Below are 72,089 nucleotides of genomic sequence, written 5' to 3' on the forward strand. Positions count from 1 at the left end.
GTACAGGAGAGTTAGTGGCTGCTTACGCAGTCACAACAGACACTGAAGTCATTGAAACAAATCGTATTAACACTTTGTCAGCTCAAGCAGCAGAGCTCATCGCTCTGACACAAGCCTGTATTCAAGCCAAAAATAAGAAAGTCAATATATACACAGATTCACGTTATGCATTCGGAGTCGTCCATGACTTCGGCGTACTGTGGCGAGAGAGAGGTTATTTAACTTCTCACGGTGCCCACATCCAGCACGGACCCCTCATTCATGCCCTATTAGATGCGATTCATCTACCCACTACAATATCGATTATGAAATGCAAAGCCCATACAAAAGTTACCGATATCATTTCTCAGGGTAATGACCTAGCTGACAGAACAGCTAAACAGACTGCTCAGAATCAGACTATCACAACTGACATGACAAAGACAATAGTTCCGACACTAACACATTGCATGACAGTTAAGGATCCCGCCCTTGATGTAATTGACATACAGACACATGCTACACCAGAAGAAATAAAGAAATGGACTGAATTAGGAGGGATCCAAACAGATCAGGGATGGATGACGAAGGAAAAATCTATATGGTTTCTTCCCGACTCAATGGTTCAAGTTATCATTAACACAATACATAGTCCAGCACACCTAGGAGAGAAAGCTATGCTAGACAGCATTCAACACATTTGGTTCAACAAGCACTTGCGAGCAGCAGCTAAACAAAAAGTTCGCACCTGTATGATATGTTGTCAGTTTAATCCAGGTAAAAGCATCCCCGTAGAGCAGGGTGGATTTCAAACTCCCGATCATGCTTTTGAAGTCCTCCAGATGGATTATATCCAGATGGAACGATGTCGAGGATTCAAATATGTTCTCGTAGTTGTCTGTGCTCTTTCCCGTTGGACAGAAGCATACCCGGTTTCAGATTACACTGCCCCGACTACTGCCAAACAGTTAGTTCGAGAATTCTTCCCACGGTACGGTTTACCACGTGTTGTCTACTCAGATAACGGCCAGCCGTTCTCATCCGAACTAATGAAACACTTTTCCCTTTTGTTAGGCTACCAATGGAAATTCCACTGTGTCCGGCATCCCGAGGCCGCAGGTCTTGTGGAACGCCATAATCAAACCCTGAAAATTAGATTGTCCAAAATATGTAGGGAAAAAGGTGTCGACTGGATAGTAGCCTTACCAGTTGCGCTCTTTTACATGAGAATGGTAGCACATTCTCGAACTGGGCTATCCCCGTACGAGGTGATCTTCGGTAGACCACCAAATATGTGGGGGACGCCTATACCGCGCAAAATCACTGATGTTGACTGTAATATGCTGACAGATTACCTGGCTTCCTTGATGTCTGCACTACAATCTTGTCGTTCACAGGTAGCCGCAGCTTTTCCCGATAACACTGAGGTGAAGCCCCATGACGTGGTTCCTGGTGACCTGGTTTTGGTCAGGAATTTCGACCGGAAGACCCAACTGGATCCTAGGTGGAAGTCGCCTAAGTTGGTTCTACTGACTACAAGGACTGCCGTGAAGATTGAGGGTCGCAAAGGGTGGTTGCACTCGAGTCATATCAAGAAATTTTATGGACTACCAACCAGTGTGATTACTCAACCCTGTATTCCCTCAAAGACAGACTCAAAGCTCCCCTTGGTTGAATTAACCAAACCAGAACTTTACAAACTAAAATTGAGGTCTAGTAAGTCAGACAATTTGATTGTTTAAGTCCTCTCCAAGGTGAATCGGTTGAATTTGTTTCTGACATGTATCCTCTAGACCGGAATAGAGAAAGAAATCATCAGATGCAGCTCAAAAAGCATGCGTATTGTAAATCACTTCGTAGTCACTGTACAGTAACATTATTAATTTTGTTTTTTCTAAGTCTTCTGATCATTATTTTCAGCATACTATTGCATATGTATTACCCTATTCTTAAACATGCTTACAATATAACTGCAGAACATTCTTTTAGCGAATTACCTCCGCATGAGTTGTCATATAGATTTGCGCTGCGCAACAACACATTCATTAGTATGTTACATCATTCCCATCAAACCAGCAATGCCACAAATTGTTGGATATGTGGCCGACTCCCTCCCTATCAAAACTATAAGGGAGTTTTGCCCCTCTTTCCCTATCCGTTCACACACAATGGCTCCTGTGGAGCATGGTTTAGTTTGATTAATTCCCTAGATTCAAATTCCGCAGTTTATCAAGACAACTGGGTTTGGGGAAACCTGAACCTAGTTTTACTTAAAGTCTGCTACCCTAACAAGGAGGGACTCCCCAAAAGAACAGGAACTGATCTAGAAAATGAAGTATATGGATTAGGTAATTTTACACTTAACCTCATGATCCTGAACGTTGAATCTGAAGCTACACCAATCTTGCCCGCCATGTCAGTATTCCCAGTAAAAGGGGAATTATGTATAAAAAAGAATGGTTCCATACACATGGGCCACAGTAAATGCACCACTGTAATAAAATTCAGTGATCAAGGCAAGTCTACATTTAGAGCTTCCCATCATTCCTACTTCATATGTGGCCAGACCGCATATATATGTCTACCTTTAGATTGGGATGGTACCTGTTACATAGCATTCCTTCTGCCACCTGTTTTCCTAGCTCCTCCTGATTATCATAGAAATACCCATTTAGTACACAATAGACAGCAGAGAGATCTCCCAATTGTCGATTACACTGAAACAGCATGGGAAAAATACACAGATTTCAATAAAGGATTCTTTCCCTATATAGGTACAGTCACTAATAGTAAGCTGATACGTAGATTAACCAGAACCCTTGAAGCAGTAGTGAATGAGACTATTTCCGCCTTAGGCAATTTAACAGAAGAGCAGTCTGCTATGCGGATTGTTGTGCTTCAAAATCGTCTTGTCCTTGACGTCATCCTGGCCGATAGGGGCGGAGCTTGTAGGGTCATCGGATCAAGTTGTTGCATTTTCATACCAGAAAATTCGCCGTCAGTATATAAAGCCATAACCCGCCTTCATAAGATTATAAGCCAGATACACCAGAGTCCAGGCACCTGGACTTGGTCCGGTTGGTTCTGGGGCGTGTTGTCAGCCTGGGGATGGAGAATCCTATCCTTCCTAGGTATTGGCTTTCTCATACTATTCAGTTGCTGTTTATGTCTACAATGTGGGCCAGCGATTTGTGGTCTGTGTGTCACATCGTGTATCCCACATCCACGTTTTCATTCAAGATCCCGGAAGAAGAAAGAAGAACAAATGATGCTATATGAACAGATCGATGGATTAATGAAGATCGATATCTCCTGAGGGTCCGTAGGGGACAAGGAGGGAATGAGGAAATATGAATTTTGTGATCAGTTATGTCCCCTATCGTAGACCCCAACGGCTCCATGTACATGCTATAAGTACATGTATGTTCCCTCCTGCTCCAGTTTTGAAGACGCAAATATATGTGCGTCCACCGTCAACATGTCCTCTTTCAGACCCGCCATGAATGGGTCAGATATTCCATTCCTAAGTATGAAAGGCCACCGACTTTATATGGTTCACTTTCCACATTTTACAGATTCAGGCGAGTAGGCCCCGAATTCTGTCATCAAGCCTTTTCCTGCCTTCTGCCTCTAAAAGCTCCAGTCTGAGCCTGCATCTGTGACCATGAACTTTGTCCTACTCCCTGCGCGGCTAACGGTGCCTGATCCAGCCTATTGCCTGCCAAAAACTGTATTTCACCTTCGAGATTATCTCCTCCGTTCCTCATCCGATGCATTCCTGTCTAGTAGTTTAGGTAAACATTCCTCCAGCTACCGTGCAAAGGGGCCAGGCCTCGCTGTCTTCATGCAAGTAATTCATAGCCCCGTTACCATGGAATATTCCTACCCCCTCGCATCTAGTGTAAACACTTAGATGCTTGTACACGCACTAACAGTCAGTATAGAATAGATTCTATCCTAGAGACCTTTCCTTTTGGATAACACAGTTCTTTAAACATAGGATATTAGATATGATTTGGGATTAGGTTGACATAACCCCAGACTTCTGTCTCCACATGTAGAGCTAAATGTCAAGTCCCCTTCACCCTCTAGTTGCACGTCAATCACACGTCATGCGGCTGCGCGCGCATCTCTGCCGAATATTTCTGCTGACATTGCAGGATTCTTCTATGGATCCACCCACTTGTGACATCATGTTTAATGACGTATTTTAGTTACACCCATGTTTACGCCTCTATTAGTTACGTATGCACAGTTTTTCTGTATTATCAGCTGTTACGCCTCTTGCATCTGTTTCACTGTAATGCATTTTCTATAAAACTGCTCATCTGTCAATAATATATGTCCCTTCCTTCCTGAACTTTCGTGGTGATGGAATAGAAGGCCCACAATTCGAATTGTATTCCTTTGTATAGGAATAAAGCCCTTTTAAAACCTCTAATACCACGGATTCTGCCTCTTATTTTTACTGAGTTATTCTCACTAAGACTTTACCGCATAAAAAATAGTACCGGTAACGAAATATTTACCACAGTGTGTTTAACTGTATAGGTGAGTAAATTGGACTGTGATTAATTATTTGCATGACTGACTAGATGTGTCAGTACCTCAATGGATGATTGGCGGTGTGTGAGTGTCTCTATATGTGTATAAATGCACAGAGTGACTGTACAGGTGAGTGAGTGGACATGTATGTAGACCTAAAAGTCAATGAGTGGGTGTGTAGTTATTGGTATTGGAGTATCTATGGTTGTCAAAATGGCCATTTGAAATTTTGAGTCGGTGTATCAAAGGTTATATTAGGATGTGAGAAGATGCACTAATTTATCACATGGATGACGTCATCAGTGATGTCATCAGTGATGTCATTTGAGATGTCATCAGTGATGTCATCAGTGATGTCACTGACCATGTCATGAGTGATGTAATATGTGACGTCATCAGCAGTGCATTGCGGGGGCGCGAGTTATAGTTAGCTGAACTAACTATAACAGGGGAATTTCTAGGGTTTTGTACGAGGGAAATGTCCTGCTAACTATAACACCCCTGAAACCTATGGTTTTTTCAGTGATATATATATATATGTATGTATATATATACATATATGATGGAAATTTCACCTGAGAGGCTCCTGAAATCCCCCAATCTTCCAGGATAGCGCAGGAACAGACGATAACTGACCCGGTTGAAAGTGCAAGTGAGTAATTTTATTTAAATCTCAGCATGCCTGCATGACGCGTTTCAGCCTACCAGAGGCCTTGATCACATGACGCCTTAGGAGTTACAATGCTGCATTTAAAGTGCACAGTGCAATGAAAACACTAACACGATTGGTTGCCTGACGCAAGGGTAATAGACATAGATAAAATATATGTTTGTTTGTAATCACATTGAAAACAACAGAATAATGTTCAATGGAACACAGTTAACCACATAATAAATAGCTTAAAATACTTTAAGAATATAAAAACACAAGATAAGTGTAATTAATTCATATTAAAAGTATAAGCTAGATAAAAGGAGAGTTTAAAAATACATTTAAATTCAAATCATCCCCTATATGTGCAAAATGAGCGCTGTTGTGCAAAATAAGCAAGATGAAAATGTAACCCTAGTGGGTAGTGTCTCATCTGAACAGTCTGTCCAGCAACGATGTTGCAAAAGGACAGAGTGTTGTAGAGTGCGTTGTTTTTTTTTTTTTTTTTTTTTTATTTTTTTTTTGAAACCGTTTATTGCAGTTTATAGAAGTTACAGGTATGGGCCTACAACCACACGGCCGGCCGCTAGAGCATCAAAAGCATATTACATATATACAGCAAAAAATTTTCTCAGCGGTGCACAGTAGGAATACAGGAGTGATCAATGGTGCAGGCCTCACAGCTCCATGCCCACAGTACGGTTCCATTTTCTTAATACAAAACAACATAAACAAACCACAACCGCAAGGCAACCCTCGATCCAAAGTGACAACACGTGCTCCATAAGTGGGGGATCCAAACCAGCAGCAAAAGTCGGAAGAGGGGGACGGGAGTAGATCAGGGACTGGGGGACCGCGCGCCCGCGGCCAAGGGAGGGGCGCCATCTAGGGAGACGGAGCCGGCGAGGCCGCCGGTAGCAGCGGCGGCTCACAAATACCCCCGCGGTAGGCGTTCCAGGGGCCCCAGAGTTTCATCCACGCCCCAGGCTTACCCCTCGCCACATACACCACCTTTTCACGAAACATACACCAATCCATATGTTCTTTCCAGGCAGACACCGCAGGGGGCCTCTGGGATCCCCACAATTGGGCAATATCACGCTTGGCTATCATGTATCCCAGCGTCACCCACCGCGCCTGCGGGACCGAGTAGTCATTTGGTTCCCAGACGTTCAGCAAGCATCTTCTCGCTTCAGGCAGCAGCGCGACACGCGTAACCATTCGTAGAACCTCGTGCACACCACGCCAGAATCGCTCCACCTTCGGGCACTCCCACAGTATATGCATGAAAGTCGCCAACGCACCACAGCCACGCTTACACATTCCATCACCGGCAAAACCCATACGTAAAAGCCTTGGCCCCGTCACATAGACCCGGTGAAGGATCTTGAGCTGGACGAAACGAAGGCGAGCCGGGATGGCCACCTCTTTCGGAGAGGCCACCGCGGAAATCCAATCCTCGTCGTCCAGCTCCAGCCCGTCGGCAACCCACGCCTCGCGGAGACTAGTCAGCAGACACGATCGATCGTTAATCAATTTTTTGTATATGAGGGAGATCGTGCTGTCCGGGACATGGCCATCTAGCACTCTGTCCTCCAGGGGGGAAGACTCCGGAATGGATGCAACATCCGGGAAGACGGAGCCCAGCGCATGGCGGACCTGTAGGTACCGAAAGTACTCACTGCCCTGCAGCTGAAACTCCGCCTGCAGCGTCTCAAAAGTTTTGAATCCCCCCCTCGTCCAGAGATCTCCCACCGTGCTGATTCCGATCGTGTCCCACTTTTCGAAGCCCTTCGACGTCCACAGGGAGCCCAATCTCTCAGATGCATACAGCGGAGACGCTCGGGTCAAACGGTCCTTCCACCCCATAGCTGCATTGGCCGCGTGCCAGACACGCACCATGACACGCGTCGGTCCCGTCAAACGGGAGTCGGGCGCGCCAGAGTAGAGCGCTCGATTATAATCGCCACCGGGCAGAAGCGTCCTGTCCATCTCAAATGCCGGGTTCAAGGCGGGCCCGTAAAGGCCATGGTTAATTGCAGCTAGTTGGGAGGCCCAGTAATACCGTTTGATGTCCGGGAGGGCGACCCCTCCATCGTACCACGGGAGCGTCAATTTAGCCAGAGCAATACGCGGCCTCCCGTCCCAGAACAGGCGCCGCTGGAGAACAGGCGCCGCTGGAGGCCCTCCACCTCGCGAAAGTAGCGTGCCGGGACCCAGTCCATGGTATTCTGGAGGGCGTAGAGGAAGCGCGGCAGGGACATCATTTTAAATAAGGCCGCTCGGCCGAGCGGCGAGAGCGGCAGACGCCGCCAGCGCACCACGTCCTCCCGCAGACGCTGGAGGGGGGGCAACAAGTTCCGCTCATAGCGGGCCTCCGGGTCAAGAGTGATATATATACCCAGGTACCGGAAACCCTGGGAGGCAATCTGGATCGGACAGTCCCGTGGCAGGACCGGGGCCTCCCCGGAGAGCACATAGACACAGGATTTCGCCCAGTTGATGACCAGGCCTGAGTTGCGACCGAAGGAGCGCAAAACATCAACCAGGACGATCAGTGACTTGCGCGGGGAGGCGAGATACAAAAGGATATCGTCAGCATAGAGGGACACACGGTCCTCATGCTCGGGGGTCCAGCGGAGACCACGGATAGAAGGGTGCCACCGCAGCCACTCCGCCAGGGGCTCCATGGCCAGGGCGAACAGGAGAGGCGACAGGGGACAACCCTGTCGCGTGCCCCGCCCCAGCGCAAATGGGGCCGATACTCGCCCATTCACCACCACCTGCGCCAACGGGCCCGAATATAGCAATTTGACCCAGCTGACGAACCCCGGGCCGAACCCAAACTTCGCCAGCATCGCCCAAATATATGGCCATTCGAGCGTATCAAACGCCATGGTGGCGTCCAAGGACGCCAAGATGGCCGGCTCCCGCACAAACGGGACACGTGCGAGCACCCCGTGTAAGCGCCGCAGATTAAGCGCCGTGTTGCGATGTGGTATAAAGCCCGATTGGTCTTGGTGGACCAAATCGCCCACCACGCCAACCAACCGGTTGGCCAACACCTTGGCGAGGATTTTGGGCTCCGCGTTCAGAAGCGAAATCGGCCTATAGGATGTGACCCGCTCACGGGGCTTCCCCTCCTTATGGATCACCACAATTGTAGCCAGACGCTGGTCCGGCGGGAGGGAGCCCTGCGAGTGGGCTGCAAGGAACATCGCGCGCAGGTGGGGCGCCAACACATCCGGGCGTAGCTTGTATAGCTCAATGGGAATACCATTGGGGCCCATGGCCTTGCCGGATGCAACCGAGCGAATAGCCGAGGCAATTTCGTCCGAGGTGGGCGGGGCATCCAGCGAATCCCTGTCCTCCACCGTAAGGGAGGGCAGTGCGATGTCCCGAAGCAAGGCATGGGAATCTTTCTCCGAGCAGGGAGAAACCGGGGAGTAGACTTCGCGGAAATAATCCGCGAAGCAGGAGACAATGGCTTCCGGCTCAGTGACGCACCCACCATCCACGCTCTCAATCAAAGGCACCACACGGCTCGCTCTTTCCCTCTTGTCCAACCACGCAATCAATTTGCCAGCCTTGTCACCCACATCATACAATCGCCCCTGCTGCTCTCTACTGAGGCCCCTGGCCGCCCCCGTGACGAGGGCCCGATAGGCCGCCTGCTTTAAGTGCAAAACATGTAACTTAGCATCTGTTACCCCGCTCCCCAGGTCACCCTCCAGTTCTGCAATCTCGGCCTCAACCCGGGTCACCTCCTCCCGCTCGCGCCGCCGGGCATTGGAGATAAAGGAGAGGGCCTCCCCTCTAAGAACCACCTTGAAAGCCTCCCACAGGGTGATGGCAGACGGGACCGACCCCACATTCTCATCGAAATAGCGCTGTAAGGATTTGATCAAGTCGGCACGAATGGTGGGGTCGCGCAAATACCATGCATTGATCGGGGCCACCCTGCCATCCCCCCTCGGGAAGACATCGAAATGCAACAACAATGGGGAGTGGTCTGAGATACCCCGTGCCAGATGGCGCACCTCCCCCACCCTCCCTGCATGGGCCGCCGGGACAAGGATGTAATCAAGCCGCGAGAGGCTACCATGGGCCCCCGAGTGGAAGGTGTACTGTTGCAATACGGGATGCTTTAAGCGCCAGCAATCCACCAGGCCCAGCGTGTCTAAAAGGCCGGGCAGCCACGCCTGTGCCCGGGGGAGGTCCCTAGGGGGGTGGCGATCCATAGACCCAGAGGCAACCGCGTTAAAGTCCCCTCCAACCACCAATAGGCCACCCGGAAGGTCCAGAAGGAGGCGCCCCAGGTCCGCAAATGTAGTGGCTTGTAGCCCAGGCGGGACGTACACTGATATAAAGATAAACACTGTAGAGTGCGTTGTTGTTGCTGCCATGAAGGACGCACCACCACACTATCAATGGGGGCCATGCGACTGGGAATGTATCAAGCTGTACAAGTGGGACGACAGCTTGTGGGATTATGGACGGTCTGGCACTGCGAGGCCAATCCAGTGCTTAGGATAACTTTGACATTTTGCAGAAATGATTATGTGCATCCATTTGGAGTTGTAATGTTGGCTAACGCATTACAATTCCCATGAATCAATGCGGCCCATGTTACAGCGGGCTATTCAGTTAAATACAAGGGCATGGCAATATGAGCACTTACCATCATCGAGCCTCTGAGGAAAGCACACCAAGCGCTGAAACGCATGAGGCTAAATCATTTTTTTGGGACTGCAAATGACACCGCATTGCCTGTTTCCGTCCTTACTCATTAAAGGCTTGGCTGTCAGCTGTTGTAGAGTGCGTTCTTGTTGCTGAGGGGCACAAATGAAGCTTATATATACATATATATATATATATATATATTCACATAAAAAACCATAGGTTTCACACATGTTATATGTAGGTGGACATTTCACTCGTAAAAAACCAATGAAATTCCACCGTTATAGTTAGTTCAGATAACTATAACTCGCGCGCCCGCAATCCAGTGCTCATGACTTCACATATTTTATCACTGATGACATGGTCAGTGGCATCACTCATGATATCACTGATGACATCATCCTTGTGATAGAGTGGCGGTCGTGCGAGTTATAGTTATCTGAACTAACTATAACGGTGGAATTTCATTGTTTTTTTACGAGTGAAATGTCCACCTAACTATAACATGTGTGAAACCTATGGTTTTTTATGTGAATTTGCAAGGTTTTTTAAATGCTAATTCCTAACTATAACGTGTGTGAAACCTATGGTTATTTAAGTGAATTTGTACGGTTTTTTTAAATGCTATTTTTAATTTTTGTAATGGTTTTTAACCATGCGCGCACGGTGCGCGCAGCGTGCGCGCTCCCCGCGATTTAAAAAAATAAAAAAATAAAATGTTTTTGCACCCTTCGGGGTCCTTTAGGGACCCCCTGACAAAGGCTAGGGGGTCAGGAACTCTCTGCCCCCTTTTCACGTTCGCCACCTCTCTTTTTCACTCTCGCACCCACAACAAACAAAATGGCGGCCGACACTTCCTGATTTCGACCGATTTGAACGTTGACTGACATGTAACCACCAATCAGAATTACGCTCGCGCACGTTAGGGTGCGCGCACGGTGCGCGCACGGTGCGCGGCTATAGATATTTATGTGCTTTAACTGCAATTTTCTCAGGAACTACTGAACAGATTGACTCCATATATGCAAAAGGCACTTCCCTGACCTGAGGACTAGCTCTCTGCCAAATTTCAAGTAATTCTGTTCAGCCATTCGGGCTGTACCTTCGACTTAAGGTCCTATGGGAAAATGCATGGGGAAAACGCGTTTTGGGACCCCCCTTTTTTCTCAGCCCCCGCTTAACGAATCACCCCGACACTTTCAGGGTAGGAGCTGAATGGAGCGCCCCATTAGTTTTGAAAATGTCGCGAGGATTCGTCAACCGGCGCCAAAGTTATTAAAAATAGAATTTTCAGATTTCCTATGGAAACACGGTCCTAACTATAAATATCTACTGGCGACTGCCAGTAGATAATATATATATATATATATATATATATATATCAAAAACAATTTTCCTCCGTTCCGAGCAAAAACAAGGGACAGCAGCAGGGCTCCAAAACTGACTTTTATTCGAAGAAAAGGGCATAACGCGTTTCAGCGACAGCCTTCATCAGATGCCTTCTTCCTATAACAAGTCTCTTTAATCAGTCTCTTAAATAAGCGCCTCCTTCCATGTGGTGAGGCGCGCACCTGGACCACGTTGAAAGACGGTAGTTTGAATGAAGAAAACTACTTCCCCCACAATGCAGTATATCAGTAGCACAGTGCTTCCAAGATGTTAATTTCACCAGTGATACCAGGGACACGACTTGGTGAGTGATCACAACAAAAGTCTTAATGTCCCCGACTTTCAGCTCACCTATTTCTCCAGTTGTCAGGGGCTGAAGACGCCTGTTCAGTGACTGCGTCTTTCCATCCAGTGACAGACCCGCTAATGCTGGCAGTCTCTTAACGTCCAGAGTCACGGTGGCGGGCCACAGCAGTCCGATACCTCGGCTAAAACCTCCAAACTTTCCAGCAATTGCCGTGGCCTCTTTACGGAAGGGTCCCTTGTGTGTGATACTGGAAAACACGCTAAACTTCAAAAACAATTTTCCTCCGTTCCGAGCAAAAACAAGGGACAGCAGCAGGGCTCCAAAACTGACTTTTATTCGAAGAAAAGGACATAACGCGTTTCAGCGACAGCCTTCATCAGATGCCTTCTTCCTATAACAAGTCTCTTTAATCAGTCTCTTAAAAAAGCGCCTCCTTCCATGTGGTGAGGCGCGCACCTGGACCACGTTGAAAGACGGTAGTTTGAATGAAGAAAACTACTTCCCCCACAATGCAGTATATCAGTAGCACAGTGCTTCCAAGATGTTGATTTCACCAGTGATACCAGGGACACGACTTGGTGAGTGATCACAACAAAAGTCTTAATGTCCCCGACTTTCAGCTCACCTATTTCTCCAGTTGTCAGGGGCTGAAGACGCCTGTTCAGTGACTGCGTCTTTCCATCCAGTGACAGACCCGCTAATGCTGGCAGTCTCTTAACGTCCAGAGTCACGGTGGCGGGCCACAGCAGTCCGATACCTCGGCTAAAACCTCCAAACTTTCCAGCAATTGCCGTGGCCTCTTTACGGAAGGGTCCCTTGTGCGTGATACTGGAAAACACGCTAAACTTCAAAAACAATTTTCCTCCGTTCCGAGCAAAAACAAGGGACAGCAGCAGGGCTCCAAAACTGACTTTTATTCGAAGAAAAGGGCATCACGCGTTTCAGCGACAGCCTTCATCAGATGCCTTCTTCCTATAACAATATATATATATATAGATTGATATATATATATATACACTTATATTATCTACATATTATTATCGCCAGTAGATATTTATAGTTAGGACAGTGTTGACGAATCCTCGCAAAATTTTCGAAACAGGTGGGGCGCTCCGCTCCGCTCCTACCCTGAAAGTCTCGGGGTGATTCGTCAAGCGGGGGCTGAGAAAAAAGGGGGGTCTCAAAACGCGTTTTCCCCATGCATTTTTCCATAGGGACCTTTAGTCCAAGGTACAGCCCGAACGGCTGAACAGAATTACTTGAAATTTGGAAGAGAGGTAGTCCTCAGGTCAGGGAAGTGCCTTTTGCAGGTCTGGTGTCAATCTGTTCAGTAGTTCCTGAGAAAATCAAAAGTAAAATCATATACATATGTGGGCGGAGCCTAACCACACATCTCATCCTGAGATCTGATTGGCTGTCAGCACTTCATCCAAGAAGTGTTGGCAGCCATCTTGGGACCAATATACATGATAGCACCTCATTAAAAAGCATTGCAGTTAATAGAAGGTTTTAAGACTTTAGTTACATTATAAATCATTTGTTGAAGGTACCATACTCATTTTAGGAATTGTGGTATGTTCTAAGGTGATTTCACCATGTGAAAAAGCCTTCTACTGGGATATCATGATTGAGAGAAAAATATTTTCTCATGCTTTTCCCACAGAGGTTTGGAAGGTGATCTATAAGCTAAACTGAGAGCTTATTTTCTGTAAATTCACATTATCTTTCTCAGTCATGTGAGAATGAAGTCTGACATTCTCAGTATAACATGTACATCCAACAAGGGCAGAGACTGTCAGTTGATTCCTTTGTGTTCTACTGCAGCTTCCCAGAGTGTTCCAAAGAACAACTAGAGCGCTAACAGTCCTACTTATGATAAACGTATGGCACACCTGAAGCCATCTTGCTTGGATTAAAGTGGTAACTCTTGAAACATTTAATTTAAAAAGGAACAAAATGAGGGGGTTCATTTTTCCATAAAAAGTATGATTAGTGCTGCAGAAAGAAAAATTAGGGCACATTTTGAGTGACTTCTCAAATCCTCTTCTATTTCATTAAAAAATTCTGACATGCAGACTGAAACATGCACTTTCAATACCAGCAGCAGTTTTCCCTGGTGAGCAGTAGCTTTACTACAGTGATCTAATGAGCAAAAAGAGTGCTAACATTCTGAATTTATGGCAAATGTGTGACACACCTGAATGCCTTCTTGATGGAATCAAAGTAAAAAACTGAAAGTATTTCCTACTGAGGAGACTGCAGTAAATGAGGAAATGAGGAAACTTCATAACAAATAAGTCTCCCAAGATGGCCACCAGAGACAAAAGAGCCCAAATGTAGCCCAAATATCACCCAGATGTAGCCCAAGTATAGCCCAATGACAGAATGTCCCAGAGTGTTCTTAAAAACAACTAGAGCGCTTACTGTCTTCATTATGACAAAAGTATGGCACACCTGAAGCCATCTTGATTGGAATAAACTGGTAACACTTAAAACATTTAATTTAAAAAGGAACACAATGAGGGGGTTCATTTTGCCATACAAATGATGATTAATGCCGAAGAAAGAAAATGAGGGCACATTTTGAGTGACTTCTCAAATCCTCTTCTATTTCATTAAACATTCTGACATGCAGACTGAAACATGCACTATTAATACCAGGAGCAGACTTCCATGGTGAACAGTAGTTTTACTACAGAGATCTAATGAGCAACTAGAGTGCTAACATTCAGAATTTATGGCAAATGTGTGACATATCTGAATACCTTCATGATGGAATCAAAGAAAAAACTGAAAGCATTTCCTACTGAGGAGACTGCAGTACATGAGGAAATTAGGAAACTTCATAACAGATAAATCTCCCAAGATGGCCACCGGAGACAAACGAACCCAGATGTAGCCCAAATATAGCCCAATGACAGAAGTGTGCAAAACACTTATTATTTTGTGTTTTTGCAGTGTTATATAGTGCAGACTTGTCAGGTATTGGAGTGCTTTACATGAGCCTTGGTTACATCACACAAGAACAAATTCATTTTGGTTGTAGACATGAGGAGACTAAGTGATTTGACCAGAATCACAGAATGTCGAGCTGAAGCAGAAACTCCAACCTGGTTCCCCAGTTGCAAAGTCTGCAGTTCTGGAAGTAACACGACATCCTCTCCCCTAAGTGCAACATTTAATCAAGTGGTCAACTGGATAAAAAAACATAAAGGTAACAAATAATTTAAAAGTGCTTTGTCGCTATTTGAAAACTCAGAAAATATGTCCTTATTTTAGTCTTTTAGAGCACTAACCATAATTTTGATGCCAATAAGACCCTCTCATATATGTAATTTCTAAAGGAAATGCTCTAGGTATTACAGTTTTGATTACATCAAGATGACGTCAGGCGTTCCACACTTTTGTAATAAATATAGAATGTTAGCAATCTAGTTGTTCATTAGGATACTGTTGAGAGGCAGAGGCCAGGGGGACGGACTCTGAAAATTGAAGGCAGGTAGGAGGGTGCAAAGGCAACAATTTAACCACACACAGCTGGCAGGTGCTGCTGTGGCAGCACAACAGACTATGGAGGGCAGTGGAAAGGGGGGCAGGGGCAACAAACCAACAATACAGAACTTGCAAGAGAGGCTGTGGCAATGTAATAGACCATTGTGGGCAGAAGGAAGAGGCAATGGTAGTACAACCATACATGCCAACAGACCCGATTCAGCCAGGAAACGTCCAATGTTTTTAAGCTCAAATGGGCTTTATTTGATCTGTCTCCTGTCTACAATCTCCTCTTTTTCAATGTAACTCAAAGGGGACAATCAATACCCCAGTTTTTTTTCAAAATCTCCCTCTTACCAAGTTCAAAATGTTCGCAAGTATGGTACATTGGATCATGGAAGGAAATGGGGTAGGGACATGGACTTGGATAACAGAGGACAAGAGGGACATGGAGAGGTGCACCAAACTGACCCTACAGGGCAGGCATCAGGGTTTGCAGCAGCACAATACACCACACAGGGCATGCGGGACGGGAGTGCAGCACAACAATCCATAGAAAGCAAGAGGGAGGGGACAGGACCATGTACATGGACAACAGAGAACAGAGGGGCAAGAGGCAATGGTAGCTAGCTGACCATAATGGACAGACAGGAGAGAAAGCTGCAGCATAACAGACCATAAAGGGCAGGAAGGATGGATCAGGGGCATTACAATGGAACAGACAAGCCAGGAGGGAGGGAGTAGGGGTCTGCACATGTAAACAGAGGGCTGGGGGCAAGGGGGCAGGGCAGGAGCAGCAAGATAGCCATGGAGGTCAGGCAGGATGGGCACTAGAAGCAAGACACACCATGAAGAGCAACAGTGAGACTGTGATGGCATACACACCGACCATGGAGGGAAGGTGGGAGGGGTTCAGGGGCAGCTAACTGACCACACAGGGAAGGTGGGAGGGGCCATGGCAGCACAGAAGACCATGCATGGCAAGTGGGAGGGTTAGTGGCAGCACAATGGCTATGATGGGCAAGAAGGAGGGTGCAGGGGCATGCACAAAGGACGATGGAGGGTAGAAGGGAGGGTTAGGACCTGTGCACAGACAAGAAAGTTCAGGGGAAGGGGCCTCACAACAGACCGCACGGGGCAGGCAGGAGGAGCAGTTGCAGCACAACAGACCAGGGAGGGCAGAAGGGTGTGGCAGTATAGGACAGGAGGAAGAGGATAGGGGCATGGCATGTGGATAGGCAGGGTGGAGGTGGCAGGGACAGGTTACAGTCATCTGACAATGCTAGGCAGGTGGGAGGGGAGTGGCAGCTCAACAGAACACTCAGAGTAGATAGGAGTGGCAGGTCCATGGAACATGGTGGGCAAAAAGGATGGAGCAGGGGCATGCACAAAGAGATCGGAGGGCATGGGGAAGGAGAATAGGGGCAGCAAGCTAAGCACAGAGTTTAAGCAGGAGGTCAATGATGGGGCATAGAATTGGGCAATGGAGGGCAGGAGGAGTGGACTGGTACATCATACTAAATTGAGGGAAGTGGCAGCACATCAGACCATGCATGGCAGGAGGGAGGAGGCTAGTCCATGGATTCACACAACAGAGGATAGGGAGGAGGGGGATGGGGCAGCAAGCTAACTGTTCAGAGAAGGCGGGTATTAGGAACTTTATTGTTTTTAAAACGTGTGTATGTGCGAACTACTTAAAATATGAACAAGTATGCAGCATAATCTCACTTTTATTCAGGAAGAAGAGGACGTTTGTGACTGTGAATCCGGGCTCACTTGGCAGAAACACCCCCTGATCCTCCACCCCCTATCGCAAAATGTAAATCCCGTAAAAAGGGTAGGTGAACACAGTGTTATATAGAACATAGTCCTGGGAGCACGATTGAAAATGAAAACTAGATATAGTGTATGGTATAAACTATGCACCAAAAAGTGTGATATAAGATGAACCGGGCGTGAAATATAATATGCAATACATTGTGCGCAATGACAGATTCATTGGAGAGCGCGAGATAGCACAGGCACTAGCGCGTGCTATGCGATATGCGCCTTGGAGTGTAATATGCACAGGGCAGTGTTGTGTAACCTAATTAGTCTCTAAAGTTGTAATATAAAATATGTGCTGGGGAGTGTAACGTTGCATATGCACTGTGACAAAGATATGGATCCCAGATTGTAATATGTATGGCATAGCACTGTGGGTTATAACATAGGCATCGAGGAAGGCACGTTAGATGGGGCAATATAACCTGTGCGAAGACAAGTGTGGCATGACATATTCACGGGGTGGTGTTACAGTGCACATGGGCTAGAGAGTGTCATAGCATATGCACTAGCTAGTGGAATACAACACAGAGGTGTGTGGCACTCAGCAGGCAATGGTGGGTGTAACACAGCATTGGGCTCTGCCAGGAGCGCGCTGTGACTCTCAAGTGATGTTCGTCCCCTTTCCAGAGAGTAAAATAAAAAGTATTACACATCCGGCAGTGGATGTGTGTTTTATTAACCGTGAGGGAGGTTTCCTGCATAGTTTTGGTCGAATTTTTGTCGAATCCCCTTTGAATGGCTTGGTGTGCATGTGTATTAAATGTGCCCGTCAATAGCTACCCATGTTTGTATAAATAAACGACAAGGGTGTCTACCGGGATTAGGCACAGTAGTGCATCAGACATGTCAGAGCTTCACTAGGGGTGTAAATACATTCCACGTGGATTCATTGTATGCATAGTCGCCTTTTAATGAATATCACGCAAATCGTCATGGTGATAGGTACGTACGGTTTGTCCAGCATGTCCTAGGTGTGTCTATAAATATATATTTTTTAAAAATAATAAAAAAACAGTGGCCGGCCCTGCGGATTGGGGTCAAAAAAATATAATTAGGAGACAGGCCCTGGGGGATGGGGTCATCAGGGCCAATAAATTAGAATAAGAAGGGGAACCACACAGCCCCCCTTCTTAAAAAATTTAAATAAATAAAAGACTGGCATCGTGCCGGAGGCCACGCCCCCTCCTTGCAGCACTCTGCAAACGCGCCCCCTGGCGAGTTGTAAGTTGGGGAATTAATTCCTCTTCAATACTGAGGGTCCCTGACTAGCCCAACAGGCATCTCCAGTATGCGCCAGGGAGCTGCGCTGCAGACAGGTGTTCTGAGGCCAAGCCCCTTTTTACACCTCTCTGCAACGCAGCTCTGTGGCGCTTACTGGAGGTACCTAGTGGTCTAGTTTGACCCTAGGGACCCTTAGGATTCAAGGGGACTTAATCTCTCAACTTAGAACAGCCACAGGGCGCGTTTACACAGTGGTGAAGGGAGGGGACGGGGCCTGAGGTGACATGTGCAAACACGCACTATGGCACGTTTTAAATTGGGGATATATTTTTTCTTCAATACTGAGGGCCCCTGGGGGCTAACTAGCCCACCAAGTGCTTCCAGTAAGCGCCACTGAGCTGCATTGCAGAGAGGTGGTCCAGGCGGTGCCACTTTTTACACCTCTCTGCAACGCAGCTCTGTGGCACTTACTGGAGGTACCTAGTGGGCTAGTTGGACCCTAGGGACCCTCAGGATTTAAATGAACTTAATCTCCCAACTAAAAACGGACACAGGGCGTGTTTACACAGTGGTGAAGGGAGGGGACAGGGCCTGAGTTAACGTGTGCAAAAACGCCCTGTGGCCTGTTTTAAGAGGTAGTTTTAATCCCCCTGCCCTATTATATACTAGGGGCTTACAGAGGAGGTCATGCTAATCACAGGGGGACCCCAACGCATAATGTTCCCTTGTGTATGTAGGTGTTTTCACTGTATTCTAAGTGTCTTTTAACATAGCACTGGCTCTAGGACTGGTTAGTCAGACTCAGTTACCACCAGTATCCGTCTGAAAAAGTTGAGGGTACAGGATGATTTTGCAACAAGGCTTCTTTCTGCTCTTCTTTTTGTTCTTTCTGCACGTTATCCTTCTTCCTGCACTTTTCTTCGTCTTTGAGGACTTCTGTTGCTTCTTTCTGCACTTCTTTTTTTTGTTTCTGTGCATTTTTCCTTCTTTCTTCACATGTCCTATCTCTGTAGGCATAGTTAGAAATTAGCATTTAAAAAACCTTTGAAATTCACAGAAAAAAACATAGGTTTCAGGCACGTTATAGTTAGGAATTAGCATTTAAAAAACCTCAGAAATTCACTGAAAAAACCATAGGTTTCAGGGGTGTTATAGTTAGCTGGACTTTTCACTTGTACAAAACCATTGAAATTCCCCCGTTATAGTTAGTTCAGCTAACTATAACTCGCGCGCCCGCAATGCACTGCTGATGACGTCACATATTACATCACTCATGACATGGTCAGTGACATCACTCATGACATCGCTGTACCACATACTTGATGGAATAACTCGCCATTATAAAGGAAATAGTTGTTTTTAAGGCAAATTGACGTCATTTCAATTAGCATTTGTTTGTGTGCCCAAAATTTGACAGGTCTGTTCCCCAAATAATGTCGGACAGCATTCAAACCATCATCGTGCTTGATGCTGGTATAGAGAGTCATAACATCAATGGTGGCCAATAGAAAATCACTTTCCCAGGGTAGATCGTAAACCTTTTTAAGAAAATCCCCCGTGTCCTGTATATAGGATGGGAGACACTTTGTTAAAGGACACAAGAAAGAATCGACAAATCTAGATGTATTACCAAAAGCACTATTAATAGCAGAAATTATCGGCCAACCTGGTGGATTCATCTGGTCTTTGTGCACCTTAGGGATTAGGTACATCACAGGGGTGACCGGCTTATTGATTTTTAGGAAGGCTAATTCTTCATCTTTCAAAAAACCTTTAGAATGCTGCTCAGCTAACTTGAAATTGTAAGAGTCATGGCTGTTGTACATTATTGCCTCTGACACTTTCACATAATTAGAGCAAATGTTCAGCTGTTTATATGCTTCATGCAAATACTGTTGTTTACTCCACAGCACCACATTACCGCCCTTATCGGCATTACAGACAATACAATCAGCATTCATAGACAATTTCTTAACTAAGGCATTATAATCACGATGTTGTTGTGTTAGTCTTTTATGCTGTGAACACATGTTGGTACAAAGTTGCTTTAGATCATTGATTACTAATTCACTATAAATGTCCACTGCATCTTTTCCTGTCATAGGTGTAAATCTTGACGTAGGTCTGAAAGATGTTGGATCGTTACTAGTGATGTTCAAGCCTTCCTCTTCTGCTATTGAAGCAGCTTGTCTGATGTTAGTTCCAATATTAATGTCAGTGCTGTTAGATTTAGTCTCCTCTTGTAGATGGTACATGTCCAACCATTAGATTCATGTCATCAACTACCAACTCACTTGTATGTTCAACATTTATGTTAGTTCGTGATGATGGCAATAGTTTTTCATTGTTGTTGAAGTATTTTTTCAATTTCAAAGTCCGAATGAATTTAAACACATCCACTCGTGTTTTTACATAATCAAATTTCTCCTCTGGGCAAAACGACAAACCAAGTCTCAAAATATTTTGCTCTTTGTCTGATACAGAAATGCCGGTCAAATTTATGATTGAAGTTTTGTCCTCTATGTTTATTTCACTTTGGTCTTGGGTTTCACAGCGCCATCTATGTTGCTTGGCGCCTTTCCTCCTCTGTTGCCTCTGCCTCTTCCTCTTTGAGATTTTATGTAGTGGACAAATGGCCTGGATCGGAGGTTGAACCTCCTCTCCTGCTCTAAAAAACCAAACTCTTCGATCACAGACGGCGCAGTGCCAATGTTGCTCCCACTGGTTCCTTCATCACAGTCTGTATCGAGCTCCGAGCTAGGAATACTGCTCATTTCAGAGTTCTCTTGTAGTTGCTGTTTGCCTCCTGTATTCATTTTTTGTCGGCGCAAAGTATCAAATTTTTTGTCAAAAGTATAAATTTGGCCACGTTCATAATCTAACTTCTCATGCATACATTTTTGCGCTTTTCTTTCTTTGATAGATTCTTCCAGTTTGCGCAATCTATCTCACATCTCACATTTTAATTTGATTATCGGCTCCTGATCAGAATCTTTATCAAGGAATTCTGTAATTTGCCCGATTTCATCTATAATTTTCTGCCTGTCAATCTCAGCATATTTGACAAGGATTACCAACATTCTTTCTGATGATTCTTGGTTGTTTTTTACCCACTCACGGAGCATGTTGGGATTTGGATCTTCATATGTAGGGGCTACCAAGATCCTTAATCCCCTGGGAATGCGCTTAACTTCCAAATACCGTTTTAGTGATTTGGACTCCCACCACTTAGATAGCTCAGACCGTTTAACTTTTTCCAATTTCTTTAAGCGTGTGATAACATCCACCTTCCCCACATCTCTTTGAGCAGCAATGCTTGTTTTAGTTCTCACTATCGAGTCATCAAATATTGTGAGTGCAGCTTCTTCCCTCTCCTTTACTTCATCAGCTGACATCGTGATACAATATATTTAACTTGAAAGCGAGTCGTCCCCCGCTTTCGCAAGAACCGCCAGTTTCACTATGATTAAATAAACGTGAAACGTGATGGTCACTGACTTTCCCTTTTCCTCAGCGCTCCATAAAGCCCACGCTTACCTGGGTCACAACAACGAACCGCGGGTCCTATATATATATATATATTACCTACTGGCGGTCGCCAGTAGGTAGTTATAGTTAGAACCTAGTTTCCATAGGAAAAGCAATTTTTGATTTGCTAATAACTTTGGCGTCGTTTTACGAATCTTCGCGAAATTCTGCAAATAAAAAAAGTCTTTTCAGGTTAGCTCCTATCCTGAAAGTTTGGGGGTGATTCGTCAAGCGGGGGCTGAGAAAAAAGGGGGGCCCCAAAACACATTTTCTCCATGTTAATTTCCATAGCAAATTTTGAGACGGGCTACAGCCCGAACTGCTGAACGGAATTAGACCAATTTTGCTAAATGGTACTGCTTGGCTCAGAAAGCGACCTCTTTAAAAATGGTGTAAATCCGTTCAGTAGTTGCTGAGAAATTAAAAAAATAGAAATATCTATACCTAGAGGCACGGTGGATCCGCGGACCCCCCCGACGCAAGCTTTATTCTAATTGGCTGTCAACACTCCAAACCAGGAAGTGTTGGCAGCCATCTTGTGACTCGGTAGAAGCGAGTCAGAAGAAAACAGAATAACAAAGGCGAAAAAAAAGAAAAGGGGGCAGGGTAGGAACACCCTGAACCTCTAGGCCTGTTTAGGGGGTCCCAGAAGTACCCCCAGGGCCCCAAAAAGTACTACTATTTTTTTTTAATCGGCCAAATACACGCTGGGTGTGTGAATCCAGACGAAATTTTTTTTTTAAATCAAAGCGCGGGTTCCCGCGCTTCATTTAAATTATGCCCCGAGTGGGCCAGGTCCCAAGGGCATTGCCAAAACTTGTGTGAGGGGCTAGAGCTGCCCCACACTCCCTGGGTACCGCTATGTCCCTGGGGCACTGAAATGGAAAAAGTGGAGGTTCGTTACGGACCCCTGAGCCCCGGGGACCACCACCTCCCCGGAGCTTTCTAATTGATGGGAAGGGGGCCGTGTGGCCCCCCCTCCTGGAGTCTGTGATGGCCCTGGGGACCGCCACCCCCCAGAGCCAGCTCCTGCTGTGTAGCGGGGTGCCCACCCCAGTACACTGCCGTTTGGTATGGCAGGGTGGGAGCCATGTGGTTCCCACCCTGCAATAGCAAACACTGCTTTAGATTTTGGAAGCGAGAGCAGGGAAACCTGCTCTCACTTCCATAATCCAAAGCAGATTGCTTTTCCACACGGGGAGCTGCATGTCAGCAGCTCCCCATGTGGAAAAGCAATGCCGGCTCCCGCAGGAGGCAGGGAGCCGGCAGGGACCATGGGGCATTGAGGCTCCCCCATGGTGCCCAATGATTAAAAGCAAGTGGACATGCCTCGGGGGATTGGGACCCCTAGGGGAATGTTAATTAGTGAAAGTGAACGTTTTTGTTTTTTTAAATCGGAGTCTTGACCCTAGCGAAGCTCTCTGTGTGAACACGAGGGGTGCGTGGCTCTCAGCGCGGCCACTTGTGTGAACGCCCTGGGTGCACAGCTCTCAGCGTGGCCCCATGTGTGAACGTGATGGGTGTGCGACCCCCTGTGTGAATGCACTGGGTGCGCAGATCTCAGCGCGGCCCCCTGGTGTGCACGCGATGGGTGCGCGGCTCCCAGCGTGACCTCCCTGTGTGAACACGCTGGGTGTGCGGCTCTCAGTGCTGCCCCCTGGTGTGAACGCGATGGGTGTGTGGCTCTCAGCACACCCCCCTGGTGTGAACGCGATGGGTACGCGGCTCTCAGCGCAGCGCCCTGTGTGAACACGATGGGTGCGCGGCTCTCAGCACAGCCACCTGTGTGAACGTGATGTGTGCGCAGCGCTCAGCGCGGCTCCCTGTGTAAACATGATGGGTGCGCGGCTTGAAGTCGCCCAGGGTGCGCGACTCCAAGCAAGAAAAAAAGAATATATATATTTTTTCAAAAACAAAATTATATGTTGGGTTATTAGATGGCTCTAAATAGAGCCCTTGTGTTTATTGGGAGATTTTTGAAGCTACATGTAAGTGCTGATGTAGAACCTTGGGTTGTTGAGAAGGACTCTGCTTCCCTTATCTGTAAAATGTGCACCATCACTCCTGTAGATGCCATCCATATTGAAACGCAGATTGTTGTTGTATATGGAGCCCATTCTATGTAGGGGTGGGCGGAATTTGCGGAATTAACCTCCGCAAATTATCGCGAGATTGCAGAAAATCTCCGCAAACACGCCGGAAATATCGCGAAGATGAGGAAGTTTTTTGCCGCCTGTTCGCGGTATTTTTTGCGTGTTCGCGGGTCGCCAACTTACCCATGCGGTCGCTCATGGGCGCGGCCATCTTGTTTTCACTTGTCCCGCCCTCTGGCGTTGTTTACTTCCTGTTCCGGGTCGCGCAATGCATGTTCGCGGTCGATATTTCCTGTTCGCGATCGCTTTTACTTGATCGCGTTGCTTTTTGCTTGCTCAGGGAGAAAATATCGCGCAAACTTGCCCACGTGGTCGCAACGGGCGCGGCCATCTTGTTTTCCACTCTATTGCATGGTTCTGGGGCCTGATTTTCAATCCTCCCTAAATCTTTTCAATCCTTTGTTTATAGCCACTTTTTTCGGATCTTTATTACTTATTATTTCTCTAACTATTTTCCTGCCTCTATATTTTTGGTTTTTGTGTACCTTTTTTTTTGTTTTTTAGCTACTTTTTCTCTTTGTATTGCCTGCTATTTATTTCCTTTACTCCTTTATTTATTTTACCTTTTCTTTCCCGCCCCGTCCCCAGAACCATGTCCAAGGGCAGGGCTGTTCGCCGGCGCAGCCAGAGCCGCGACCGCCTTCCTTGCGGAAGGCGGCGCCCACAAGGGGTGCATGCACGGGCCTTATTTGGGGAGGCGGAGTTGGCTGCACTAATTTTCTTTGTGCAGCGCCAAATCCCCTCAACCCTGGCAGCAGGTGGCAGGCCTGGGTCCGGGTACGGCCTCCGGGAGCGTCGGCAGCGGTGGGGGAAGGTGCGCCGGGCAGTGTCTCGCATCTCTGGGGTCCGGCGCACCCAGGCACAGCTGACGCACCGGTGGTCCGACATCCTGGACCGTGAGCAGGACCTGCTGGACCTGCTAGGAGTGGAGGTCCCGGGGCTTGGTGAGTACCTATTTAATTATTACAACTTTGTGTCTGTTCTTCTGCTCTATGTTATATATTGCGAATATCTTTTTTTCCTTCCAACCAGATAGAATGTTGCTGCTTGCAATACATTCCAGGTTAATAATGTTTAAAAGTCTTCTGTGATTATGACACAGGTGCTCTTCTGCGCTACTACTAATCTTACTTGTTTGCAGCTTTGCGTTTGCGCTTGCTTAGCGTGATTCTTTACGAGTTTATTTTAGAGAAATTAAGTTACGTAATGCTACAGTGACTCATGTCCACTCCTTACTTTGTCCTGTCACTAATAGATAGGGGCGGATTGATACATAGGTTTAGGTACTTTGTATGAGCTTCTAATTGGTTAGTGGTATGCGTGATGCCCCCTCACTCAGTTACGTGACGTGCTGCTAGTACGCCAGTCTTTAGAACCTTTCTAGTTTGTTCAATGAGTGGAGGTAGGCTTTGCAGTTACTTAGCAGTAGCAGATGAGCATCAATCAAACCAAAATTGTGTATATACAAAAAATGTAGTCATGTTAATGTGTCCTCCATGATTGGATCATACACATTGTTGAGGAATACAGTCGAAATGCATACTTAATGTACAATTGGCATGCCTGGAATAGGTGGGCTAGGTTGGGTGGTAGGTTGTACTAATACTTAGGCTTACTTGTAACTTAGTTTTCTGGAATCAGAATGGAAGAATGGATTACTGTTGATAAATAGTAACTTAAGTAGTCGAACTGCGAATCCCCCGATATTACATGTTGACCAGATGAGATCGGTCAATGTAGTTATTGCAATTGTTTACATTAGTGTTTTTTGACCGTTGTTGAAAAAAATTGTATTTGCTTAAGTTGACACCATCCATCAATGTTTGTCTTTCTTATATCTTTCCTGTTCATCAGCACCCAGGGGCAGACGGGCAGGGACTGGGCAGTCGGCGGGACAGGAACACCACGAGGAGGACACCGCTGAGGGCTCCTCTGCTGGCCCCAGTAAGTCTTCTTGTTTTTAATAATATTTCTTATTCCATAACTTTTACTGCCCCATTTCTCCCGAACTATAGTGTGTTTCCAAATGCTATTTTTTACCACCAATTATCCTTCGATCTGTACGGTTTCAAAAAGCTTATCCCTGCCTCCGCTATGATGACTGAGTACTACTACATACTATCAGTCTGTCTGTCTGTACTGTAGTAGCTAGTCTTGCCCAGTGCCACTCTTTGTGAAAGGTTGTAATATAAAACTCATATTCACCAGTAGCTCGTACAATCCGTTGGGTCGTTGTCTTGTACTACTTTTTACTCTTGTTGATGTTTAGGCTTTGAAAATTCACAGCAACAGCCCTACCAGATTTCTTAATATTTTGATATGATACCCTATAGGACATACAACTGTTGTAGGGATCTTGCACATACATTTGCACCAGAAAATAGGATGTTGGTGATGGTAGGTTGGACCTTCCTTGCACACCTCAATCAGAAATTCCGCACCCACCACAATTCCACTGCTTGACTATAGTACTGTCTTGTCATACCTATTAGGTCTCGGAACCCTCCCCCCAAGACAACCAACAAGTAGACAACCCAGAACATTAACACACCCAACCTCTGTCGTGGAAGCAATTCACATGCACACCCTTACTTTAATTTGCTCAATCGTGTAAGTTAGTCCACTCCACACCAAATACCACAAAGTCTATGTAAGTTTAAAATTTTTATTTCAATTTGAGAAGGTCTGTACACTGTTATCTTAGCAGCACCAACCGGCAAATCAATAACATTAAAACAAAATACATTGTTACACTAATACAGTTGGGAATTAAATCATGATAACTGAAGTGGTGGAAGGCAGCACCACCATCCCATAGCAATTTAGTTTATATACATTTATAAATGAAGATGTGAGTGAAGGGACCCCTCACCTCAGAAGAACCTAGTACTGGTAGTTGGTGCATCGTTCAGAAGCTCTGGTTCGTAGAAGCGAATCTTGCGTCTGTAATGCGAAAAAAGGAAATGGTGTGCGTTAGTATATTGCAACTTGCAAGCATTTCTCAGCCGTGCCAAAAAGTGTAGCATCTATGGATAAGCAATATGGACTAACAGTAACAGTAGTACACCAGTTCTTCCTAAAAAAGTGGCTTGTTAATGTTTGTTGACCGCCTGTACGCAGCGCGTAGACTAGACAGTAGCAGTGTGAGGCAGGTCATGTGGGCTCAAAGGTGTCTTAAGAAGCTGCAAGGTAAAGGTAACGTCACATGTGCATGGCTAGGGCTAATCAAGCAAATGCTACAATGATCATATAACTTAGTGTCTACTCTACTACTACCTGATTTGTACTAGTGATTTATGTTAGTATTAACTCATTTTTCAACCTTGCTACTGATCAATAGGGGGGAGGTGTATATGTTGCCTAATAAATGTGTAATGTTTTCTAGGCGCACTACCGACCACCATTGCTGGGGCCAGCGAAGGCGACGCAGAGGGCGAGGATGCGGCAGTTGCAGATAGCAACGGAGGGGGAGTGGCAGCACCAGTGGCAGGCGGTGGTAAGTTAGATTCATAATCTTTAACTATTGTTGAACTTGACAGCACACTCACTGCAAAGGTGTACTGTATGTATATGTATACTGTAAAGTTGTGAATTAGGGCCCCATTAGGATGGTGGGCATATTGCCCCCGCCGGGCTGGCTGGAATTCACTGCCGTCACAGCAGGGGCAAACCTCCCGCCATCCCTGTAGAAAATATTCAGACATGTCTAGGCGGAAAAGGGTTCAATATGGCGGTGGTGTCTCTCTCACCACACCGGCAGCCATATAATCTGCATTTTGGAATGCCTTTGCGTGGCGGCATTACCGTCCGCCACGGAAAGGCATGCACACATTGCAGAGTATGCTTGGGGGCCCCCATGGAGGGTACCTACCGATGCTATGGTACCCCCCGACTTTCAAAGCAAAACGTGACAGGCTCCGTGCGAGGCCCGTCATGTTGTGCTTGGAAAAGCAGCACAACATTTTAGCATTGCTTTCAGCGTCACTGTGCCGGGCGCATCATCCTAATTAATTGTCCCCACGGGACCCCCACCCTTTTTAGCAGTCGGATGGCGGGCGGACAAAGTCCGCCCGCTATCCGATGTCGTAAGTAAGTATGAGTTCTTGGGGACGTTTGAAGAGTGAACTAGAAGACTAGAATTCCCTTTAATTGGTATAGGACTAGGAGCCAGAGTATTGAGTAACCAATGGCCTCATCTATCTGATTTCAACTCCGCTTTGAAAGTTTTATGGAGAAGAGCACCTGGTGCACTGTTCAACTAAAAAGTGTAAGACAGGTGGAAGGAAGAAGGACGGGCGACATTTAAAATGTTATGTACTACTGTGCTTTATTTTATAGTGCTACTCTACCATGCCACTATGTGTATAAATAATTACCTTGTCCTACTGTTTTATTAAGACTATATTTTACAATTGTCTTGTTTTTTTCTTTTTGATACACAGCTACTCCGAAAATCAACCGGAAGGAGTTGGCCGCCAAGGCACGGCGCCGGAAGCTGGAGGCAATCCAGCAGGAATACCGGCGGCTGGTGGTCCTAGCCGAGGAGGAGGAGGAGAGTGCAGCAGCAATTGAAGCCTCCTCCAGTGCCCCGGGCCCCAGCCACCGCCCTCCAGCGGTACGGCGCCACCGTCTGGCGGCTGCCCGCCGCCACCGTGCCATCTCCGGTGCCCCCCCCCACTGTGGTTGCAACTGCCGCGGCCTTAGACGCCGCGTCGCCCATTTAGAGGACCAGATTCGTGTCCTCCTCCAGTCCCGCCCCACCAGTTAGTCCCTGTCACTGCCCCTTTTTTAATTCCTGTTTGTTTCCTCACTCGTTTGGGCGTTCTCTATTTCTATGGACAGTCGTTGGGGTTAGGGAGGGGGGTGGGTCAGCTTTTGTGGGTTTAGTTTATTTGTTAGGGTCAATTAAATATATTTTTCTGTTACATGCAATGTTGTTAATGTTTTGTAGGTGGGGTAACTGTTTTACATCACACTGTTTCTTTGCTGGTGCATGGCCGCCCATAGCGTGTGTTTGATTTCAATAATTTGCTGACTGTATAAGACACAAACAGATAGATGCGACACACCTCACTCATTGACTGGTCCTACTATGCATTCTTTGGAGTGGTGTTTGAAACTGACATCATTGACAACATGTCCATTATTGATTCTGCCTCCCCCAAACTTCTCTCTTACCGGTGCTTGATGTTTATGTCCAACTGTGGCACAGCACTGGCTGCATGGTGAAGATGGTTTCCTTTTTCATACATGCCATGATTGGGGTGGTGGTGGTAGTATAGTAGTAGTATACACTGGCAGGGTAGCAGCATTTCCAAAAAAAGAAAAGGAGATAGTCAATCGCCTTTGAGAGACTGTTAGAGGAGTAGTTGAATGAAGTACATCACAGAATTTACCGAGCAACAATTATATGCTCAAATATTTGACAAAAAAAATGAATGCTGGATATTATGAGGATAGCCTACTAGACAGAGTTACAAACTATAGTTTTGTCGACTTGGCTATGCCTACAGTCTAACAGTTAGTGCTGTATATGAGGAATGACAACAAACAAATCAAATCAATGCCGGCAATTCATGCTGAGGTATATGTTCCTTTGTTAAATAAAATAACCTGTGAAATATCCTACTCATGGGTGGGCAAGCAGAAGAAGATCATCGCTCTGCATTGAAATTGAAGTAGTGTTGCTTTCACCACATCCGCCCCAGCAAGTGTGTGATTAAGTATTGGTGTACATTTAATTTAGTTACACCTCGACAATAAGTCACACAGCCCGGGGGAAGAGGGTTAGGGTCCGTTGATTGGATGGGAAGGGGGATTTTGGGAAAGGTTTGACATAGAAAAACAGTATGCATACATAGACAAACAAACGACAATCATTGAAGACTACCATACCATATCCATTCCATATGTTAAGGTATAAAAAAGGAAATGCATGCATGATGAGACCCGGATTACATACACTTCTATTTCTTGTTCTGTTCCGGCCTTAAAACTTTAACAGATAGCAAATAGAAATTTTAAATATTGGTAGTGAAGAATCGTAAACACAGAGCAAACGTAATGATGATTGATAATAACAACTCCAAGAACACACTGTTGTAAAGAATGTATACAAGATATTAATCAAATTATTTAAAAGAAGTGAAAAGTGGATACTGTTACTGTGTTATCCTGGTCAAAAATGTGGACTGGTTTTTTGCATCTCGGCATTCCTCTTGCTCCTCTCGTCCATCAATCTTGGGTGTGTCGCCTCACCACTCGCCACTGCCCGGCTGGAATAAAAAGGTGATTGATTGGTAAGGTAATTAATATGCATTGTAATGTTTTACAAAGTTTTGGACAAGGCCCGGCCTGTAATTTTAGATTGAAAACCAAAGGGGATATTCAGAAAGAAAGTGAAAACAAATGCACAAGTGATGGTGTAGTGCAACAAGAACACTTTCCGAGGTGGCATGTATGCATATGCATCATCTCTACTGTAGTCTGTTTCCAGCATAGACCTTCAACAGTAACAGGAGAGATCAGGCCCACAGTGCTTACCATTAGCACATCCTACGTTAACACTTTAGAGTCCTTTTTTTTTTTCTCTCAAAGAGTTGGACAAACGCAAAGCACATTATCCATTCCAGACATAGCATTTTACAGTTAAAGTTAGTAAAATCAATGCACTGCAGTCATCCCACCGCTACACTCTATTCAACTTCTACACAGACATTTGGGTGTGCTGTGGTTGTGGTTCACGTGTTTACCTTTAGGCTTTTCCGTTTTATGCCACTCATGAAACATCCTCCTGACTTCATCATCAGCTCTGATACTTCTACTGACTGAAGATCGGCCTGCAGTACAAGTGTAATTTTTAGAACACAACAAGAGTAGAAATATAAATATTACTGACTTGAGTCATTCTTTATTGTGTACAGAAAGATAGATTAACACTAGTACACTTTGACATCATTCACTTTGTGCACAACAAACAACGCAAACACAAAGATCAATAGCTCAGAGTCAGGTGTCCAATGCATGCCATTAATTATCATCATTTATTACCTGTTACTTCTCATCTTAAGTTAACGGGCCGTCTCTTTCGCCATCATCATGACGGACGGTGCTGTTTAAGTCACAGTCATTTGCATTGCGCAGCAGATTGAGTGAGTCCCCTTCCTGTATTGAATTAAAAGCAATGTATCACCAAGATGCAGGAGAAGTACACATTTCTTGTTTGCCAGAAGAGGAAAATTAGTAATTACTAGTGTGTTCTGTAGAAAGTTGATTAGTGGCAGTGCACAATTACATCAATTCATGCGAAACACACCACAAAATCTACATCATTCAGTCTGCTATTCTGCGGCCAATGCATGGCATCAATCATTACCTGTTGCATCTCATCTCGTTAACGCTGCAGGCCGTCTCTTTCGCCATCATCATGATGGACGGTGCTGTTAAGTCACAGTCATTTGCATTGCGCAGATTGAGTGAGTGCCCTTCCTGTATTGAATTAAAAGCAATGTATCACCAAGATGCAGGAGAGAAGTACACATTTCTTGTTTGCCAGAAGAGGAAAATTAGTAATTACTAGTGTGTTCTGTAGAAAGTTGATTAGTGGCAGTGCACAATTACATCAATTCATTCATGCGCAACACACACAACAAAATCTACATCACTCAGTCTGCTTTTCTGCGGACAATGCATGGCATCAATCATTACCTGTTGCATCTTATTTTCAGTTAATGGCCAGTCTCTCTCGGCTCTGAAGGAGGATAGCTATAGAAGTCATCAGATTCATGGTCCACTTGTTTTGGAAGGACGAGGAAAGTTTGAATTTGTTGTTACCATCATCCAATCATCATTCATGAGGGAAATGGAATTGACCAGGAGATGCAGTATGATCGAGCGGAGGAGCTGGATTCTGAGGACTGTAGTGTCAAATGGCAGACACCTGAAACTTGTATCTTAAATTAGAAGATTAGAAGACGGTGATAATGCATTGGTTGCGATTCACAAGTTTATAACCGGAACAACAGACACAAACAAAGGGGGAAAAAAGGGAGGAAGACAGTAAGTGCGAGCCTAATTGTCAGGGAAGTATAGCTCGTCCTCAAACTCTGGGGGATCGTCCAGTAGTAGGTAATCATCTGACACAATACTTCCGTCACCTGAGCCGCTGTCCTCATCTTCCTCTGTTGATTCATGCATTGTGTAATTCGGTGGTATGAAGTGCTGATTCATTTTGATCATTGTTAACCTCTCCACGTTTTTGGGAGATAGACTGGTCCTTCTCAAGGTTACAATGGAACCAGCAGCACTGAAAACACGTTCGGAAGAGACACTTGCGACAGGGCAAGCCAGATAGCTTATTGCCAGCCTGCTGAGCTGTGGCCATTCAGACCTTTTCCTATACCAATACTGCACTGGGTTTTGATCAACGTACACCTCTGTTGGGTCGTCCAGATAGGCCTGGACCATCCGCTCAATGTTCAGGGTTGCTGCTGGTAAGCTTTTGTGCTGTTTTTTCTGTGCATCAGCACTGTGCTTACGGCCCATCTTTACATACCAATCTGATAATGATTGTACTCGGCTGAATGATCCAGTTATTGTTTTTGTAGTCGATGGTGATGGTGAGTGTTGCGATTGTGAGCCAACCGCACTGCCCTCAGCCGACGAAGTTGCACTTGATTCTGCATGGCCTGCTTCAGTATCAGTACTTGTTGTGGGTTGATGTGGCGGGCTTTTAATTAGCAGCCCTTCGTTTTCAAACTTGATGGCTGCTTCAGCTATACAACTTTTGTAGCGGGCAACATCAGTGTCGGAAAAAGAAAGGAATAGTCCTAATTTTGCACGTGGATCCAGAATTGTGGCACAAATGTAATGGTCTTGTGACAAAATTTTATTTTGTATCCTTACATTTTCTGATAAGCGCCTGGATAAGCTCTCCACCAAGTCATGGGCTTGCCTTCTGTCCTCTACACCTTTGTAGGATTCAGACACATTATTCAGCTCATGCTCTAGCATTTGCAACAATGGGATCGCTTGGCCCATTGTACAGTCCTCCTTGCTGACTTCACGTGTGAAGACCTCAAAAGGAGACAGCATCTCAGTCAGGCATTGAATTAGGGTCCATTGCTCCCTCTGAAGGGTCATGCCTTTAACACTAGCATCACTGCTTCTGTACCAGACATAATCATTGAGTGACCTGTGCTGTTCGTACAGACGATCAAGCATGTAATACGTTGAGTTCCAACGTGTTGCCACCTCCTGGATGAGTGCCTTGACTGGCACCCTACGCTCACGTTGGAGGATCCTCAGCTGCTTCCGAGCTTTAAAAGAATGGCTGAAATGAGTGCATATTCTTCGGCAGATGGACAGTAAATTGCTTACTATGGGTTCTTTTTTCAGAAAGTCTTGCACTATAATGTTTATGCAGTGTGCCAAACACGGAACCCTGAAATAGGAACCAAGTTCCATGGCCTTAAGTACATTACTGCCATTGTCTGTGGCAACAAAACCAATACCAAGCCCTCTGGGCTGCAGCCATTCCAAAACCTTGGTGCGAAACTCTTCTAAAATGTTTTCAGCCGTATGAGATTTCTCCATGGCGAACATGGCTACAGTTGCATGTTTCCGAGTACCTTCAAAAATCGCAGCTGTGTCAACAACACCTCGTGCAGATAGTTGATCTTTAACCCCCACAAAAGAGATCCAGTGTGCAGTGATACACATGTAATCTGTGGCTTGGCAACTGGTCCACATGTCTGTTGTCAGGTGGATATTGTGCACAGCACTCTTCTGCAAAGCTTGTCCAACCAATTCCAGCACATCATGATGTAGTGCCGGAACAGCAATTCTTGCGAAATAGGACCGGCTTGGAACTTTCCATTTCGGGCAGATGGCAGACACAAATTCAAGGAAACCCACCCCTTCCACAAATGAAAAAGGAAGAAGGTCCAGCGCTAACATTTTAGCCAGCTTCGCATTGTACAATCGTGCCGTTGGGTGGTTGCGTTGGAACTGCCCCTCCAACCTAAACATGCTGTCAATGGTAGGCTGGCTTACTTTCCTTAGTGGTGCCATTAACCCACTAAGGCTCAACGACACAGATTGTCTCATTGAGGTACTCGCCGCCGGTCGCCTTGGTGTCTCACCCACACTCTGAGTATGGCTCTTACTGCGGTGCCACTCTGATGTTACTGAGGAGGATGTGGGCGTTACCACTGCAGTGACTGCACTACTGGAGACAGGGCTAGAAATGCCTCCCTGTTCTTCACCTGCCACCACAATAATATCGCTCCCTGATTCCTGACCAACTTCAAAGGGTTTAGTTTTCCTACTTTCTTTTAACTTAAGTAGGTGATCCTCCCACACAATAGTGTGGTGTATTCTGAGATGACTTGCTTGTCCTCCGGTACCATAGTTTGTACCAAGCTTACCACGCCGAACACCTTGCCGACAAATTGCGCATATAGCAATGTTCTCCTCCTTGGCGCTAACAGAAAAGAAGTCCCAAACTGGGGAGGAGAACTTTCTGGCACTGCTGGATGTGCCACTTTCAACACCAGATGAACTTGAGGGGGTCCTTGAAAATATGTGACCCTGTCCACCTACACTGTGACTTTTACTACCACTTCCTACTGAGGTGGTTGAGCTGGATGTAGGTCCCTGCCGGGCCTTGGAAAATATGGCAGCTGGAGGTAGTGGTGGTGTAACCTGTGTTGGTGAGATCCGTGCTGCATCCCACTCAGTAGCAGCCTTTCTGGATAGGGTTAGAATGTCGGTCTCCAATCCCTTTGGGGCGGGAGTAATGTGCGTGATGACTGGCTCGTCTTCATCAACATCATCACCCCCCTCTTCTACATCTACCTCCATAACTCTAAGTTTTTCTGGGACCTTCCTTTTCAGAAGCAATGTCTTGTGGCGTACTTCACTCTCAGACCGAGCTGGTGGGACCCAAGTGTCATCACGATCATCAGAAGCGGGGCTTGAAGAAGAAGATGATGGACTAAGCCTCCTTTTCCTTGCTGGTGGTCTGGAAGACAATAGATGTTCTGAAACAGTGGTTTGACTTCGCTCCGCTTTGTCTGCAGGAAGCTCGATTTCCTGAAATGCCCCTACGTCAGGAGCAACAACTACTATGGTGGGCTGTTGTGGCGGCTGCTGCTGTTCTGGTTGCGGCGGCTGCTGCTGCTGTTCTGGTTGCGGCGGCTGCTGCTGCTGGTCTGGTTGCGGCGGCTGCTGCTGCTGGTCTGGTTGCGGCGGCTGCTGCTGTTCTGGTTGCGCCGGCTGCTGCTGCTGTTCTGGTTGCGCCGGCTGATGCTGCTGTTCTGGTTGCGCCGGCTGCTGCTGCTGTTCTGGTTGCGCCGGCTGCTGCTGCTGTTCTGGTTGCGCCGGCTGCTGCTGCTGTTCTGGTTGCGCCGGCTGCTGCTGCTGTTCTGGTTGCGCCGGCTGCTGCTGCTGTTCTTGTTGCGGCGGCTGCACACTGATCTGCTGAGTTTGCGCCTGCGTTGAACTTGATTGTGTACTACTTTGCGGTAATGACATTTCTTCAACATCGCTGCCCGTTAGTAGACTGGCTACCTCTGCGACAGTAAAGCCCTTGGGCCTAGGTTGGTGGGGTTGCTGGACCGCTGTGCTGCTCCCAGCTTGGTTCCCGGACAACGCTTTGGTGCCAAAAAAAACCTTGGCCGGCACACCACCAGTCGTGGTTAATGGCACTTCCTTTTTCTGTTCCTTCTTCTCACCAGCAACTTTCTTGGTACTGGACCTGGTACCTTTCTTTGGGGCCATCTTATTCCGACGTCAGGCAGGAGGCAGATGCACAACAAGTTCTGGTCACACGTGGGCGTGATGCGCAGCAGGACTTCTGTCTGGCTGGCAGTACAACGGGTAGCCAGGTGATGCCGATGACACCTCCTACTCTGTCTTTTGTGCACCTAAAAGCAAAGAAGACAGGAGAAGAACATCAGTGAAATGTTGCATTTGTTTTTGTGGTTCAGTTACTTAGTACTGTACTAGTGCAAACAAAAGATAGTCTAGCCATTTATGAATTTTTTTTAACTAGAGCTATGTTATACTACTAGTACTGTGTACAGCCACACTACACTCTCAGGAAGGTGATGTCTAAAAATTCAACAGATCACATAGAAAACACTTGATCAATAAAGCTGTGGCTACCTGCTCTGGTAGCAGTGGATGAAAGCAGGCCTGCTGGCAGACAAGGCCAGGCAAGCTTGCAGGCCTAGGCCTCAAAATGGCCACCAGCCACATGGAGAGCCCCAACAACAACAGCAAGGCCACCCCAAAATACACACTTCCCCAACTCAATCCAATGCCATCCATGCCCAAAATGATGTCTAAAATCAACAGAACACACAGAAAACAGTAGATTACTAAAGCTGTGGCTACCTGCTCTGGTAGCAGTGGATGAAAGCAGGCCTGCTGGCAGACAAGGCCAGGAAAGCTTGCAGGCCTAGGCCTCAAAATGGCCACCAGCCACATGGAGAGCCCCAACAACAACAGCAAGGCCACCCCAAAATACACACTTCCCCAACTCAATCCAATGCCATCCATGCCCAAAATGATGTCTAAAATCAACAGAACACACAGAAAACAGTAGATTACTAAAGCTGTGGCTACCTGCTCTGGTAGCAGTGGATGAAAGCAGGCCTGCTGGCAGACAAGGCCAGGCAAGCTTGCAGGCCTAGGCCTCAAAATGGCCACCAGCCACATGGCGCGCCCCAACAACATCAGCAAGGCCACCCCAAAATACACACTTCCCCAACTCAATCCAATGCCATCCATGCCCAAAATGATGTCTAAAATCAACAGAACACACAGAAAACAGTAGATTACTAAAGCTGTGGCTACCTGCTCTGGTAGCAGTGGATGAAAGCAGGCCTGCTGGCAGACAAGGCCAGGCAAGCTTGCAGGCCTAGGCCTCAAAATGGCCACCAGCCACATGGCGAGCCCCAACAACATCAGCAAGGCCACCCCAAAATACACACTTCCCCAACTCAATCCAATGCCATCCATGCCCAAAATGATGTCTAAAATCAACAGAACACACAGAAAACAGTAGATTACTAAAGCTGTGGCTACCTGCTCTGGTAGCAGTGGATGAAAGCAGGCCTGCTGGCAGACAAGGGCAGGCAAGCTTGCAGGCCTAGGCCTCAAAATGGCCACCAGCCACATGGAGAGCCCCAACAACATCAGCAAGGCCACCCCAAAATACACACTTCCCCAACTCAATCCAATGGCATCCATGCCCAAAATGATGTCTAAAATCAACAGAACACACAGAAAACAGTAGATTACTAAAGCTGTGGCTACCTGCTCTGGTAGCAGTGGATGAAAGCAGGCCTGCTGGCAGACAAGGCCAGGCAAGCTTGCAGGCCTAGGCCTCAAAATGGCCACCAGCCACATGGCGAGCCCCAACAACATCAGCAAGGCCACCCCAAAATACACACTTCCCCAACTCAATCCAATGCCATCCATGCCCAAAATGATGTCTAAAATCAACAGAACACACAGAAAACAGTAGATTACTAAAGCTGTGGCTACCTGCTCTGGTAGCAGTGGATGAAAGCAGGCCTGCTGGCAGACAAGGGCAGGCAAGCTTGCAGGCCTAGGCCTCAAAATGGCCACCAGCCACATGGAGAGCCCCAACAACATCAGCAAGGCCACCCCAAAATACACACTTCCCCAACTCAATCCAATGGCATCCATGCCCAAAATGATGTCTAAAATCAACAGAACACACAGAAAACAGTAGATTACTAAAGCTGTGGCTACCTGCTCTGGTAGCAGTGGATGAAAGCAGGCCTGCTGGCAGACAAGGCCAGGCAAGCTTGCAGGCCTAGGCCTCAAAATGGCCACCAGCCACATGGCGAGCCCCAACAACATCAGCAAGGCCACCCCAAAATACACACTTCCCCAACTCAATCCAATGCCATCCATGCCCAAAATGATGTCTAAAATCAACAGAACACACAGAAAACAGTAGATTACTAAAGCTGTGGCTACCTGCTCTGGTAGCAGTGGATGAAAGCAGGCCTGCTGGCAGACAAGGCCAGGCAAGCTTGCAGGCCTAGGCCTCAAAATGGCCACCAGCCACATGGAGAGCCCCAACAACATCAGCAAGGCCACCCCAAAATACACACTTCCCCAACTCAATCCAATGGCATCCATGCCCAAAATGATGTCTAAAATCAACAGAACACACAGAAAACAGTAGATTACTAAAGCTGTGGCTACCTGCTCTGGTAGCAGTGGATGAAAGCAGGCCTGCTGGCAGACAAGGCCAGGCAAGCATGCAGGCCTAGGCCTCAAAATGGCCACCAGCCACATGGCGAGCCCCAACAACATCAGCAAGGCCACCCCAAAATACACACTTCCCCAACTCAATCCAATGCCATCCATGCCCAAAATGATGTCTAAAATCAACAGAACACACAGAAAACAGTAGATTACTAAAGCTGTGGCTACCTGCTCTGGTAGCAGTGGATGAAAGCAGGCCTGCTGGCAGACAAGGCCAGGCAAGCTTGCAGGCCTAGGCCTCAAAATGGCCACCAGCCACATGGAGAGCCCCAACAACATCAGCAAGGCCACCCCAAAATACACACTTCCCCAACTCAATCCAATGCCATCCATGCCCTAAATGTGATTGAAAATGAAATATATTCAAAAAACAAAAGGAACAGTTGGTTCATCATGCACACACACACCCATGAGGCCATGCCCATGGCTAGCTCGGGCCTACTACTACAACCCACAAAATTAAAATAAATTAAAAAAAAAAAAAAGGAATGATGATAATTAATTATCAAAAATAAATTGTAGTTACACAACAACTGCAATGCCCACAATCAAACACAACAACCACTTACTTGTAAAATATCCTATTCCAAAAATCCTGAAATCCAATTGCAATGATGCAGCAGACAAAAAGAGAGATCTTTCCAGCTCCAAATCCAAAGGCAGAATGAGCAGGAGATGGACAAAGCACTGGGAGGAGCCTGCTGGACAGGAACAGGAAGTTGGAGAATCTGTGTCACTTCCTCCCTCTCTCCACTTTGTAAAAAAAAAATGACTCCTGGAGTCCTTGCACAAAAAAGGAAAGCCAAATGTGAATGTAAGGAGTTCTTTTCATCCAAAATCAGTATTTGCAGATGGTTTCATGCTGCTAGAGCCGATATTCCTCTCCAAATTGTAAATTTTACATTGTTGAGTTCTCCAGCTTCACATTACTTCCGCCGGCGTGTCGAAAACGATATGATCGCGTTCTCTTCTTTGTCCCTGTCGCGTTGGATATGACGTGTTCGCGGTCTCTTTCTCCTGTTCGCGTTCGATTTCATGTGCCCGCGTCCTCATTCTCTGGCTCGCGATGTAGAATGACATGTTCGAGATCTCAATCTTCTCATACTCGCGCGGTGCATGATCGCGAGAAGAAATACCTGATCGCGCGACAAATGACGTGATCGCGTGAAAAATGACTTGAATGCGGCCGCGAACTCTCGCGAGACAGCGCAAAATGGCTACCAAAATCCAACATCTCGTGGAGAACGCGACCGGGTCAAGAAAACTTGTCGGAGAACGCAGGGATTCAGGTAAGGCGATCGCGCGCGCGCGAGAATGTATTGTTTTACAGCGCGAGCAAGAAAAAAATTATCGCTAAGCTGCGGAATGCGGAAATTTTGACATTTTCGCGCTTTCCGCGGAACGCGAGAATGCCAAAATATCGCAACTTCCGCGAACGGAACGGAATTTTGGCCCAGGCCTAATTCTATGGTCTCTGCGGTAAGCAGAAACACCTTTATTGACATTTTTTCTAGCTTTCTCAATCTGAGGACAAAATTGATTGGACCAGTTCCATTTCTGTCTTTGGCATATGTTAGAGTATACAAAGGCAGTTTGGGGGAAAAGCAACATCAATTCCTCAAAGGTGTCCTTCATTAGCATTTTGAGACCTACCCCATTCAATGTGCCTAGGTCATTGCCACCACAGTGCACAATCATGAGGTCAGGGTGTTAGAGATGTAAAAAGGTTTTAACCAAAGGAATCAATTGGTGCTACTTTAATCCTCTTTGTCCAATCCATTTAATGTCCACATTCTGCAAAGCTAGATCTTTGTCAATACCTCTGTGTTCAGCATACCTTTTTCACCAGAAAACATAGCTGTGTCCCACAATCCACATTCTAAGCATCTTGAAGTGAAGTCTGGATGCACTGAAAAGATGTCTGTAGCTGAAGTAGGCAGTTGGTAGAATAAGAGGTATCTAAAATGGTGGATAAGATGCAGTTTTTAAAAAAGAAGAGAAATTATTGGCTGTTTAAGAACATTATAGAGTGCAAAATAGGTTGCATGTTTCTGTGTTTAAAAAGCATGTTTCATATTGGTTAGTAAAAAATGTTTGAAAGGTACATTGGATAGGATAAGCTGATATTTTGGAGAATCAAGCACACTTGCTGTTTGTATTTGCAGCATTGTGTGCTGAACTTGTGACCTGTGAGTTCAGTTGAGTGTTCCATGAACTGTTACTATGGAAACAGGCACTAAGCAAATGGGGGTAGGGTTGGAAGTTATCTGTGGCATTAAAATGTGTATTTGTTATAAATATTAAAGTAATATGTTATTGCAGTGAGATTTCCCAAGTAAGTGCTATGGTTAGAAGTGGTGTGTTATTAAAAAGAAATGCAAAAATTATTTGTAATACACTTTTGAACTCTTGTATGGATCCGCGGTGCCATCACTTACGGTGCGCAGTGCAGGCGCGACTCCAGAAAATTCCAGAAGCAATTTTGGTTCAGTTAGAGGTCAGTTGGCAAGGGTTGATATGTGTAACCAATAGAAATGTGTTTTAGAATTTGAATTAACCTGGGAAGCAATGTGATTTGTTTTTTACATGTATATGTGTGGAGAAAGAGAGGAGAACTATGCCATTTTTTGGTTTTGCTAAGAGCAGTGCATTATATTCATTGTGTGCATAAGAAAATCTGGTGTGTGATTCTGATACTTCATAATCTACAAATCAATTTGAAAGGTGAGTTATCAAGTTGTGAGGTGTACTATGTGGTACCTTTGGGGCATATTATCAAGCGGCAGCGATAATTATCGCTGGCCGCTCTTAGCGTGAGGATTTTTATCGCCGGCTATCGCTGGAAATTATCGTCATGCTAGCGCTGTATTAACAACGCATAAACAACAGTTGATGGACAAAATGCAGAACAATGTCATACGTTCACCCCAGTACAGAGATCTGGGCCTAAATCCATTGTTTTGTTGCTCACCATGCCATTCCAGTTTGAACCCAGCCATATGCAAATCAGTCTTGACCCTGTGCCTCATGGGCACAGTCCAGCCCGAACTGCAAAGCCAGGCCCTCCCTGGACTGGAAACAAGCATCCTAGGACTGGTTTCGTGGTTTTACCACTCTTCAGCCAGGATAGCTTGATTCCAGTGGCATAGAGAGCACGGGACCCACGTCTGGGCATACCCTTCCCACTCGAGGTGACAAATGAAAAAACAACAGTTGATGGACTGAATGCAGAACAATGTAATACATTCACCCCAGTACAGAGATCTGGGCCTAAATCCATAGTTTTTTTGCTCACCATGCCGTTCCAGTTTGAACCCAGCCATATGCAATTCAGTCTTGACCCTGTGCCTCATGGGTACAGTCCAGCCCGAACTGCCAAGCCAGGCCCTCCCTGGACTGGAAACAAGCATCCTAGGACCGGTTTCGGGGTTTCACCCCTCTTCAGCCAGGATAGCTTGATTCCAGTGGCATGGAGTGCACGGGACCCACGTCTGGGCATACCCTTCCCACTCAGGGTGACAAGTGCAGAAACAACAGTTGATGGACAGAATGCAGAACAATGTCATACATTCACCCCAGTACAGAGATCTGGGCCTTAATCCATTGTTTTTTTGCTCACCATGCCGATCCAGTTTGAACCCAGCCAACTATTAACAACGCATAGCACAATGGTGATAATTATAAAATGGCGATATCCTGTATCATAGTGCCTGTGGTCTTAGCCACACAATCCACCCCCCATGTTAGGTATGACAGTCAGGAATTTAACAGACGTTAAATTCCTGCTTAAAGGCATACTTCACGTGATTTCACATATCGCTACCCCTCGTTGATAATATCACTAAGCTGCCTTTGCGATATTATTCCATGTTGTTTCTACAGCCTTGCCTCCTTTTCATCTAATTATCGATGCGAGGCGTGTGAAAAACGGGCGCTAAGTCAAGGAATCACGCGTTAGCGTGTCCTTGATGATAATGCGATAAAATTATCGCCTCTTTTTGCCCGAAAACGGACGCTAAAGCGGCAATAATTCTATTGCGGCCCCTTGATAATATGCCCCTTTGGTTTAAAGATAAAATATAAATCATAACATTTGAAGTTTGAGATAGATATTGTAATGAAGAAATATTTATTGTAGTTTTTTGTATTTAAATGTTGTTTAATATAAATTTTGTATAGTATTATGTATGTATTGAATCAGGGATTGCTGATTATGACAGATTGTTTTAATGTGTGGATATGTACATTAGTATTATACTGCATAATTTTAGGTGTTGATTTCAAATTGGAAATGTATATGTAGAGTTAAGGTATTAGTGATGAGACTAGTTTTTATAAGTCTCTAAAGAGGTGCAGCTAAAATATGCGACATAATTTTTGGTGTTTGGTTTAAATTTGAAGTTTGTTCTGTGAATTTATGTTTTTCAGTGATATCGTGAGACTTATAGCAGAGACGTGAATGGTTCCTGCTTTGTATTTGGCTAGGTGTAATATTAAAAGTAGTTGTAGAAAGGTAAAGTAGCAGTAGAGATTTATGCAGTCTTTTAATGCTTAAGGAGTGTCCTTGGTATTGTTAGTACTAAGACACTCCTCCAATCACCCATCGAGCACTATACACTTATTCATTCAGTGCACTAATCTCTAAGCACTTATAAATTCACCATGCACTCTGTTTGCAGCAGTGTAAATATTCCAGTTACTAGTCATGTACTTATGGAATGACCTAGCCAGTAACATGAGTACAGCTACAATATCGTGTGCACCATCCATGCAGACCTCTAACTAGCTACATACTATTGATACACTCTTCTAAATACCCAGTTAGTACCCATGCAGTCTAGGAATCATGCACTTCTCCAATCACCCATCCAGCACTATCTACTTATCCGATCACTCCGCCAATACCTAAGCACTTATATATTCATCATGCAATCAATCAATCAATCATGTAATTTGTAAAGCGCACTACATACCCGTAAGGGTTTCAAGGCGCTGGGGGGGGGGGGGGTGCTGCTGTTACTGGTCGAAGAGCCAGGTCTTGAGTTGTCTCCTGAAGGTCAGCAGGTCTTCGGTATGTCGTAGGTAGAGGGGGAGGGTGTTCCATGTCCTGGTGGCGCGGTGGGAGAAGGACCTGCCTCCGGAAGTTGTTCTACGGATGCGCGGGACCGTGGCCAGGGCATGATCAGCAGAGCGGAGTTTCCTGTTCGGTACATAGAAGGAGAGTCGATTGTTGAGATAGGCTGGTCCGGTCTTGAGGAGTGCCTTGTGTGCATGGATCAGGAGCTTGAAGGAGATTCTCCTGTCGACGGGGAGCCAGTGCAAGTTCCTCAGGTGGGGGGTGATGTGGTCGCGGGGCAGGACGTCGAGGATCAGGCGTGTAGAGGCGTTCTGGATTCTCTGCAGTCTGTTGATGAGCTTGGACGAGGCTCCGGCGTAGAGGTTGTTTCCGTAGTCGAGTCTGCTGCTGTCTAGGGCCTGGGTGACTGTTTTCCTCGTGTTTGTCAGGATCCATCTGTAGATCTTGCGGAGCATGCAGAGGGTGTTGAAGCAGGTGGAGGAGACTACGTTGACTTGTTTGGTCATGGTGAGTTTTGAGTCGAGGATGATTCTTAGGTTGCGTGCGTGGTCGGTGGGGGCCAGGGGGGTCCCCTGTTCTGAGGGCCACCATGAGTCGTCCCATGCTGAGGGGTTGGACCCGCGGATGAGGATCTCCGTCTTGTCAGAGTTCAGCTTGAGTCGGCTTTCCCTCATCCAGTCGGCGATTGCCTTCATTCCCTGGTGGAGGTTGGATTTGGCGGTGAGAGGGTCCTTGGTAAGGGAGAGGATCAGCTGCGTGTCGTTGGCGTAGGAGATTATGTTGAGGTCGTGCTGTCGGGCGATAAGTGCGAGTGGTGCCATGTAGACGTTGAACAGCGTCGGGCTGATGGAAGATCCTTAAGGGATGCCGCAGATGATCTCGAAGGCCTCGGACCGGAACGGGGAAGCGGATTCTCTGAGTTCTGCCGGAGAGGAAGGAGGTGGTCCAGTCCAGAGCCTTCTCCCGGATCCCTGCATCTTGGAGTCGCGTGCATAGTGTGTGGTGGCAGACAGTGACGAAGGCAGTGGAGAGATCCAGGAGGATGAGGGCCGCCGTCTCGCCGTTGTCTAGAAGGATCCTGATGTCGTCTGTGGCGGTGATGAGGGCGGTCTCGGTGCTGTGGTTGCTGCGGAATCCTGATTGGGACGGGTCCAGGATGTTGTTATCTTCGAGGTGACGAGTGAGCTGGGTGTTAACTATCTTCTCGATGACCTTTGCTGGGAAAGGAAGCAGGGAGATGGATCTGAAGTTTTTGATGCCGCTCGGATCTGCCTTGGGTTTCTTCAGTAGGGCATTGATCTCCGCGTGCCTCCAGCTCTCGGGGAAGGTGGCGGTCTCGAAGGAGAGGTTGATGATTTTGTGCAGGTGGGGTGCGATGGAGTTGCTGGCTTTGTTAAAGATGTGGTGTGGGAGAGTGTCGGATGGGGATCCGGAGTGGATTGTGCCCATGGTCTTGATTATGTCCTCGATGCTCACGTTGGCCCAGGTTGTCAGGGTGTCGTGGGCGGTGGGGTGCGGCGTGTCTGGTGCGGTGAGGTCTACAGGGGTCGTCCAGGGTTTGAAACTATCATGGATGTCGGTGATTTTTCGGTGGAAGTAGGTGGCGAGGGAGTCACATAGGTCTTGCGATGGTGGGCTGTCGTTGGCGCTGGAACTGGGGTTGGAGAGTTCCTTCACGATGGTGAAGAGTTCCTTGCTGTTGTGTGCGTTGTTGTCAAGGCGGTCCGTGAAGGAGGTCCTTTTGGCGGTCCTGATGAGGTGCTGGTGGTGGTTGCGGATGGCATCTTTGTGGGCGGCGCGGCTGTCTGGCGTCTTGTCGTTGTGCCATATGTTCTCCAATTTCCGGCAGGTGCGCTTTGAGTCGAGGAGTTCCGGGGTGAACCAGCTGACTCTTTTGCTGGTGTCTCTGTTGGTGGGTTTTTTCAACGGGGCTACGGTGTTGGCGCAGTCGTCCATCCAGCGTTCGAGGGTGAGTGCACCATCATCGGGGTTGGTGGGGTTGGTCGGAGGGTTGAGTGCGAGGCTTGTCTGTAGTTGTTCTTCAGTGACTTTGCCCCAGCAGCAGCGGGGGGTCTGTGGGGTGCGGTGGTGTGTGAGGAGTTTTCGGAAAGAGAAGTGGATGCAGTGGTGGTCTGTCCAGGTGAGTTTGGAGGTGTGGCTGAAGGTGACGTGGGGGCTTGAGGATAATATGGCATCTAGCATGTGGCCAGCAATGTGGGTCAGCGTCCTGACGAGCTGTTTCAGTCCGAGGTTGGCGAGGTTGTCAATCTGTTTGCACCACTCTAATTATTCCAGTTACTAGTCTTGTACTTATGAAATGGCATAGACAGTAACACTAGTACAGCTATGATATTATGTGCACAATGCATGCAGACCTCTAACCACCTACATACTATTGATACACTCTTCTAAATACCCAGTTAGTATCTATGCAGTCTATGAATCCTCCTGAGTGTCCCATGCACTTCTCCGATCACCCATCCAGCACTATCTACTTATCCTATCACTCCACCAATACCTAAGCACTTATAAAATCAGCATGCAGTCTTTTTGCACCACTGTAATTATTCCAGTTAGTAGCCATGTACTTATGGAATGGCCTAGACAGTAACACTAGTACAGCTACGATATTCTGTGCACTATGCATGCAGACCTCTAACCAGCTACATTCTATTGATACACTCTTCTATATATCCTATTTAGTACCTATGCAGTCTAGGAATCCTCCTGTGTGTCTCATGCACTTCTCTAATCACCCATCCAGCACTATTTACTTATCCTATCACTCCACCAATACCTAAGCACTTATAAAATCAGCATGCAGTCTTTTTGCAGCACTGTAATTATTCCAGTTAGTAGTCAAGTACTTATGGAATGCCCTAGCCAGTAACACTAGTACAGCCACAATATTCTGTGCACTATGCATGCAGACCTCTAACCAGGTACATACGATTGATACACTTTTGTAAATACCCAGTTAGTACCCATGCAGTCTAGGAATCCTCCTGTCTGTCCCATGCACTTCTCCTATCACCCATCCAGCACTATCTACTTATCCTATCACTTCACCATTACCTAAGCACTTATAAATTCACCATGCACTCTATTTGCAGTACTCTAATTATTCCAGTTACTAGTTGTTAGACTTGGGGGTCTCTAGTTGGCACAGGTATGCACTTGTGACAAATAGGGACCCTCGCCTATAGCCAGGGTAAAGGGGTACACTCCTAAAATAACCCCTGCTCACCGCCCTTTCTAGCTTGGCACGAGCAGACAGGCTTATCTCAGAGGCAGTGTGTAAAGCATTTGTGAACACATACAGTAATCAAGCGACAACACTACAGATGGACACCACACAGGTTTTATATAAAAAATAAGTATTCTTTATATAGATTTACCACAAGACCATAAACGACAAAAATCCACAATACTGTTATTTTAAGATGGTAGAATTTAGCTTAGTTCTGTTTAGTTTTTAAATGCGACACTGTAAGTCAATGTACCTTTTAGATGCGACACGCAGGGCAATGAAAGGGTTGCCATTATGTTGATGCAATGAAAGTTTGGTGCAAAGAAATATAGACGTGAAGATTTTCTAGATGCAGCACGCTTCTCTGATGTTGCAAGAAGACTCGTTTCGATGCGTCAGCTGCAGCGGCGACACCACTCTACGTGATGCGACGACAGCGGTTTTGGCGGCGACACTCTTCTCCAACGTTGCGAGACGCTTCCGTTCGATTGCGATAGCCTGCAGCGGCGACACACTTTACGCGATGCGACGACAACATCTCCAACGGCGACACGCTTCTCTGTGGAAGCGAGCCGCTTTTCTTGATGCGGTGCAATGAGACAACTACGATGGCTGCGATGGCGAAACGCTTCTTCCTCGATGCAAGACTCTTCTCTTGATGAGGTGCAATGCGTTAGCTACGATGGCTGCGATGGCGACAAGCTTCTTCGGCGTTGCAAGTCACTTCTTCGATGATGCGAGATGCTTCCGCTCGATGTGACAACTGCAGCGGCGACACCACTTTACGCGATGCGACGACAGCGGCTCTGACGGCGGCACGCTTCTCATTCTTGAGTCGCGCTTCCAGCTCTTCGCGACACGAAGTCCCTCGGAAGGCCCCCAAAACAGCAGCAGGCACTTCCAAAGAACTTTGGGGAGCTGGTGGGTGAAGTCTGTTGTTCCTGAGACTTCAGTAGGAGGCAAGCTCTTTTCCAAGCCCTTGGAGATCCTTCACAATTTGAGCAAAAGTTCACACAAAGTTCCTTTCTCCTCTCTTTGGCAGTAGGCAACCCCTGCAGGCCAATCCCCCAGTTTCACGGATAGTCTCTCCTCAGTTTCTTCTTGGTTCCTCTCCGCAGCAGATGTTTCTTCTTGTTTTCCCAAAGTGATCTAAATTCTTGGGATCAGGGTCCCAATACTTATACCCCAAAATCCTTTGTCCTCTGAAGGCAGAGAGGCCTTTGCCTTGTTCAAACCGGTTCTGGTCAGTCCTGGAGCACTTTGTTTACCTGACTCCTTCTTTCCTTTCAGAGTGCAGAGCAGAGACATCAGACACACCACAGGAGGTGGAGCCAGCATTGTGGATGGAAGGCACAGCCCTATTCAGGTCCCAGGTGCTACTCTTCCCACCCATCTAGATGCAGATCTCTCTATTCACCACTGGGCCACCTCACCCTGTCTCCTGGAATTCCCCAGCACTGTCACTCAAACTCCAGACAAGGAATACACAGCCTAGCAGAGGCAGGTTTGAATGGTTAGACAAGAAAATGCCTACTTTCTAAAAGTGGCATTTTCAAACAAAGAATGTTAAAACCAACTTCACTAAAAGGTGTATTTTATCATTCTGAGTTCAGGCATACTAAATTCGAATTTCTACAATGTTCCCTGAGTCAGTTAGGATTATAAGATGTAATAATCAAACTGCCCATTCTAGCCTATGGAGAACAGGTAGCCTTGCAATAGTGAAAAACGAAAATGGCTGTAATTCACTATTAGAACATGCCACACACACCAGGGCATGTCCTACCTTATCCTTACAATGCACCCTGCCCTCGGGCCTACCATAGGGGTGTCTGATATGAAGAAAAGGGAAGGTTTAGGGACCGGCAAGTGGGTGCACTTGCCCAGTCAGCATGACAGTGCCAGACTGCACCCAGGCTCAGCAGTGGCAGACCTTAGACACACTTTTGCAGGCTGCTTCTGTGGGTGACACACCCAGTGTTGCAAGCCCACCAGCGGCATTTGGATTTACAAGCCCGGGGCACTCCTGGTGCACTGTACTAGGGTCTGACAGGTAAACCAAACCAGCCAATCATGGAATCACAAATTCATACAACAATTTACAATAGGGAGCACTTGCACTGTGGCACTGGACAGCGTGGCACAGTGCCCTGAGCAACTAACACCAGCAAAAACACATGAGGCAACAACAGAAATTGAAGGGAGACCCGCGCCAAGGTGTTAGGTCTAACACGTGTCCCCTCCAGCTGAAATGTGGGGAGAACTACCCTACCTCCTGGGAGTTCTCATCACTAAGGTGGAAAAATCTGTACATACCATCAGCATTGGCGTGTTCTGTACCGGGTCGATGTTCCACCGTGAAATCCATCCCCTGTAGGGAAATGGACCACCTCAACAGCTTTGGATTCTCACCCCTCATCTGCATCAACCATCTGAGGGGCCTGTGGTCTGTCTGAACCCGGAAGTGAGTCCCAAACAGGTATGATCTCAGCTTCTTCAGTGCCCAGACCACAGCAAATGCCTCACGCTCAATAAACTCCACCTCTGTTCCCGTGGAAGTAACCTCCTACTGATCAAGGCTATGGGTTGATCTAGGCCGTCCTCATTCATCTGTGCCGGAACAGCCCCCACACCATGCTTTGAAGTGTTGATTTGTACTATGAACTCTCTGGAGAAGCATGGGCTCTGTGCACATAGCAGTTTTTAAGGCCTCGAAAGCTTTTTGACAGGTGTCAGTCCAAATCACTTTCTTTGGCTACTTCCTGGAAGTCAGGGCTGTCAAGGGTGCAACAATGTTGCCATACCCCTTGACAAACCTCCTGTAGTAACCTGTGAGTCCTAAAAAGGTTCTCACCTCTGTCTCGGTTTTGGGCGGCTCCCAAGCCAGGATGGTTTCAATCTTGGGCTGCAGGGGCGCCACCTGGCCGTTCCCCACTTGGTGTCCCAAGTACACCAAGGAACCCTGCCCGATCTGGCACTTACTCGCCTTGATCGTGAGGCCTGCCCTCCGCAGTGCCATCAACACTTCCCAGAGGTGGTGCAGATGTTCTTCCCAACTGGTGCTGAATACTGTGATGTCATCCAGGTAGGCTGCACTGAACGAGTCCAGTCCAGCCAACACCTGGTTGACCAACCTCTGAAAGGTGGCAGGGGCATTCTTCATCCCAAAGGGTATAACCCAGAACTGGTAGTGCCCATCTGGTGTGGAGAATGCTGACCTCTCCTTTGCCCCATCAATCAAGGTGATCTGCCAGTACCCAGACGTTAAGTCAAACGTGCTGAGGTACCGTGCAGCCCCTAGCCGATCTATGAGCTCATCAGCTCTGGGGATGGGGTGCGCATCAGTCCTGGTGACTGAATTGAGCCCTCTGTAGTCCACACAGAACCAGAGTTCTGGTGTGGCACCTGGCGCGGCAGCCTTTGGGACCACGACCACTGGGCTGGCCCAAGGACTGCTAGAGGACTCAATCACCCCTAAAGCAAACATCTTGGAGACATCCGTCTTGATGCAAGCTCTCACCCTGTCAGTCACCCTGTAGGATTTGTGCCTCACAGGTGTTCTATCCCCAGTGTCCACATCATGGACTCACCAATCAGTGACACCGGGAACCTGGGAGAACAGATCAGAAAATTGTCCCAGCAACTGGCGGCAGTCATTCTGTTGCTCAGGGGTCAGGGTGGAAGAACGGTTGACACCCTCCACTGACCCATCTTGCTCTGTCGCCGACAGGAGGTCTGGAAGAGACTCGGTCTCCTCCTCCATTCCACCATCTGTTGCTAAGAGCATGCCCACTTGGGACCTCTCCAAGTGGGGCTTCAGGCGGTTGACATGCAGGACCCTCAAGGGGTTCCTGGGAGACCGCAAGTCCACCAAGTAGATAACTCGACTTTTGCGCTCCACAACCTCAAATGGTCCGGTCCACTTATCCTGGAGCACGCAGGGCTCCACTGGGGCCATGACCCATACTTTCTGACCAGGCTGAAGCTCTACCAGAGTGGCATTCTGGTCGTACCACCGCTTCATCTCCTCCTGGCTGGCTTCCAGATTCGCCTCAGCGAGTTGCCTGAAACGCCGAGTTTGGTTCCTAAATGCCAGCATGTAGCTATATACATCCTGTGGAGGTTTTCTGGGAGATGGCTCCCAGCCTTCTTTAACCAAACTTAGAGGTCCTCTCACTGGGTGTCCATAGAGAAGCTCTAGAGATTTCTGTGGCATCTTGCGGTATGCAAAAAGCAGGCATGGTAAGAGGGCGTCCCACTTACGCCTCATAGGTTCCTCAAGAGCCATAATCCTGCCCTTTAGGGTTCAGTTGAACCTTTCAACCAACCCATTTCCTTGGGGGTGGTAAGGAGTGGTAAACTTATAGGTTACACCACAGTCCTGCCACAGGGACTTCATATACTTGGAAATGAAGTTGGTTCCCCAGTCAGACATTACCTCGTGAGGGAATCCCACTCTGGAGAAAACTCCCATCAGTGGTTTGAAAGAATCAAGGGGTGCCCCTGAGATTAATTCCTAAATCAGGGTGCTATTAACGTTTAGTTGTAAGATAATTTAGGAATATTATTTAAAAATGCAAAATACAAAAACCTACAAAACGGACAATTTGTGACAATATATCTCTGGGAACTTTAGAGAGTGTATCAAATACATTTTATTCATATCATATTATTTGTACATTGTATATAGAATTCAAATCATATTCACATGTTTCGGTTATTTTTAAACTCAAAACAGAAGATCGAACATTTCTTTTTTGCTCCTTATGAAGTGAGTGAGAAACTTCAACATAACATAAGAATTCAAATCTTTTTTGTTACTTAAATTACATGCAGAAAAACAAATTACATTGGTGAGTAGTTATGGCAGAATCGTTGGTATATCCAAATTACATATAGAAAAACAAGTTGCACTGGTGAATAGTCATGGCAAAATCGTTGTATATCCTACGCGCGTTTCGGCTGTGAAGCCTTCATCAGGATGCCATGTGCATGTGCTTTTGTTATCCTAAACAGAGTGAATAAGAATCATAATCAATGGTCTAGTCCGCAAGTAGGTGCTGTATATATTCACTAATGTCTATTTACAGTGATTCAAGAGTAAAAGTTGTGTGCTCAAAATATCACACAATCCATTAAGAACAAGTGAGATCTATTAGTTCATACACTATATACAATTTTAAATAAACAACCTAATCAGCTCATACCTTATAGCCCCAATCGCAGTGAAATTCCTTAACAGTGTGACTTTTGAAAACAGGGAGGAAAGTATTTATTGAGTGAGCAAAAACTCGAATATAGTGACCTTATAGTTTTTGCATAAAGTTAAAACAGTTAATGGAGATATAGGTGTCTCCAAGAACAAGGGGTAATGTAAAGGAAATAAGGAATTTGAATACTGCCAGATTTATAGAAAATCAGAGAGAGAGATAAAGATTCATACCTCAAAGAAATGGCACTATCCCCCCATAGAGAAGAAAATGCTGACAATCCGTCGCCGGATAAAGATGCCAGAATGATGAAGCGGGATGCCCTAAATAGATGAAGTGATGCAGTGAGCCATATGTCAGGTAGGTCGGTTGGATGGAAGATATTCTCAAGTGAACATGACGAGTTACCTTATAAAAGTTGATAAAGGTTTGGGTTAAACCATCTGTGTAAACAACAAAATGCTGGAGGATGATCCTAAATGGGAAGGGCTACGGCTTCTGAGAAAGAGAGGCATGATGGTTACTCATGTCTTGAGTGGGAGCAAATATTTATGCAAACGTGGCAGGTGCTTATGGATAGGAGTAATGATAATTCAAAAATAGTTACCTTAACAGAGATCTGGAATACAGGGCAATTCCTGTTATTCGTAATGCGGTAATGGCGTGCTACAGATATATTAATGATGCTAAAAAAGAAGAGTTAGGTGTTTAGAACTATTTATTCTGACTTCGTTTTAAGGTATTGACCTATGCATAGTGGTATGATGCTTACCTATGGTGTTATGCAGGTAGCAAGAACGGAAGGGTCCTCAACATGCCGGTAAGGTCTCTGAAAATACAGAGAAAAAATATATAAGAGATCCGGTCAAACGGTCCAGGGAGTGAGGGTGTAAGAGAGCGCGCGAGAGGAAAAGGACTAGTTGGGCTGACGGGGCTGTAAAAAGCTGACAAGTTGTCATATAGCTCATTTGTAATCCGAGATATAAACTTACGTTTTTATGAGGCCCAAGGTTTTTCTCTGTGTTCTGGCACGTCTCGTACTCATCGACCGCAAGGCTGGCTGGGTGAAGTAACCACGGTATTGTCGGCGGCGATGATTCTATTTATATTACGGCGGGCATAGTTTGAATGGTTCCCGAGCAACCCGGAAGTGAATTAAGGATGTAAGATCCGGTAAAGGGATGCGTGATCCTGACAATAGGTGAAAAACATAGCCGCCATCTTGAAGTGAAGAGAGTAAATAAGTTCGTCCAGGATGGGGAGTCTAGAGAAGTAGGATGGAAATACTTCTTCTAGTATAGACAGGGAATCGATATAGTGAAAAGAATTATCTTGAATGTCAGTATATAAGGGAGCCATAAATGCGGCAAATAGAGAAAGGATATGTGTATAGGTGACAGCCATATTGGAATGGGTGTCTAAAGGTATGTTGTATTGTCTTGTGGGGATGGGTTCCCTGTAAGTGTGCCCCATTGACACAAATGTAATGAAGTGGGGCTGGTGTAATTAATTCTAGGTTGTCTTAGAAAAATTAACTCAACACAACCTGGTGTTGTCAACGTTACATATTTTAAACAAAGGGACAGGGTTTGGTGTAATTGATTCTAGGTTGTCCTAGGAAATTAACTCAACACAGCCAGAAGTTGTCAGCGTTACATAGTTAAAAAAGACAGGGTTGGTGTAATTAGTTCTAGATAGTCTTAGGACATTAACTCAACCCAATCAGGTGTTATCAACATTACATGGTTAAAGAAGACAGGGTGTTATCTTACTGTGGTACGTCTATGTGGATCTACTCGATTTACTACAGGGGTAGCTGGATTGTGTTAAACAATGAATCAGGTTAGGTGTTGTATCTGAGTACTTGGTCCCATGGGATGTCATTATTCATTCCCTTCTGGTATGTATTAAGGGAAAAAATCCAGTAGACCTCTCTACATTTACGTATATTTGTGCTGGCGATGCCTTTGTTAATGTTGATTTTTTCCAAAATCAACCATCTGATTTGATGTTCATTGTGCTGTGCTTCCATGTAATGTCTTACAAGGGGTGCTTGGATCTTGTGTGTGCGAATGGCCGACCTGTGTTCAGTAAGCCGGGTGGCCATAGATCGTGCCGTCTCACCCACGTATCCCTTGTTGCACGGGCACAGGAGTAAGTAAATGATGTTGGTAGTTTTACAATTGGTGAGAGTTTTCAGCTGTAAATTGACTTTGTTGAACATAAATGTGGATGTCTCTATCGCAAATTGACATGCCATACATGATGTACATTTGTAGTTGCCCACTGGTTTGGTCTGGCCGGTGAGGGATGTCTGAATCAGAGGTTTGGTGACATTTGTCATTCGGGAGCGGACCACCAGATCTTTTAGGTTCTTATTCTTCCTATAGGCATATAGGGGTTTCGGGATGGCATTTTCTTTCGATTTGGTGGCATTGAGGATATGCCAGTTGGAGTTAATAATGTGTCGAATCTTGCCATTCATGGTGGAATGCCTTGTGACGAAGACTATCCTTGAGTTAGTGGGTTTGGGTTGTGGAGTTAACAGGTGTTGTCTGTCAAAATATCTGGCTCTTTTGTATGAGTCCCGCACTAACCGTTTTGGGTAACCGCGAGCCACAAACTTAGTTTTCATGGGTTCTGCTTGAATGTCAAAATCTTGTAAATTAGTACAATTCCTACGAAGACGTAGGAATTGACTGAAAGGGATGCTGGTCTTTTGTGAATGGGGGTGGTAGCTGTCAAAATGAAGAAGAGTATTGCGTGCTGTGGGTTTGGTATAGAGGTCTACTTCAAGGTGGTTATCCCTGTTTTGGATAAGGATGTCAAGAAATTCCAATTGGTAGTTGCTGGTGTTAGCCGTGAAAACGATGTTATTGTCACATAAATTCAGCCAGGATACAAAGTCCATGACGTCTGTGGTGTCATCTCGCCAGATGAAAAAAACGTCGTCTATGTATCTGGACCACGAGAATATGGATTCACTGTATGGGGCAATTTCATTGTAAATATAGCGTTTCTCGTATAACGCCATATATATATTCGCCACTGTGGGGGCGCAAGATGCCCCCATGCTGACGCCTTTGGTCTGCTTGTAGAGTGTTCCATTGAACTCGAAGGTGTTTTCAGTGAGTACAATCTGGAGACACTCCAGAACAAAGGTACGGGGGCACTCTATGTCATATGTGTTCATGAACCAGTTGACTGCCTCCATGGCCCCATCTTGTGGGATATTTGAATAGGGGCTTCAATATCCATGGTGACCATGGTGTGTCTGTGGGTATTGAAGTGTAGATTCTCTACTTTATTGATCATGTCCCGGGTATCTCTAATGTAGGATGGAATCTGTGGGACATGAATCCTTAGGAGGGAGTCTACGTATTTAGACAAGGGTTCGGTTACTGAACCAATCGTCGTGACTATTGGTCTATAAGGTGGGTTATGGATGTTCTTGTGGATTTTGGGGACTCCATAGATGGCAGCCATTTTAGGTTGTTGTACGTTGAGGAATTCCCATTCTTTGTCACAGATCCAATCTTGTTCTAATGCTTTGTTGGTTATAGAGAGTATAGATTTTTGTACTCTCTTGGTGGGATCTTTGGTTATGAGAGCATAATGAAGTGGATTGGATAGCATGGTGTTCATCTGTGAAATATATTTGTCCCTGTCAAGTATGACTATTCCACCACCTTTGTCGCAACTTTTGATAGTTAATTCTTTGTTGGCGCTCAAAGATTGTAATGCCTGATGTTCTTCTCGAGATATGTTATATGTTGGTTTGGGTATGTGTCGTGTAGCTCCCAGAAGTTTGTTGAAAACCACGTGTTCAAATGTGGATATTTCTGGCGCTACTTGGTCCAAGGTAGGCAAAAAGGTGGATGGGAGTCTAAGACCTGACTTGTTATCTGTGGGTGTTATGTCTTCCCGACCAAGAAAAAAATCTTGGAGTCTGATTTTTCTAAAAAAGACCATTAGGTCTTTAAAGATTTCAAACTTATTCATATTAGTGTGAGGGACAAACGAAAGGCCTTTCGTTAGTAAGGATTCAGTGGCTTGGTCTAGCGGGTGGTGACTCAGATTGAAAATAGGGATTTCCTCTAGTCTCGCCAATACTGTGCATGTCTCGTGACTAGATATTTGTCCTGGTTGGAGTAAGTGTTGGGAGCTTGTTGGTAATTTTGGGGTGGTGGATACGTTTGAGGTGGAGGGTATTGTTGATTCTCCACTTGTTGGTATGTGCCCCTGAACCTGGGTTGGAATCTGGTTCTCCATCGTGTGCGTTGGTTGCCACGCCTGGATAAAAAAGGACGTGTGGTTCTATATGTTCCTGTGACATTCCTGGCTTGATCTTGTTCAGAGAACTGATTGTATGTTTCATTATCAGAGTCTGTTGTATCTGAGAATGTTCTGACTTTTTTGGGGGGTCTAGAATAGTTCGATTGTTCTTGAGTTTCTCCTATTGATTCAGTCTGGTAATAGTGTTCTGCTAGGTAAGGATATACTTTTTCTTGGCTGAAAAATTGAATATCTTTTCTTAATTTGTCTGTTTTTCTTTTAAGCAAATAGTCTGTGTAGGAGTGCATCTCCTTTTCTACTTCTTCTAGCTTTTTTTGTGCTTCCTCAATGGCCTGGTTGTTTTTAATTTTTGTCTCTAGTTCTGAAATTTCTGCCATGAGAGTCTGGACTAATTCTTTCGCTGTTTCTATAATTAGGATCATGAGATCCCGGGAGCATCTATTCGCTATTAGTGACCACCTCTCTAGGAAACGGCGTATTTGTACAAAGAGTCCTGGTATATTGCGTATTCTAAGACCTTGGGGGATAACCCCCGCTTTCAAGTATTCAAGCATAAATTGGCCGTGAAGCTCAATTCTTTTAGTTTTTTTCTTTAAGGCTGTGATTTTGTGAATGTCTTCATTGCTTCGTATTGTGGAGGATGTGGAGCTGGTCGCTACACCTGTGTCTCCTATTAGTGCCCGTCCCACCACGGGGGCTGTGACTGTCCTCAGAGGTATGGCTTCCAGGTACCGGGTGGCATGGTCCACCAAGACCAGGATGAACCTGTTGCCCATGGCTGTCAATACCCACCCGTTCAAAGGGGGTGCTGACTACAGGGAATGGCTGGAGAGGAGCCTTGTGCTTCCTCCCACTCTTTCCACTTGCCTGGCAAGTCTGACATGTCCTGCAGTGAGTGTTTAAACTCCTGCGCATTTGGGGCCAATAAAAATGGGTGACAAGCCTTTCAAAGGTCTTGGCTTGCCCCAAATGTCCTACCAATGGAACAGTATGAGCCAGACCCAGTCGGAAGGCTCTGAAGCGCTGGGGTACCACCAGCACACAGGCTGACCCAGACTCAACAATCTTAGGCTCTGTATACAGGAGGTCATTCTCCCAGTAGATCCAATGTGACCCAGACTGATCACCTGCTGCCTGGTCTGCAGAATGTTGCCGCAGACCCACAAGAGAAGGGCATTCTTTCTGCTCCTTGCAGAATTCCTCCCTGGAGGGTCCTCCTGCTTGCTGCCAATGGGTCAGCTCAGGCAGGTCCCCCAGTTCGGTTACCTGTTCCCCTGTAGGCTCCAGGGCATCCCCTCAGGGTCTGCTCCCTCCTGGACCGTGGGAACTTCGGGGGCCGGTTTCCCACACCCCCTGCCTCTACTCTTGACGGCAGGTACCTGGGTCTCCCTCTCAGGCTCCAGGTCCTCTTGAGCACCTTTACTCGCTGCCATGGACCGGGTGGTCACACACGCCCAGTCAGGCAAACCCAACATTTCTAAATGAGCACTCCGCTCCACCTTCACCCAAGGGAAGCTCTCCAGGTCGTTCCCTAACAAACAGTCAACAGGCATGGTGGGCCTCACAGCTACCTGAAGAGTTCCAGAGACCCCTCCACTCAAAGGGAACCTGAGCCACCTCACAGTGACTCTCTGTGTTGTCAGCGGCAACAACTGGGTAGAATGCATCAGGGACAACCTGCTCTTGAGATACCAGGTAACACTTGACAGCTGTTACACTGGCTCCTGTATCTCTAAGAGTGTCCACTCTATGGCCATTGATGGTCACCCACTGCCTGTATTTTTTAGTGTTATCAAGCAGCTGGGTCCTGGGGACCATCTCACAATCTCCTAATGAGACATGGGACCACTCTGCAGGACCCCACCCACCTTGGGCACCCATCTCCTCACCCAGGGCAACACTAGCCATCTACCGGGGGGCTGCACCAGTGGGTGCTGGTTTTCCAAATAGGCGACACTTGGGATCATTGGCACAATGACCCAACTCTCCACATTTGTAGCATTTCAGGGGTCCTCTTTGAACAGGTGGGCCAGTCGGGCCCCTGACGGTTTCTGGGGGGGAGGCTGAGAGCCTTTCCCTTGGTTCCCTTGGGGATTACTTTGGGGCCTTCTATAGAACTCCCTCTGTTTACCCTTGTCCCCCCCACTCTTCTGATGGGGACCCTGCCCACTCTTGCCTGAGTCTCCCACGTGACCCTTGTGGACCCTGGTACTGACCCAGCGGTCCGCCTCCTCAGCAAGCTTCCTAGGATTAGTCAGCCTACTATCAATCAGGTGCTGGCGTAGCTCAGGAAAACAGTTACTTGACAAGGGCTCCCAAGCAATTAAATCAAGAAGAAAATCATCAACTTTGCTACCCTTCACCCAACCATCCAATGCTCTGCAGAAAAAAGTGACATATTCAACATAGGTACTATTTGCTATCTTTGTGCAACCCCTGAACCTCTGTCTGTGCATTTCAGGAGTTAATCCATATCTAGACATTAATGCATCTTTCATGTGGGGATAGGAATTATAGACATCAGAAGGCAAGTCTAGCAGTGTGTCCCGCCCCTCACTAAGGAACCGCCCCCACAACCCCTCTCCCCAATCCTTCTCAGGGACCCGGTGGGAAGACATGGCTACCTCATAGGTCTTGAACCACTGCCCAATATCATATTTTTTTTTAAATTCCTTCACCGCATCTTTAGGGATGTACACTCTAGATCCCACAGGCATTGATGGTGTGCTGCCACCAGAGGGAGCTATATCTAAGATCTTGGCTTTCAACTCCAAATCCCTCAAAATCTTTTCATGTTCAAACTGCATTTTTCTAGGGCTAACATCCTAGTTTGCATTTCAAATTCTAACTGCCCACTTAACTTGAGCTTGGTCAGCTCCATTTCGTGCATCTTACACTCTTTTCTATCTGCCAACTCCTCTGGAGATAGACTCTTAACAGAAACACTGCTACCGGTAGGGGAAGGGGTTCTCCTTCCGCTTGGAACCACTGGCACTTCCAGCTGCTCATCTGCATTATCATCATCAGTGGCATTCCTTGCTTCTACCCCGGCCCTCAGCGCCTTGTAGAACTCTGGCTTGCTTCTACATCCAGTAGTGGAAACATTAAATTTCTTGCAGAAGAACTTCAGCTGTGTTACTTTGTAGCTTTCCAGTTTCTCTTCTTCCCACTGATTCTGCTCTCTCCACCATGGTTAAGCTTGGCAGTACTCAAAAATAGAAAGTCCCAAAAAGAAATATACCAACAAGTATGTGGTAACGTCTTGGTCTGCACTCACTAGTAGTGTTCACCAATCACTGTACATGAGTCACAAATGCAAGTCCAGAATCCTCACCGCTGACCACCAATGTAAGACTTGGGGGTCTCTAGTTGGCACAGGTATGCACTTGTGACAAATAGGGACCCTCGCCTCTAGTCAGGGTAAAGGGGTACACTCCTAAAATAACCACTGCTCACACCCTTGGTAGCTTGGCACGAGCAGACAGGCTTATCTCAGAGACAGTGTGTAAAGCATTTGTGAACACATACAGTAATCAAGACTTCAGATGGACACCACACAGGTTTTAAATCAAAAACAAGTATTCTTTATATAGATTTACCACAAGACCATAAACAACAAAAATCCACAATACTGTTACTTTAAGATGGTAGAATTTAGCTTAGTTCTCTTTAGTTCTTAAATGCGACACTTTTTAAGTCAATGTACTTTTTAGATGTGACACGCAGGGCAACGAAAGTGTTGCAACGATGTTGATGCGATGAAAGTTTGGTGCAAAGAAATAAAGAGGTGAAGTTCTTCTAGATGCGACACGCTTCTCCGATTTTGCGAGAAGACTTGAGTCGATGCGTCAGCTGCAGCGGCGACACCACTCTACGCGATGCGACAACAGCGGCTTTGACGGCGACACTATTCGATATTGTGTGCACTATCCATGCAGAGCTCTAACCAGCTACATATTATTGATACACTCTTCTAAATATCCTAGTTAGTACCTATGCAGTCTAAGAATCCTCCTGTGTGTCTCATGCACTTCTCTAATCACCAATCCTGACTCTCTTGTAAATACCCAGTTAGTACCCATGCAGTCTAGGAATCCTACTGTGTGCCCCTTACACTTCTCCTATCAGCCATACAGCACTATCTACTTATCCTATCACTCCGCCAACACCTAAGCACTTATAAATTCACCATGCACTCTTTTTGCAGCACTGTAATTATTCCAGTTACTAGTCATGTACTTATGGAATGGCCTAGACAGTAACACTAGTACAGCTACGATATTCTGTGCACTATGCATGCAGACCCCTAACCATCTACATACTATTGATACACTCTTGTAAATACCGAGTTAGTATCCATGCAGTGTATGAATCCTCCTGTGTGTCCCATGCACTTCTCCTATCAGCCATCCAGCACTATCTACTTATCCTATCACTCCGCCAATACTTAAGCACTTACAAATTCAGCATGGAGTCTGTTTGCAACACTGTAATTATTCCAGTTACTGGTCATGTACTTATGGAATGGCCTAGACAGTAACACTAGTACAGCTATAATATTTTGTGCACTATCCATGCAGACCACTAACTAGCTTCATAGTATTGATACACTCTTCTAAATACCCAGTTAGTACCTATGCAGTCTAGGAATCCTCCTGTCTGTCCCATGCGATTCTCCAATTACCCATTCAGCACTATCTACTTATCCTATCACTCCGCCAATACCTAAGCACTTATAAATTCACCATGTACTCTGTTTGCAGCACTGTAATTATTGTAGTTTCTAGTCATGTACGTATGGAATGGCCTAACCACTAACACAACTACAGCTACAATATTGTGTGCACTATCCATGCAGAGCTCGAACCAGCTACATACTATTGATACACTCTTCTAAATATCCTAGTTAGTACCTATGCAGTTTAGGAATCTTCCTGTCTATCCCATGCACTTCTCCTATCACCCATCCAGCACTATCTACTTATCCTATACCTAAGCACTTATAATTTCAGCATGCACTCTGTTTGCACCACTGTAATTATTCCAGTTAGTAGCCATGTACTTATGGAATGGCCTAGACAGTAACACTAGTACAGCTACGATATTCTGTGCACTATGCATGCAGACCTCTAACCAGCTACATTCTATTGATACACTCTTCTAAATATCCTATTTAGTACCTATGCAGTCTAGGAATCCTCCTGTGTGTCTCATGCACTTCTCTAATCACCCATCCAGCACTATTTACTTATCCTATCACTCCGCCAACACCTAAGCACTTATAAATTCACCATGCACTCTGTTTGCAACACTGTAATCATTCTAGTTACTAGTTATGTAATTATTGAATGGCCTAGCCAGTAACACAAGTAGAGCTACAATATTGTGTGCACTATCCATGCAGACCTCTAACCAGCTACATACTATTGATACACTCTTCTAAATACCCAGTTAGTACCTATGCAGTCTAGGAATCCTCCTGTCTATCTCATGCACTTCTCCTATTACCCCTCTAGCACTATGTACTTATCTTATCACTATGCCAATACCTAAGCACTTAGAAATTCACCATGCACTCTGTTTGCAGTACTGTAATCATATGTTTACTGCTTATGTACTCTTGGAATGATCCAGGCACAAACATATGCACTATTGCAATTCCCTGTGTACTATCCATGTAGATCTCTAATCAGTTACATACTACTGATTCAGTCCTCCAATTCTCTAGGTAGTACCCATGCAGTCCAACAATCCCCCTGTCTCTGCCCATACACTTTTCCAATGATCCATGCAGCACTATGATCTTATGTAATCAGTCTGTTAATACATTAGCAGTTATAAATTAACCATGCACTCTGTAGCACGGTAATCATCCAGTTACTACTCATGTAGTCTTCAATGAGCCAAGCACTAAGATATAATGTATTCTAATGTTTCAGTAAGTAGCCATGTACTTATGTAATGATGCAGGTACTAACTATGCACTTCTACAATCACATGTGTAGTAAGAATGCTGTGCTCTAATCTCCTAAACACTACTCATAGACTTGTCCAATTATCCAGGTAGTACTGTTCAACTGCTCTAATTATTGATGTAGTATGATTGTATGTATTTGTATAGTTATATCTGTGAATAATTATTTATACTTATTTCAATTACATTAAATTGTTTTCAAAACTTTTTTTTTGCAGCTATTTTGCATACTTATTAAGACGCAGTTACAGTGACAAGAAAAGAGCAAAGAAAAAGACAACGAAGAAAGGAGGCCTATGTAAAGCAAATAGCAAAAGAACAATTAGATCAAGTACAAAATTAGGGGTGGGCGGAATTTGCGGAATTAACCTTCGCAAATTATCGCGAGAATGTTTAAAATTATCGCAAACAAGCAGAAATATCGCGAAGATGCGGAAGTTTTTTTCCGGCATGTTCGCGCGATTTTCTGCATGGTTGCGGGTCGCCAACTTACCCATGTGGCTGCTTGCGGGCGCGGCCATCTTGTTTTGAGTTGTTCTCGCGGTGCATGATCGCGAGAAGAAAGACGTGATCGCGCGACGCATGACGTCACTGCGGGCGCGAACTGTCGCGAGACAGCGCAAATGGCTAAAAACAATACAACATCTCATGGAGAACGCGACCGGATCAAGAAAACTTGTCGGCGAACGCAGGGATTCAGGTAAGGCGATCGCGCGCGCGCGAGAATGTATCATTTTACAGCGCGAGCAAGAAACAAATTATCGCCAAGCTGCGGAAACCGGAATTTTTGACATTTTCGCGCTCTCCGCGGAACGCAAAAATGTCAAATTATCGCAATTTCCGCGAACGGAACGAAATTTTTGCCCAGGCCTATACAAAATAGATCCTTAAAGAAAAAGCCTTCTGGTAAGAGAAGTAAAGATTTTTTTTTTAAAGTTTTAAAGAGTCTTATACTCTAAAATATACAGAAAACTACAAAATTGGATTATCAGAAAGTAAAAAATGTGGAGAACAGGAAGAAACAATTTTTAGAAATTTGAAAAAGATTATATAAAAGCAAAGTTCTCAACAATTTGTTAAAAAAATGTAAGAAAGACAACAGGAGATCAGCATTTAAAAAACAAAAAAGGAGGTTCTAAGTGTTATTTAAAAAAGCTTCTGCATTACAAAGATTGCTTATCTTAGTTTTAAAAAGATTGAAAACTTTAAATACAATAATGCAGTCTGTGAAGGACAGATGTAAAAGAAAAAGAATTGTAAATAGAACTAACTTTTGTAAAATATTTTCTGGAGGATGGAAGCATACTTCTAGTACCGAACCTTTTTTTAATGGAGAAAGCTATTTTCAACAAAATGATTTAGTTCATGCAGTTGATGCCTAGGGTCGTTGTTATGAAGTTAAAAATAGTTGTCCAATTGAAAAAGAAAAGATGGTTCCTAGAAATGTGGAAGAAGTAATAGCTGAGGAAGTTCAAGGGAGACGTACACAGGCTCCAGTGTTTACAAGGAATTGTAGTAGTATTTGTAGTATACGTCAAGAATCTATTGATATTGTACTAAATTTCTTAAGAGAATATGGAGAAAAAAACTGTCAAACAGAAGATTAAGATATTGCAAGGACTGGATCCTTGCAAAGTGAGAACAAATACAGGATTGCAAGGTCATTCTCTGGCTTGTCTTTCTAGCAAAGTGTGTCAAAGTCACTTTGATCATTTGAGAATGTGAGCAGTACATCATTCCAAAATGTGGAAGTTAGTTAGAAGATTATACAACGTGAAAAGTCCTGCATTATGTCTAAATGAAATTAATACAGCTCTTTTGCATGGTTCAGTGTTGGATGTAAAAAAGGTTTGTGATGATTTAGAGTTACGTTTCTTTGCTGGTCAAGAGGAGTGTAGAGAAAGTGAAAGTTTGATAAGTGTAGGTGTTGAAGAAGAGGTGGAAGATACTACTGATGTGAAGTTTGAAAAAGAAATAACAGAGTTTAAAGTAGTTTCTGGTGAAAATCCCAACTATGTTTGTATTTGTTGCCGACGTACTCATTATAAAATTCAAACTAGGAATGTAGATGTGTTTTTAAAAAGTGAAAAGGAAAACAATGATAAATGGAGGGAATTTGCTGTGTATTTGCTTGCGGAAGGTCGTTTTGAGTTGAATAGTGAACAATGTATTTGTAAATATTGTTACAATAAATTAAAAGATAATAAAATGCCAGCTAGAGCTGTCCATAATGACCTAGAATTAGTAGCTGTACCTCCAGAACTTAAAGATTTAAATATATATGAGTCCATCATTATTCAATCTGTGCACCTGTTTCAGGCTATAATTTGGATGGAGCATAAAACAGGTAAGCTGCCTCCAACTGATCTACAAAGAGGTTTAAAAGGAAGAGTTGAGTATTTACCTTTAGATTTTAAGAAAAATGTTGAAACTGTTGGTGTAGAACGAGAGGATACTGAACATGTAGTCATTCTTGTTAATGGTGTACCTACAAAGAGTAGGAAAATATGGCAAGGGTTAGTAGATGTGAGGAAACTCCAAAAGGCTACATTATATCTGCTGCAAAACAATATCTACTATAAAACTGTACATGTAGAATCACAAGGAATACATTTAGAAAATGATACAGACATTTCAAGTGGACAAATAGAAAAAGTGGAGAAGTGCAGAAAGGAAGAGATTTATGAACATTATACAATACTCCTTCTACATTCAAAAGAACTGATAGGAGACACTATTGAATTGTTCCAGATGAAAAAAGCAAAAGGAACTCCCATGAGTGTATGGGAAAAAAGTTTGGAAGCTCGTTGTTTTCCACAGCTGTTCCCTACCGGAAAAGGTGGACGATATGATGAACGACCAGTTCAGATTCCAGCTTCAAAATATCGTACTTTACGACTATACTCAGAAGAACTAAGATTTTGCCAGTGTATTCCATATTTGTTTCATCTTTTATTTGAAAGTGACCTGTCTGCCCTTTCATATGCAGTCAACCACATATTGAAAACAGGAATTCATCTTTCACATGTTTCTGCTAAGGAATTAATGGACAAAGTTGAAGAAAGAGACCACCATTTAGAATCATAGTTAATTAATTTCATGGCATGTCAACGTGGCACTAATGAATATTGGTATTGACGTCATGGGGAACTGAAATGTATGTTTATTTATTTATTTCGAAATTTTTATTGCGCAAACAAATACCCAGAGGTGTCTCGGCGCAGATGACAGAATGAGAGACTGAGCCGCAGGATTACTGGTTAAACAGCCATGTCTTTAAGAGCCTACGAAAGCTTCTCAGATTGGGGGCAGTTTTTATGGCAAGTAGCAATAAGGAACTTAGGAACCCCTACGTGGTTTGTTACACTTTGCTGTGCTGAGTACGCATGGGATGATTTTCTGGATTGTCTATGACAAGCAAATTCAGATATAGAAAATATTGAATTGAAGACACCTGGAGAACTGTGTTCCCTGGATCCTGTAAATGTCTGCAGATATTTTAATCATAGATTTGAAGCTATGATGTCTTTCATCTGTAATAAAAAGAATCCACCTATTGGTGAAGTTACTGATTTCTTTTGGAGAAAGGAATACCAAGCTAGAGGTGCTCCTCATATACATATGCTTTTATAGATCAAGGATGCACCCAAATTTGGAACTGATTCGGATGAGACTGTTTTATCTTTTATTGAAGATTATGTTACCTGTGCGATTCCGAAAACAGGAGGAGAAAATATTTAAAGACAGAATGTTTTATGGTTTCAAAGTCATCGATGTGGAAAATATTGTCGACGTAAATACAAGTCAAAGGAAACATTTTACACAAAATGTCGATTTGGTTTTCCACGTCCAGTAATTTCCAAAGGAAGAGTGAACAGTTTTATGTCTGCAGTGAGGCATACTATCACTCGAAAATCACACAAAAATACTTATAAAAAAAATGAACAGAAGAATCTAAATACATCAATGATTACAATCCAGTGATTTTAAAGATGTGGAATGCAAATATGGACATACAATATGTTGCAGATAACTCAATTGCAGTTGCTCGCTATGTCACGTCATATATTACGAAATCTGAGAAGACAGACTTGAAAGAAATGTGGGAGAAAATTTCACAGGGGAAGACACTTAGCAAACAATTGTACAGCTTCAGCTTGAAGATGCTTTCACATCGAGAAATTAGATCCTACGAATGTTCGGATTGATTGACATCTGCAAGTTTATATTCAAAGTCAAGTGAAATCATCTGGATAAGTCTAGGTCTTGCTGCAACACGAAATTGAGTTTTGAAATCTGTCCAAGAAATTGAATATTTGGCACTTAATGCGCCGGAAAGTACAGATATTCTGAAAACAAATATGTTGGAAACATACTATCCAAATAGAAGTCCATACCTGGAAAACATATGCCTATATGTCTATATGAAATTCTGCAACATTATAGTTTCAAAAAAAATGTTACAGAAAATGTAAATGAAGGAAAATACTCTGTAATTGGATCTGAAGGATGTTTGGTAAAGCATGCCAAAGGAAATTTGATTAACCACAGGCAACTAAGTTGCAATACTCCAGATAAAAGAGACTTTTTCTATTTAGTTCTTCTGCAACTCTTCAACCTTGACGGACTGAAATGGAATTACTTGGAAATTGTGACTGCTATGAAGATTCTTTTAATGCATGTAAAGATAGCATTGAATGTACAATTTTACCAAATTATCTCCAAATGTTGAACGAAGAGATGAATCAAGAAATAACTATTGCAGCTGAAACAGCAAGAGATAGTTATCAAGATAGTCAGAGTTCTGCTCCTCAAACTCATAGGCCTCACTCAAAGAATAATAGGTCCTACCCATAATGCGGGGCATCTATTGGACCTTGTATTTTCCAACTCTGACCGGATTCAATGTGACCTTCCGGACCCTCTCCCATGGACCGACCATTATATGATTACGATCCACATAGCCCGCCTGGTCGAATCCTGTGTAACGCGGCCCATCAAGCAACCCCAAATCCTACGTAGGAGGTGGGACACTCTCTCTCCTGTGGCATTTAGTGAGATTTTCTCTCTTGATCAATCAGACCATACTATAGATATCAGCAAACAATTGGAGACTTTTAATACTGCGTTGGAAGGAGTTTTCGACGCAGTTATTCCTAAAGAATTAATGAATTCTGCCACTCAGAGAGTTTCGACCCCCTGGTTCTCAGATGAATTGAAGTTAGAAAGGGCTACCTGTCGGCGTTTTGAAAGGAGATGGCGCACCGACAAGTCAGAGGAAAACAGAACACTGTATAAGAAGGCATTGTCAAAATACCACCTGAATTTAAAAGCAGCTAGACAGCAATACATTATTAGCCAAATTGGACAATACGAGTAACTCCCAGAAAACACTATTTAGCATTGTCTGGGATTTTGTCTCCCCAAAAGCCTGTAGACAGACGCCCCAAGAATCCCAGGAGCTATGTGATTCTCTGGCTTCCTATTTTCGGGAAAAAATATTGAATATTTATGCCAATTTTCACTCCCCTACCAATACCTCCGCGGCCTTTTCCCAATCACTCCAGAATCAAAATAACATGGAAGTATGTTCCCTAAATTGTTTTAAATTAGTTACAGTCGAGGAGGTTGTTAAAGCTCTTTCGGGGGCTAAATCTGGATCGCCATGGGATGTTTGTCCACCCAAAACCATGGCAGCACTGGCCCCGAGTTGTGCCCCCGTAATCCGAGACATATTCAATTACTCCATCATCTCGGGCACCATTCCAACCGCCTGGAAAGAGGCGGTTGTGCGTCCCATATTGAAAAAAGTATCGGCAGACCCTCTGGTCTTGGTGAACTATCGTCCCATCTCCCTGCTACCACTGCTAGGTAAAATCCTGGAAAGCTTCATCAACCGACAGTTAAGTTTGTATCTAGAGGAAAACCACCTTTTAGATCCTTCACAGTCTGGTTTCCGCCCTGGCTTCAGCACAGAAACTGCTGTGTTGGCCGTAACAGACTCACTCAGATTAACTGTAGATAGAGGAGGCTCAGCTATTCTGATCCTCCTGGATCTCTCCGCAGCTTTCGATACTATTTCACACTCGAAGCTGTTGAAGAGACTCCAGGACTGTGGCATAAAAGGGTCAGCCTTGAAATGGCTAGAACAGTACTTATTGGGAAGAACCCAAACTGTTATGTTGGGACCGTATGTCTCTCGTAAAATGCTGTTGGATAGGGGAGTTCCGCAAGGTTCTTGCCTGAGCCCCACTCTTTTCAATCTATATATGGCTCCTTTTGCTCAAATAGTCCAGTATCTGGGTTTTGAAATTATATCATATGCGGATGACACCCAGCTTATGTTTACCATCGGACCTAACCCAGAACTCGACAAACTCCGTTTTGCTTCAGGAATGCTTGCCATCTTTGACTGGATGTCAAGCAATTGCCTCCAGCTCAATCCAGGAAAAACGGAGGTTATGCTTTTAGGCAAAGCCAAAAACAGCTGGTCAGACGACTGGTGGCCTAGTCAACTCGGTCACCCCCCCATTCCAAAACAGTCTGTAAAGAATCTCGGGGTCCAATTAAATCAGGCTCTGTCCATGAAAGATCAGGTAGCAGCAACAACCAGCTCCTGTTTTTATGGATTAAGGTTGCTTAGGAAAAATGTTCCCTACCTGCCCATGTCTCAGCGCAGAACCCTAGTCCAGGCGATGGTTGTTAGCCGTTTAGACTATGGGAATGCCTTGCTGGCTGAAGTGAGTCAAATCCATCTGGCAAAACTTCAGGTTATTCAGAACACGGCAGCACGGCTTGTTCTGAACCGTCCTCCAGGCTCAGCTTCAACACCCCTGTTGAGGGAGCTGCACTGGTTAAATATCAGAAACAGATCCGTTTTTAAGATCTGCTGCCTGACCTATAATGCCTTGAGGGGAAGAGGTCCTCTCTACCTTCGAAAGAAATTAGTCAAATACTCTCCATACAGGAAACTCAGATCCAGCACTTTAGACCTCCTTCAAGTTCCCAGAATTCGTCTCACGCGCACGGGAGGCAGAGCTTTCTCATATCTAGCCCCGAGCTATTGGAACAAGCTTCCTATAGCGGTTCGTAAAATCCAGTGACTGACTACTTTTAGGAAGCAATTAAAAACTTTCCTGTTTTAACTTTTTCATTCGGAGCTAGTATCTTCCTTCCCCTCAGCCCTGCTTTCTCCCAGTTAGCGCCTAGATGCCCCAGGGTGAGTTGTGCGCTCTATAAGAAATCCATAACATAACATAACATAACAAGATCCACTAGGAGAAGCCATAGTTGAAAATGAAGCGGCAATAGCAATGAGTGAAGTGGAAACAGTGATGTAGCAAGCACAACAGGACAATATTGATTTGGAAAATTTAGAGGAACGACTGAATACTGTACAGAGAGAAATATATCACCAAGTTACACAACAGATACAACATGGATTACTGCATGAAAAGAGTGATTGCCAATGTACATCATTTAGACCTATTCTTATGTACAATAGAGGACAAGCTGGAACGGGGAAAAGTTTCTTGATCAAATGTTTGTCAAGTTATTTACAGAAAACATCAGAATCACATTTGTCTTGTATTGTAACTTCTCCAACTGGGTTAGCAGCACACAACATTAAAGGGATTACATTACATTGTCTACTTATGTTACCAGTAGAACACGAATATAAGTTGGAATACTACAAGCTATCTGGAGAAGCTTGTTTAGAAGTTTCAAGAGTACTGAATAAAATGAAACTTCTGGTATTTGATACTCAAACTTAATGCTTGCTTTGTACATTTGAGGATGCAGCATATTTTAAAAACAAATTACGATGTTTTATTTGGAGGAAAACATGTAATTGTATTTGGTGATCTACTACTAAGACACTAACAAATCATTGGGAAGTATTGGAAATGTAAACATTTGGACTTATTTTGAATATAAGGGACTTACTAAGAACATGCGACAAGCAAATGACGAAGATCATGGAAACATTCTTCAAGATATTAGAATTGTTGTCTTAACAAAGGATGGAAAAAAAGCTTTAGAAAGTCAGCTACTAAGAAACTTGTTTCCAAAAGAAAATATTGCACCTGAAACAATCTACCAAAAAATTGCAGAAAAGAAGTCTATAATTTGCCTTATGCCAACACTGAAAGAATGCTCTACATTCAATGAAGAACTCTTGAAACTGGAGAATGAACCGATAATGAAAACAGAAGCCATTGATAAAATAGAACATGAAGGAGTAGCTATTCTTTTGTCAGAGAAATTACAGTTAAAATTAGACTCTTTGGAAAAATCAATACCTAAGCATGCTGATTTGGAAAAGACCTTATATGTATCTCTAAACTGCTGGGTAACATTACGGCATAATTTAGATGTTGAGAAAGGTTTAGTAAATGGAGCAATGGGGTGAAGTTTTTGTCTTTGTTCATTATGCAAATAGAGATGGATTTGAATTTTTGAAGATTAAATTTGATCAGATAGAAGAGGTGAAACAGATTGGACGTTGTTCTTTTCTTGCTTATAAAAGATTTGTATGTTCATAGAAAACATTTTCCTGTTTGGTTAGCATATGCAATGACAATTCATAAATCTCAAGGTTTAAGTGTAGACAGTGCTTTAGTAAAAATTGGAAATTCTGTGTTTAAAGAGGATATGGCATATGTTGCATTGTCTCGAGTAAGAACGTTATCCGGATTGTATTTGATTGATTTTGATGAACAAGGTTAGTGCAGATGTAAATTGTGTAACAGAGTACAATAGGTTAAGAAGACTGTACGCTCCTAGCTTAGGTGAATATCCAATTTATTAAAAATGTTTAATATGCCGAAAACGAAAATATGAGAAATATTTTTCTGAGGTTGCAAAGAAAAAAATAATTGAAAAGACTGATGAGTCTGGAAAGCAAATAGAAGGAAACTCGGTTGCTAATACTGTAGGATATCAGTTAGAAAATAGTTCAGGGATCAACTGCTATGCTAATGTAATCGTGAACGTTGTTTTTTACTTAGAAAATCTACAGCATGCAATTATGCAAAATTGATAAAAAAGATTTTGTTCATTGTTACATTATATTTTTGAAAACTGATACAACGAAAATCCATACTGCTTCTGATGTGCAGAATCTTCTGGATATATGTTCTGGATCTTCATAATTTATACAGAATGTACAGCAAGATGCTCAGGAAATTCTTATGTTTATGCTTGCAGTATTGGAAGATGAAGGAATACAAATTGAAAATCTGTTTGGACTACGTTACAGATGGGATCATACATGCGACAGCTGTTCATTTTCATCTACCACTAAAATTGACACTGAACGATTTATATATTTGACAATACCAGATTTGAAAACAGTGTCTTTCAACGAATTAGTGAAATCAGCTAACCAATATATGGAATGTACTCAGTGCAAATCGGAAATGTTATCAACATTATTTATAGAAAGATGTTGACAATGTATCATTTTAATGCTGCAATGTTGTAGAAGAGATGGGACAAAATTGGAAACCAAAATTAAACATTTTGTGGCAGGTCGTGTGTCAATTTCAGGAAGAACTTTTAAAACAGTGGCTCTTGTTTTCCATGATGGACCTACTTCAACATCTGGACACTATACTGTGTATTTAAAATGCAATAAAGGATGGACACTGTGCAATGATGCACATTTAGAGTTCAAATGTCGGTTACCTTATGAATTACCAAATTCATACCTAATATTTCTGATGCCAAAATTCTGAGAAGATGTCAACATGAATTAATCAGTATATTTTGTATATATTCACATCAAATAATTTCACAAACATCATTCGGAAAGGTGTTAATATGAATTCAGAAGTTTATTTTGGATATCCTCAATGCAAATGTTTTCAGAAACATCATTTGGCCTATTGGAAAGATGTTCAGAATTACGGTTTGAATAATTTATTCTGTTTTTTCATATAGCATTTTGAAAAATGTGTTTAAAAAAAGGTGCTCATATACTTAATCTTTGTATTATATACAATGTTAATAATTATGTTCATTTGTGAAAATGTAGATAGAGAATTTACTTTGTTGTAGATATTTTCAAGATACATGTGTTTTTTTTTTAACAATCTTATTGATTATATCTTTTTGCCCACTGTCACCTGATGATTCAAATTGAAATCACTGTGGATGGTGAAATTCAATAGATTCTGAAGACAGCAAAAAAG

Source organism: Triturus cristatus, chromosome 6 (assembly GCF_964204655.1).
Source record: "Triturus cristatus chromosome 6, aTriCri1.1, whole genome shotgun sequence".
Classification (NCBI taxonomy): Eukaryota; Metazoa; Chordata; class Amphibia; order Caudata; family Salamandridae; genus Triturus; species Triturus cristatus.